The sequence below is a fragment of the Rhinoderma darwinii genome, unplaced genomic scaffold (assembly GCF_050947455.1).
Source record: "Rhinoderma darwinii isolate aRhiDar2 unplaced genomic scaffold, aRhiDar2.hap1 Scaffold_651, whole genome shotgun sequence".
NCBI lineage: Eukaryota > Metazoa > Chordata > Amphibia > Anura > Rhinodermatidae > Rhinoderma > Rhinoderma darwinii.
In genome coordinates, this window is record NW_027464207.1 from 109,381 (window position 1) to 179,858 (window position 70,478).

General features: G+C 55.1%; 2 protein-coding genes across 3 annotated transcripts in view; both read left to right on the top strand.

Annotated features, from left to right (window-relative positions):
- Nucleotides 1–20,364: 20,364 nt before the first annotated feature.
- Nucleotides 20,365–54,354, top strand: LOC142727831 (phosphomevalonate kinase-like). The gene is made up of 5 exons (XM_075849057.1): nt 20,365–20,480; nt 52,104–52,167; nt 53,364–53,516; nt 53,735–53,864; nt 54,015–54,354. The coding sequence occupies exons 1-5, from the start codon at nt 20,398–20,400 to the stop codon at nt 54,161–54,163; spliced, it is 579 nt and encodes a 192-aa protein (XP_075705172.1). The 5' UTR covers nt 20,365–20,397; the 3' UTR covers nt 54,164–54,354.
- A 3,762-nt stretch (nt 54,355–58,116) lies between these two features.
- Nucleotides 58,117–70,478, top strand: part of LOC142727836 (phosphatidylinositol 4-phosphate 5-kinase type-1 alpha-like) — a 13,082-nt gene continuing 720 nt past the window's right edge. Inside the window, exons 1-15 of one of the 2 annotated variants that reach the window (XM_075849068.1) lie at nt 58,117–58,657; nt 62,796–62,842; nt 65,026–65,118; nt 65,195–65,325; nt 65,410–65,527; nt 65,755–65,907; nt 65,991–66,290; nt 66,725–66,930; nt 67,098–67,181; nt 67,267–67,315; nt 67,395–67,479; nt 67,557–67,688; nt 67,758–67,887; nt 67,961–68,023; nt 68,298–68,364. In XM_075849068.1, coding sequence (XP_075705183.1) covers nt 58,615–58,657; nt 62,796–62,842; nt 65,026–65,118; nt 65,195–65,325; nt 65,410–65,527; nt 65,755–65,907; nt 65,991–66,290; nt 66,725–66,930; nt 67,098–67,181; nt 67,267–67,315; nt 67,395–67,479; nt 67,557–67,688; nt 67,758–67,887; nt 67,961–68,023; nt 68,298–68,364 — 1,701 coding nt within the window. In that variant the 5' untranslated portion in view covers nt 58,117–58,614. The remainder of the gene's footprint in view (nt 58,658–62,795; nt 62,843–65,025; nt 65,119–65,194; nt 65,326–65,409; nt 65,528–65,754; nt 65,908–65,990; nt 66,291–66,724; nt 66,931–67,097; nt 67,182–67,266; nt 67,316–67,394; nt 67,480–67,556; nt 67,689–67,757; nt 67,888–67,960; nt 68,024–68,297; nt 68,365–70,478) is intronic. The other variant, XM_075849069.1, reaches the window with a different exon arrangement.

The following is a 70,478-nucleotide window of genomic DNA, read 5'->3' on the forward strand; positions in this document are numbered from 1 at the left end:
CCAAAAGACGGGAACAATGGGCAGTTTCTGGGGCAACGCTGGATCTAAAAAAAGGAAACGTATCAGTCCTTCCTGCTTCTTCCTTTATACTTTTTCCCTTCATACCTTGCCTCCCTTTATGATCCACTTCTGTTTTTGGCTAAAAGAAGATTGCCCCAGAAGCTGCCGGAGTCTGTCTTTACTGCAGACATAGATGGCAGTCACCGAGTATTGCCCTCCACCCATTGTTTGGCAGATGGCCCTGCGTTTACCGCTTTGCACTCTTCTCGTCACTACACTGGGTTGCGCTTTATTTTTTTGCATTTGATGCCGTTTGCTGTTTTAAGTTAATTTAACTCTCACTGAACTAATGCACTTTGGAAATAAAACTTTAAAACGTTGTCATTGTCTCTTCTATCACTGCGGGGGCACTCTCCTTAATAGTGGGCTGAAGCTGATGTGGTGACCGCGCAGGTCTGGACTGAGGGCGTAAATCCATTCAAAGTAGAGCATTGTAGCGCCAAGTGTTGGCATGTCCCTGGGGACAAGTGTCAGACAGCAGTACGCAGTGTCCTAGTGCCAATATAGGTGATAGATGCCCTCAGAGCTCATATACTGTGGTGGCCCAAGCTCCAGTTACCTCCAAGAGCCTAGCAATACAATAAAGATGTCACGGTCACAGGGTATGCGGACCCACTCAGGCCGCTGGAGCGGAGGGGCAGCTGGCCTACTCAGTCTATGCAAAAGTCTATAGCAGTTCGTAACACAAGGGTACTTGAAGTAGTCCAGACAGTGGCCGAGGCTTCAGCACAGATGGAGGTGGGTGCAACAGGTTGCGCCAGATGTGGCGGATAACACTGGATGTGGCAGAGGTGCAGTAGGACAAGACTCCAACACTAATAAGCTCAGGAACAAGAACACAGCACGGGATACAGGTGGCAGGGCACAGGATAACCATTTGCTAAGACTCACATGGGATACACTAACAACGCTCAGGCAAGGAGTAAAGGGACAGGGCCCTTATAGTCCAGGAAATCATGGGCAGTTAAAGATGATGATTTCCTCCTGTGCGCGCGCTGGCCCTTTAAGGCCAGGAACCCTACGGGACACAGTGGACCGGAAGTAAGCGCTGGCGTCTTCTGGAGAGGAGATGCAAGCCAGCGCTCACAGATCCATGGCTGCGGCTGCCATGTGAGTAGACCCGACGGTCCGCGGCCATGGATGCTACAAAAGACAGTGACACCTCCCCACACACACAGCGCCCTCCTCACAGGCTGTACACATACCGACCCTCCCCAGATGTGACCCCTCTATAAATGTAATAAAACCCCTCTATAAATCCCTTGTAAAGCCTAACATAAAATTCAATTTTGGGCTCCAAATTGTAAAAAGGATGTAGAACTGGAGAGGGTTTAAACGCGGGCGACAAGATTAATAAATGAGATAGGAGATGTCCCTTACAACGAAAGGCTAGAAAAACTGGACTTGTTCAGCTAGAAAAAAAGACGTATTAGAGGTCATCGTATTAACATGTATAGATTTCACAAGCATGGGGAATGTGGGGCCACTCCGCCGTAACAGAGTAGCAGCTGGCCAAACAAATCTATATCAGTCACTAGGTCAAGGGTACCTGGATGGCAGGTTGGTGCCGGATAGCTGGAAGCTGGCTTGTGCCAGGTTATCGGAAGCGGGCTTGTGCCGGATTATTGTACTTGTCACGGTTACTGAAGTAGTCACGGACAGAGGATACAGGAACAGACTATGGAATCTTTGCAGACTTACACAAGGTTAGTTACAACATTGCTCAGGCATTGGACTAATGGGAAGGGTTCCTTAAATTGTCCAGGGATAGGCTGGTGACCCTTTACTAATGCACATGCTGGCACTTTAAGAACCTGTACCAGTGCGCGCCCTACAGGCACAGTCCGGAGCAGACAGAGTAGAGTGCAGCAGCGTCCCGGAGTAGGGAGACACCAGCGATGATACACAGTCAATGACCGCGGGCATTAAAGTACCTCCCCTTACGCCCCTCTTCTTAGGTCCCGAGCATAGGAATCTTCTGATGAGAGTGGGAGCAGCAATCTTCTTTGGTTCACAGAACCTCTCTTCAGGACCAAAACCCTTCCAGTCCACCAGATAAAAGGTTCTCCATCTAAACTTCTTGAAATCCAGGATCTCCTTGACTTCAAACATATCACCAGAACCTGTGGGTGCAGTAGAAGAACCAGGAGACTTACTGTATCGGTTGAGGACCACAGGCTTCAGGAGGGACACATGGAGGGAATTGGGAACTCTGAGTAGGAGGTAGAAGACGCTTGTATGGCACAGAATTGATCTGCTGAAGGACTTCAAAGGGACCAAGAAATCTAGGAGCGAATTTTCAGGTGAATGTTTTTAGAACATAACCAGACCTTAACTCTGAGGAGGAGGTTCTCTCTTCTTATCGGCATATTTCTTCATACGATTTACTGCCTGCAGGATCGCAGACTTGGCTTGCTGACAGATCTGAAGAATACTCCCAAAAGAAACATTAGCTGCAGGCACTTGCAGCAGGTGCAGGAAGAGGGACACGTGCATGTTGGCTGTAAACAATGAAAAAATAGATTCACTCATTGTTGTATTATTGTAAGAGAATTCGGCCCGGTTGTCGTGTTGAGCAGATACAAAACGGCGAAGATCATTCTCAAGCACTTGGTTAAGTCTTTCAACTTGGCCGTTGGATTGCAGGTGATATGCAGATGAAAAGTCCAGTTTCCCATCCAGCTTACACAGGGCTCTCCAGAACTTGGATGTGAATTGCACGCCCTGACCAGACACGATATGGAGGGGCAATCCGTGCACACAAAAAATATGCTGAATAGAATTGCCAGGCAAGGAGATGAGGGAAGACCAGGCAGAGGATCGAAATGTGCCATCTTGGAGGACCAATCCACCACGACCCAGATGGTGGTAGCTCCAGCAGAGGAATGAAGATCTGTAATAAAATCAAGGGCAATATGTTGCCAGGGAGCATCAGGAACAGGCAGAGGTTGGAGTAGGCCCACAGGCTTGGAATGAGTAGTTTTGTTTTAGGCACAGTTGATACACAAAGAGACATAGTCCACAACATCTTTAGGGTATGTTCACACGGCGGGGGTCCGTAACGGCTGAAATTACGGGGATGTTTCAGCCTGAAAACATCCCCGTAATTTCAGCCGTACCGGCATGTGCAGGCGCTTGAACGCCGCGTCAATTACGGCCGTAATTAGCGCTGCTATTCATTGGAGTCAATGAATAGCGGCTCCAATTACGGCCAAAGAAGTGACAGGTCACTTCTTCTACGCGGGCGTCTATTTACGCGCCGTCATTTGACAGCGGCGCGTAAATATACGCCTCGTGTGAACAGACAAACGTCTGCCCATTGCTTTCAATGGGCAGATGTTTGTCAGCGCTATTGAGGCGCTATTTTCGGGCGTAATTCGGGGCAAAAACGCACGATTTACGTCCGTAAATAGGCCGTGTGAACATACCCTTAGGCAACCTGGGCCACCAGTAGTGGTGAAAGATAGTCTTACGAATACCTGAATGACCTGCCAGCTTGGAATTAGGACCCCCAGATGAGAATTTTCTTCCTCTCAATAGGACGAACACAAATTTTCCCAGGAGGGGTGTCTTTACTTTGCAGAGGGTTAACTGGAAGAATCCTGGAAATTAGATATCAGCCTTTACATTTTTATCAGCGGGACGGAAATGGAGTAGGAATTTGAATCTGGCAAAGTATAGTGACCATTGGCTTGACGAGAGTTCAGGTGTTGTGCAAACGATAAGTAAGGCTATGTTCACATCTGCGTCAGCACTCTGTTCCGATGGAACGCAGCACCGACTGACACAAACTTAAACCGTAGGTTTCCATTTTCATCACCATTGATTTCAATGGTGACGGAGCCGGTGCCAATGGTTTCAGTTTGTCTCCATCGTGCAAGGGTTCCGTCGTTTTAACCAAATGAATACCGTAGTCTACTATGGTATTCATTCCGTCAAAGCGACGGAACCCTTGGCACCGGATCCATCAGCATTGAATTTAATGGTGATGGAAACGGAAACCTAGGGTTTCAGTTTGTCAGACAGGGCTCCGTTACGATGGAAAGCTCAGTCGGAACGGATACCTGACGCAGATGTGAACAAACCTAAGTGAGATTCTTGTGATCAGTGTAGATAATAGAGGATAATCAGTGGAAGTGGCAATGAAAATCTGGCCCCAGAACTGACTGGTGTTATGACGGATGGAGGAGTAGGTGGAGCAGCAACTTGAGAGGTAGTCAGGGGAGCTACAGAACGAAGGACCAGGCATGTGGCAATAGAAGTGACCACTTTCAGAAGCTGATCCTGGCGTGATCGGAGATCTCGCATGTCCACTTGCATTGCCTGGACTGTCGTCTTGGATTGACCAGTGGGATCCATGGCGTGAGCAAACTGTCACAACCAGTGGTGTATCTACCACTGTAACAGCCATAGCGACTACTACGGGGCCCGCGGCATGAGGGGGGCCCGTGCCGCCAGCTGTCAAGGGCCCCATACACCAGGTGGAGCAGCTATGGCTTTTTTTTGGGAGGGGGGGGGGGGGGTTGGGGCTGTATGGTGCTATCTACAGGAGTGGGGCTGTATGGCACGATCTACAGGAGGGGGGCTGCATCCGTCTATTCAGATGTTCCCTCCCTACTTCACCAGTCTACACAAGTGTTCCCTCTCAGCGCTCTCTACTTCACCAGTCTACTCAAGTGTTCCCATCCAGTGCTCCCTACTTTACCACTAAAATGTTCCCTCCCTACTTCACCAGTCTACTCATGTGTTCCCGTCCAGCGCTCCCTACTTCACCAGTCTACTCAGGTGTTCCCGTCCAGCGCTCCCTACTTCACCAGTCTACTCAGGTGTTCCCGTCCAGCGCTCCCTACTTCACCACTACTCAGGTGTTCCCGTCCAGCGCTCCCTACTTCACCAGTCTACTCAGGTGTTCCCGTCCAGCGCTCCCTACTTCACCAGTCTACTCAGGTGTTCCCGTCCAGCGCTCCCTACTTCACCAGTACTCAGGTGTTCCCGTCCAGCGCTCCCTACTTCACCAGTCTACTCAGGTGTTCCCGTCCAGCGCTCCCTACTTCACCAGTCTACTCAGGTGTTCCCGTCCAGCGCTCCCTACTTCACCAGTCTACTCAGGTGTTCCCGTCCAGCGCTCCCTACTTCACCAGTCTACTCAGGTGTTCCCGTCCAGCGCTCCCTACTTCACCAGTCTACTCAGGTGTTCCCGTCCAGCGCTCCCTACTTCACCAGTCTACTCAGGTGTTCCCGTCCAGCGCTCCCTACTTCACCAGTCTACTCAGGTGTTCCCGTCCAGCGCTCGCTATTTCACCACTACTCAGGTGTTCCCGTCCAGCGCTCCCTATTTCACCACTACTCAGGTGTTCCCGTCCAGCGCTCCCTACTTCACCAGTCTACTCAGGTGTTCCCGTCCAGCGCTCCCTACTTCACCAGTCTACTCAGGTGTTCCCGTCCAGCGCTCCCTACTTCACCACTACTCAGGTGTTCCCGTCCAGCGCTCCCTACTTCACCAGTCTACTCAGGTGTTCCTTCCCAGCGCTCCCTACTTCACCAGTCTACTCAGGTGTTCCCGTCCAGCGCTCCCTACTTCACCAGTCTACTCAGGTGTTCCCGTCCAGCGCTCCCTACTTCACCAGTCTACTCAGGTGTTCCCGTCCAGCGCTCCCTATTTCACCACTACTCAGTGTTCCCGTCCAGATCTCCCTACTTCACCAGTCTACTCAGGTGTTCCCGTCCAGCGCTCCCTACTTCACCAGTCTACTCAGGTGTTCCCGTCCAGCGCTCTCTACTTCACCAGTCTACTCAGGTGTTCCGGTCCAGCGCTCCCTACTTCACCAGTCTACTCAGGTGTTCCGGTCCAGCGCTCCCTACTTCACCAGTCTACTCAGGTGTTCCCGTCCAGCGCTCCCTACTTCACCAGTCTACTCAGGTGTTCCCGTCCAGCGCTCCCTACTTCACCAGTCTACTCAGGTGTTCCCGTCCAGCGCTCCCTACTTCACCACTACTCAGGTGTTCCCGTCCAGCGCTCCCTACTTCACCAGTCTACTCAGGTGTTCCCGTCCAGCGCTCCCTATTTCACCACTACTCAGTGTTCCCGTCCAGATCTCCCTACTTCACCAGTCTACTCAGGTGTTCCCGTCCAGCGCTCCCTACTTCACCAGTCTACTCAGGTGTTCCCATCCAGCGCTCCCTACTTCACCACTACTCAGGTGTTCCCGTCCAGCGCTCCCTACTTCACCAGTCTACTCAGGTGTTCCCGTCCAGCGCTCCCTACTTCACCAGTCTACTCAGGTGTTCCCGTCCAGCGCTCCCTACTTCACCAGTCTACTCAGGTGTTCCCGTCCAGCGCTCCCTATTTCACCACTACTCAGGTGTTCCCGTCCAGCGCTCCCTATTTCACCACTACTCAGGTGTTCCCGTCCAGCGCTCCCTACTTCACCAGTCTACTCAGGTGTTCCCGTCCAGCGCTCCCTACTTCACCAGTCTACTCAGGTGTTCCCGTCCAGCGCTCCCTACTTCACCACTACTCAGGTGTTCCCGTCCAGCGCTCCCTACTTCACCAGTCTACTCAGGTGTTCCCGTCCAGCGCTCCCTATTTCACCACTACTCAGTGTTCCCGTCCAGATCTCCCTACTTCACCAGTCTACTCAGGTGTTCCCGTCCAGCGCTCCCTACTTCACCAGTCTACTCAGGTGTTCCCATCCAGCGCTCCCTACTTCACCACTACTCAGGTGTTCCCGTCCAGCGCTCCCTACTTCACCAGTCTACTCAGGTGTTCCCGTCCAGCGCTCCCTACTTCACCAGTCTACTCAGGTGTTCCCGTCCAGCGCTCCCTACTTCACCAGTCTACTCAGGTGTTCCCGTCCAGCGCTCCCTACTTCACCAGTCTACTCAGGTGTTCCCGTCCAGCGCTCCATACTTCACCAGTCTACTCAGGTGTTCCCGTCCAGCGCTCCATACTTCACCAGTCTACTCAGGTGTTCCCGTCCAGCGCTCCCTACTTCACCAGTCTACTCAGGTGTTCCCGTCCAGCGCTCCCTACTTCACCAGTCTACTCAGGTGTTCCCGTCCAGCGCTCCCTACTTCACCAGTCTACTCAGGTGTTCCCGTCCAGCGCTCCCTACTTCACCAGTCTACTCAGGTGTTCCCGTCCAGGGCTCCCTATTTCACCACTACTCAGGTGTTCCCGTCCAGCGCTCCCTATTTCACCACTACTCAGGTGTTCCCGTCCAGCGCTCCCTACTTCACCAGTCTACTCAGGTGTTCCCGTCCAGCGCTCCCTACTTCACCAGTCTACTCAGGTGTTCCCGTCCAGCGCTCCCTACTTCACCAGTCTACTCAGGTGTTCCCATCCAGCGCTCCCTACTTCACCACTACTCAGGTGTTCCCGTCCAGCGCTCCCTACTTCACCAGTCTACTCAGGTGTTCCCGTCCAGCGCTCCCTACTTCACCAGTCTACTCAGGTGTTCCCGTCCAGCGCTCCCTACTTCACCAGTCTACTCAGGTGTTCCCGTCCAGCGCTCCCTACTTCACCAGTCTACTCAGGTGTTCCCGTCCAGCGCTCCCTACTTCACCAGTCTACTCAGGTGTTCCCGTCCAGCGCTCCCTACTTCACCAGTCTACTCAGGTGTTCCCGTCCAGCGCTCCCTACTTCACCAGTCTACTCAGGTGTTCCGGTCCAGCGCTCCCTACTTCACCAGTCTACTCAGGTGTTCCCGTCCAGCGCTCCCTACTTCACCAGTCTACTCAGGTGTTCCCGTCCAGCGCTCCCTACTTCACCAGTCTACTCAGGTGTTCCCGTCCAGCGCTCCCTACTTCACCAGTCTACTCAGGTGTTCCCGTCCAGCGCTCCCTACTTCACCAGTCTACTCAGGTGTTCCCGTCCAGCGCTCCCTACTTCACCAGTCTACTCAGGTGTTCCCTCCCAGCGCTCCCTACTTCACCAGTCTACTCAGGTGTTCCCGTCCAGCGCTCCCTACTTCACCAGTCTACTCAGGTGTTCCCGTCCAGCGCTCCCTACTTCACCACTACTCAGGTGTTCCCGTCCAGCGCTCCCTACTTCACCACTACTCAGGTGTTCCCGTCCAGCGCTCCCTACTTCACCAGTCTACTCAGGTGTTACCGTCCAGCGCTCCATACTTCACCAGTCTACTCAGGTGTTCCCGTCCAGCGCTCCCTACTTCACCAGTCTACTCAGGTGTTCCCGTCCAGCGCTCCCTACTTCACCAGTCTACTCAGGTGTTCCCGTCCAGCGCTCCCTACTTCACCAGTCTACTCAGGTGTTCCTTCCCAGCGCTCCCTACTTCACCAGTCTACTCAGGTGTTCCCGTCCAGCGCTCCCTACTTCACCAGTCTACTCAGGAGTTCCCGTCCAGCGCTCCCTACTTCACCAGTCTACTCAGGTGTTCCCGTCCAGCGCTCCCTACTTCACCAGTCTACTCAGGTGTTCCCGTCCAGCGCTCCCTACTTCACCAGTCTACTCAGGTGTTCCCGTCCAGCGCTCCCTACTTCACCAGTCTACTCAGGTGTTCCCGTCCAGCGCTCCCTACTTCACCAGTCTACTCAGTTGTTCCCGTCCAGCGCTCCCTACTTCACCACTACTCAGGTGTTCCCGTCCAGCGCTCCCTACTTCACCAGTCTACTCAGGTGTTCCCATCCAGCGCTCCCTATTTCACCACTACTCAGGTGTTCCCTCCCAGCGCTCCCTACTTCACCAGTCTACTCAGGTGTTCCCGTCCAGCGCTCCCTACTTCACCAGTCTACTCAGGTGTTCCCGTCCAGCGCTCCCTACTTCACCAGTCTACTCAGGTGTTCCCGTCCAGCGCTCCCTACTTCACCACTACTCAGGTGTTCCCGTCCAGCGCTCCCTACTTCACCAGTCTACTCAGGTGTTCCCGTCCAGCGCTCCCTACTTCACCAGTCTACTCAGGTGTTCCCGTCCAGCGCTCCCTACTTCACCAGTCTACTCAGGTGTTCCCGTCCAGCGCTCCCTACTTCACCAGTCTACTCAGGTGTTCCCGTCCAGCGCTCCCTACTTCACCAGTCTACTCAGGTGTTCCCGTCCAGCGCTCCCTACTTCACCAGTCTACTCAGGTGTTCCCGTCCAGCGCTCCCTACTTCACCAGTCTACTCAGGTGTTCCCGTCCAGCGCTCCCTACTTCACCACTACTCAGGTGTTCCCGTCCAGCGCTCCCTACTTCACCAGTCTACTCAGGTGTTTTCCCGTCCAGCGCTCCCTACTTCACCAGTCTACTCAGGTGTTCCCGTCCAGCGCTCCCTACTTCACCAGTCTACTCAGGTGTTCCCGTCCTGCGCTCCCTACTTCACCAGTCTACTCAGGTGTTCCCGTCCAGCGCTCCCTACTTCACCAGTACTCAGGTGTTCCCGTCCAGCGCTCCCTACGTCACCAGTCTACTCAGGTGTTCCCGTCCAGCGCTCCCTACGTCACCAGTCTACTCAGGTGTTCCCGTCCAGCGCTCCCTACGTCACCAGTCTACTCAGGTGTTCCCGTCCAGCGCTCCCTACTTCACCACTACTCAGGTGTTCCCGTCCAGCGCTCCCTACTTCACCAGTCTACTCAGGTGTTCCCGTCCAGCGCTCCCTACTTCACCAGTCTACTCAGGTGTTCCCGTCCAGCGCTCCCTATTTCACCACTACTCAGGTGTTCCCGTCCAGCGCTCCCTATTTCACCACTACTCAGGTGTTCCCGTCCAGCGCTCCCTACTTCACCAGTCTACTCAGGTGTTCCCGTCCAGCGCTCCCTACTTCACCAGTCTACTCAGGTGTTCCCGTCCAGCGCTCCCTACTTCACCACTACTCAGGTGTTCCCGTCCAGCGCTCCCTACTTCACCAGTCTACTCAGGTGTTCCCGTCCAGCGCTCCCTATTTCACCACTACTCAGTGTTCCCGTCCAGATCTCCCTACTTCACCAGTCTACTCAGGTGTTCCCGTCCAGCGCTCCCTACTTCACCAGTCTACTCAGGTGTTCCCATCCAGCGCTCCCTACTTCACCACTACTCAGGTGTTCCCGTCCAGCGCTCCCTACTTCACCAGTCTACTCAGGTGTTCCCGTCCAGCGCTCCCTACTTCACCAGTCTACTCAGGTGTTCCCGTCCAGCGCTCCCTACTTCACCAGTCTACTCAGGTGTTCCCGTCCAGCGCTCCCTACTTCACCAGTCTACTCAGGTGTTCCCGTCCAGCGCTCCATACTTCACCAGTCTACTCAGGTGTTCCCGTCCAGCGCTCCATACTTCACCAGTCTACTCAGGTGTTCCCGTCCAGCGCTCCCTACTTCACCAGTCTACTCAGGTGTTCCCGTCCAGCGCTCCCTACTTCACCAGTCTACTCAGGTGTTCCCGTCCAGCGCTCCCTACTTCACCAGTCTACTCAGGTGTTCCCGTCCAGCGCTCCCTACTTCACCAGTCTACTCAGGTGTTCCCGTCCAGCGCTCCCTATTTCACCACTACTCAGGTGTTCCCGTCCAGCGCTCCCTACTTCACCAGTCTACTCAGGTGTTCCCGTCCAGCGCTCCCTACTTCACCAGTCTACTCAGGTGTTCCCGTCCAGCGCTCCCTACTTCACCAGTCTACTCAGGTGTTCCCATCCAGCGCTCCCTACTTCACCACTACTCAGGTGTTCCCGTCCAGCGCTCCCTACTTCACCAGTCTACTCAGGTGTTCCCGTCCAGCGCTCCCTACTTCACCAGTCTACTCAGGTGTTCCCGTCCAGCGCTCCCTACTTCACCAGTCTACTCAGGTGTTCCCGTCCAGCGCTCCCTACTTCACCAGTCTACTCAGGTGTTCCCGTCCAGCGCTCCCTACTTCACCAGTCTACTCAGGTGTTCCCGTCCAGCGCTCCCTACTTCACCAGTCTACTCAGGTGTTCCCGTCCAGCGCTCCCTACTTCACCAGTCTACTCAGGTGTTCCCGTCCAGCGCTCCCTACTTCACCAGTCTACTCAGGTGTTCCGGTCCAGCGCTCCCTACTTCACCAGTCTACTCAGGTGTTCCCGTCCAGCGCTCCCTACTTCACCAGTCTACTCAGGTGTTCCCGTCCAGCGCTCCCTACTTCACCAGTCTACTCAGGTGTTCCCGTCCAGCGCTCCCTACTTCACCAGTCTACTCAGGTGTTCCCGTCCAGCGCTCCCTACTTCACCAGTCTACTCAGGTGTTCCCGTCCAGCGCTCCCTACTTCACCAGTCTACTCAGGTGTTCCCTCCCAGCGCTCCCTACTTCACCAGTCTACTCAGGTGTTCCCGTCCAGCGCTCCCTACTTCACCAGTCTACTCAGGTGTTCCCGTCCAGCGCTCCCTACTTCACCACTACTCAGGTGTTCCCGTCCAGCGCTCCCTACTTCACCACTACTCAGGTGTTCCCGTCCAGCGCTCCCTACTTCACCAGTCTACTCAGGTGTTACCGTCCAGCGCTCCATACTTCACCAGTCTACTCAGGTGTTCCCGTCCAGCGCTCCCTACTTCACCAGTCTACTCAGGTGTTCCCGTCCAGCGCTCCCTACTTCACCAGTCTACTCAGGTGTTCCCGTCCAGCGCTCCCTACTTCACCAGTCTACTCAGGTGTTCCTTCCCAGCGCTCCCTACTTCACCAGTCTACTCAGGTGTTCCCGTCCAGCGCTCCCTACTTCACCAGTCTACTCAGGAGTTCCCGTCCAGCGCTCCCTACTTCACCAGTCTACTCAGGTGTTCCCGTCCAGCGCTCCCTACTTCACCAGTCTACTCAGGTGTTCCCGTCCAGCGCTCCCTACTTCACCAGTCTACTCAGGTGTTCCCGTCCAGCGCTCCCTACTTCACCAGTCTAGTCAGGTGTTCCCGTCCAGCGCTCCATACTTCACCAGTCTACTCAGTTGTTCCCGTCCAGCGCTCCCTACTTCACCACTACTCAGGTGTTCCCGTCCAGCGCTCCCTACTTCACCAGTCTACTCAGGTGTTCCCATCCAGCGCTCCCTACTTCACCACTACTCAGGTGTTCCCGTCCAGCGCTCCCTACTTCACCAGTCTACTCAGGTGTTCCCGTCCAGCGCTCCCTACTTCACCAGTCTACTCAGGTGTTCCCGTCCAGCGCTCCCTACTTCACCAGTCTACTCAGGTGTTCCCGTCCAGCGCTCCCTATTTCACCAGTCTACTCAGGTGTTCCCGTCCAGCGCTCCCTACTTCACCAGTCTACTCAGGTGTTCCCGTCCAGCGCTCCCTACTTCACCAGTCTACTCAGGTGTTCCCGTCCAGCGCTCCCTATTTCACCACTACTCAGGTGTTCCCGTCCAGCGCTCCCTATTTCACCACTACTCAGGTGTTCCCGTCCAGCGCTCCCTACTTCACCAGTCTACTCAGGTGTTCCCGTCCAGCGCTCCCTACTTCACCAGTCTACTCAGGTGTTCCCGTCCAGCGCTCCCTACTTCACCACTACTCAGGTGTTCCCGTCCAGCGCTCCCTACTTCACCAGTCTACTCAGGTGTTCCCGTCCAGCGCTCCCTATTTCACCACTACTCAGTGTTCCCGTCCAGATCTCCCTACTTCACCAGTCTACTCAGGTGTTCCCATCCAGCGCTCCCTACTTCACCACTACTCAGGTGTTCCCGTCCAGCGCTCCCTACTTCACCAGTCTACTCAGGTGTTCCCGTCCAGCGCTCCCTACTTCACCAGTCTACTCAGGTGTTCCCGTCCAGCGCTCCCTACTTCACCAGTCTACTCAGGTGTTCCCGTCCAGCGCTCCCTACTTCACCAGTCTACTCAGGTGTTCCCGTCCAGCGCTCCCTACTTCACCACTACTCAGGTGTTCCCGTCCAGCGCTCCCTACTTCACCAGTCTACTCAGGTGTTCCCGTCCAGCGCTCCCTATTTCACCACTACTCAGTGTTCCCGTCCAGATCTCCCTACTTCACCAGTCTACTCAGGTGTTCCCATCCAGCGCTCCCTACTTCACCACTACTCAGGTGTTCCCGTCCAGCGCTCCCTACTTCACCAGTCTACTCAGGTGTTCCCGTCCAGCGCTCCCTACTTCACCAGTCTACTCAGGTGTTCCCGTCCAGCGCTCCCTACTTCACCAGTCTACTCAGGTGTTCCCGTCCAGCGCTCCATACTTCACCAGTCTACTCAGGTGTTCACGTCCAGCGCTCCATACTTCACCAGTCTACTCAGGTGTTCCCGTCCAGCGCTCCCTACTTCACCAGTCTACTCAGGTGTTCCCGTCCAGCGCTCCCTACTTCACCACTACTCAGGTGTTCCCGTCCAGCGCTCCCTACTTCACCAGTCTACTCAGGTGTTCCCGTCCAGCGCTCCCTACTTCACCACTACTCAGGTGTTCCCGTCCAGCGCTCCCTACTTCACCAGTCTACTCAGGTGTTCCCGTCCAGCGCTCCCTACTTCACCAGTCTACTCAGGTGTTCCCGTCCAGCGCTCCCTACTTCACCAGTCTACTCAGGTGTTCCCGTCCAGCGCTCCCTACTTCACCAGTCTACTCAGGTGTTCCCGTCCAGCGCTCCCTACTTCACCAGTCTACTCAGGTGTTCCCGTCCAGCGCTCCCTACTTCACCAGTCTACTCAGGTGTTCCCGTCCAGCGCTCCCTACTTCACCAGTCTACTCAGGTGTTCCCGTCCAGCGCTCCCTACTTCACCAGTCTACTCAGGTGTTCCCGTCCAGCGCTCCCTACTTCACCACTACTCAGGTGTTCCCGTCCAGCGCTCCCTACTTCACCAGTCTACTCAGGTGTTTTCCCGTCCAGCGCTCCCTACTTCACCAGTCTACTCAGGTGTTCCCGTCCAGCGCTCCCTACTTCACCAGTCTACTCAGGTGTTCCCGTCCTGCGCTCCCTACTTCACCAGTCTACTCAGGTGTTCCCGTCCAGCGCTCCCTACTTCACCAGTACTCAGGTGTTCCCGTCCAGCGCTCCCTACGTCACCAGTCTACTCAGGTGTTCCCGTCCAGCGCTCCCTACGTCACCAGTCTACTCAGGTGTTCCCGTCCAGCGCTCCCTACGTCACCAGTCTACTCAGGTGTTCCCGTCCAGCGCTCCCTACTTCACCACTACTCAGGTGTTCCCGTCCAGCGCTCCCTACTTCACCAGTCTACTCAGGTGTTCCCGTCCAGCGCTCCCTACTTCACCAGTCTACTCAGGTGTTCCCGTCCAGCGCTCCCTACTTCACCAGTCTACTCAGGTGTTCCCGTCCAGCGCTCCCTACTTCACCAGTCTACTCAGGTGTTCCCGTCCAGCGCTCCCTACTTCACCAGTCTACTCAGGTGTTCCGGTCCAGCGCTCCCTACTTCACCAGTCTACTCAGGTGTTCCCGTCCAGCGCTCCCTACTTCACCAGTCTACTCAGGTGTTCCCGTCCAGCGCTCCCTACTTCACCAGTCTACTCAGGTGTTCCCGTCCAGCGCTCCCTACTTCACCAGTCTACTCAGGTGTTCCCGTCCAGCGCTCCCTACTTCACCAGTCTACTCAGGTGTTCCCGTCCAGCGCTCCCTACTTCACCAGTCTACTCAGGTGTTCCCGTCCAGCGCTCCCTACTTCACCAGTCTACTCAGGTGTTCCCGTCCAGCGCTCCCTATTTCACCACTACTCAGGTGTTCCCGTCCAGCGCTCCCTACTTCACCAGTCTACTCAGGTGTTCCCGTCCAGCGCTCCCTACTTCACCAGTCTACTCAGGTGTTCCCGTCCAGCGCTCCCTACTTCACCAGTCTACTCAGGTGTTCCCATCCAGCGCTCCCTACTTCACCACTACTCAGGTGTTCCCGTCCAGCGCTCCCTACTTCACCAGTCTACTCAGGTGTTCCCGTCCAGCGCTCCCTACTTCACCAGTCTACTCAGGTGTTCCCGTCCAGCGCTCCCTACTTCACCAGTCTACTCAGGTGTTCCCGTCCAGCGCTCCCTACTTCACCAGTCTACTCAGGTGTTCCCGTCCAGCGCTCCCTACTTCACCAGTCTACTCAGGTGTTCCCGTCCAGCGCTCCCTACTTCACCAGTCTACTCAGGTGTTCCCGTCCAGCGCTCCCTACTTCACCAGTCTACTCAGGTGTTCCCGTCCAGCGCTCCCTACTTCACCAGTCTACTCAGGTGTTCCGGTCCAGCGCTCCCTACTTCACCAGTCTACTCAGGTGTTCCCGTCCAGCGCTCCCTACTTCACCAGTCTACTCAGGTGTTCCCGTCCAGCGCTCCCTACTTCACCAGTCTACTCAGGTGTTCCCGTCCAGCGCTCCCTACTTCACCAGTCTACTCAGGTGTTCCCGTCCAGCGCTCCCTACTTCACCAGTCTACTCAGGTGTTCCCGTCCAGCGCTCCCTACTTCACCAGTCTACTCAGGTGTTCCCTCCCAGCGCTCCCTACTTCACCAGTCTACTCAGGTGTTCCCGTCCAGCGCTCCCTACTTCACCAGTCTACTCAGGTGTTCCCGTCCAGCGCTCCCTACTTCACCACTACTCAGGTGTTCCCGTCCAGCGCTCCCTACTTCACCACTACTCAGGTGTTCCCGTCCAGCGCTCCCTACTTCACCAGTCTACTCAGGTGTTACCGTCCAGCGCTCCATACTTCACCAGTCTACTCAGGTGTTCCCGTCCAGCGCTCCCTACTTCACCAGTCTACTCAGGTGTTCCCGTCCAGCGCTCCCTACTTCACCAGTCTACTCAGGTGTTCCCGTCCAGCGCTCCCTACTTCACCAGTCTACTCAGGTGTTCCTTCCCAGCGCTCCCTACTTCACCAGTCTACTCAGGTGTTCCCGTCCAGCGCTCCCTACTTCACCAGTCTACTCAGGAGTTCCCGTCCAGCGCTCCCTACTTCACCAGTCTACTCAGGTGTTCCCGTCCAGCGCTCCCTACTTCACCAGTCTACTCAGGTGTTCCCGTCCAGCGCTCCCTACTTCACCAGTCTACTCAGGTGTTCCCGTCCAGCGCTCCCTACTTCACCAGTCTACTCAGGTGTTCCCGTCCAGCGCTCCATACTTCACCAGTCTACTCAGTTGTTCCCGTCCAGCGCTCCCTACTTCACCACTACTCAGGTGTTCCCGTCCAGCGCTCCCTACTTCACCAGTCTACTCAGGTGTTCCCATCCAGCGCTCCCTACTTCACCACTACTCAGGTGTTCCCGTCCAGCGCTCCCTACTTCACCAGTCTACTCAGGTGTTCCCGTCCAGCGCTCCCTACTTCACCAGTCTACTCAGGTGTTCCCGTCCAGCGCTCCCTACTTCACCAGTCTACTCAGGTGTTCCCGTCCAGCGCTCCCTATTTCACCAGTCTACTCAGGTGTTCCCGTCCAGCGCTCCCTACTTCACCAGTCTACTCAGGTGTTCCCGTCCAGCGCTCCCTACTTCACCAGTCTACTCAGGTGTTCCCGTCCAGCGCTCCCTATTTCACCACTACTCAGGTGTTCCCGTCCAGCGCTCCCTATTTCACCACTACTCAGGTGTTCCCGTCCAGCGCTCCCTACTTCACCAGTCTACTCAGGTGTTCCCGTCCAGCGCTCCCTACTTCACCAGTCTACTCAGGTGTTCCCGTCCAGCGCTCCCTACTTCACCACTACTCAGGTGTTCCCGTCCAGCGCTCCCTACTTCACCAGTCTACTCAGGTGTTCCCGTCCAGCGCTCCCTATTTCACCACTACTCAGTGTTCCCGTCCAGATCTCCCTACTTCACCAGTCTACTCAGGTGTTCCCATCCAGCGCTCCCTACTTCACCACTACTCAGGTGTTCCCGTCCAGCGCTCCCTACTTCACCAGTCTACTCAGGTGTTCCCGTCCAGCGCTCCCTACTTCACCAGTCTACTCAGGTGTTCCCGTCCAGCGCTCCCTACTTCACCAGTCTACTCAGGTGTTCCCGTCCAGCGCTCCATACTTCACCAGTCTACTCAGGTGTTCACGTCCAGCGCTCCATACTTCACCAGTCTACTCAGGTGTTCCCGTCCAGCGCTCCCTACTTCACCAGTCTACTCAGGTGTTCCCGTCCAGCGCTCCCTACTTCACCACTACTCAGGTGTTCCCGTCCAGCGCTCCCTACTTCACCAGTCTACTCAGGTGTTCCCGTCCAGCGCTCCCTACTTCACCACTACTCAGGTGTTCCCGTCCAGCGCTCCCTACTTCACCAGTCTACTCAGGTGTTCCCGTCCAGCGCTCCCTACTTCACCAGTCTACTCAGGTGTTCCCGTCCAGCGCTCCCTACTTCACCAGTCTACTCAGGTGTTCCCGTCCAGCGCTCCCTACTTCACCAGTCTACTCAGGTGTTCCCGTCCAGCGCTCCCTACTTCACCAGTCTACTCAGGTGTTCCCGTCCAGCGCTCCCTACTTCACCAGTCTACTCAGGTGTTCCCGTCCAGCGCTCCCTACTTCACCAGTCTACTCAGGTGTTCCCGTCCAGCGCTCCCTACTTCACCACTACTCAGGTGTTCCCGTCCAGCGCTCCCTACTTCACCAGTCTACTCAGGTGTTTTCCCGTCCAGCGCTCCCTACTTCACCAGTCTACTCAGGTGTTCCCGTCCAGCGCTCCCTACTTCACCAGTCTACTCAGGTGTTCCCGTCCTGCGCTCCCTACTTCACCAGTCTACTCAGGTGTTCCCGTCCAGCGCTCCCTACTTCACCAGTACTCAGGTGTTCCCGTCCAGCGCTCCCTACGTCACCAGTCTACTCAGGTGTTCCCGTCCAGCGCTCCCTACGTCACCAGTCTACTCAGGTGTTCCCGTCCAGCGCTCCCTACGTCACCAGTCTACTCAGGTGTTCCCGTCCAGCGCTCCCTACTTCACCACTACTCAGGTGTTCCCGTCCAGCGCTCCCTACTTCACCAGTCTACTCAGGTGTTCCCGTCCAGCGCTCCCTACTTCACCAGTCTACTCAGGTGTTCCCGTCCAGCGCTCCCTACTTCACCAGTCTACTCAGGTGTTCCCGTCCAGCGCTCCCTACTTCACCAGTCTACTCAGGTGTTCCCGTCCAGCGCTCCCTACTTCACCAGTCTACTCAGGTGTTCCGGTCCAGCGCTCCCTACTTCACCAGTCTACTCAGGTGTTCCCGTCCAGCGCTCCCTACTTCACCAGTCTACTCAGGTGTTCCCGTCCAGCGCTCCCTACTTCACCAGTCTACTCAGGTGTTCCCGTCCAGCGCTCCCTACTTCACCAGTCTACTCAGGTGTTCCCGTCCAGCGCTCCCTACTTCACCAGTCTACTCAGGTGTTCCCGTCCAGCGCTCCCTACTTCACCAGTCTACTCAGGTGTTCCCCGTCCAGCGCTCCCTACTTCACCAGTCTACTCAGGTGTTCCAGTCCAGCGCTCCCTACTTCACCAGTCTACTCAGGTGTTCCCGTCCAGCGCTCCCTACTTCACCAATCTACTCAGGTGTTCCCGTCCAGCGCTCCCTACTTCACCAGTCTACTCAGGTGTTCCCGTCCAGCGCTCCCTACTTCACCAGTCTACTCAGGTGTTCCCGTCCAGCGCTCCCTATTTCACCACTACTCAGGTGTTCCCGTCCAGCGCTCCCTACTTCACCAGTCTACTCAGGTGTTCCCGTCCAGCGCTCCATACTTCACCACTACTCAGGTGTTCCCGTCCAGCGCTCCCTACTTCACCAGTCTACTCAGGTGTTCCCGTCCAGCGCTCCCTACTTCACCAGTCTACTCAGGTGTTCCCGTCCAGCGCTCCCTACTTCACCAGTCTACTCAAGTGTTCCCGTCCAGCGTTCCCTACTTCACCAGTCTACTCAGGTGTTCCCGTCCAGCGCTCCCTACTTCACCAGTCTACTCAGGTGTTCCCGTCCAGCGCTCCCTACTTCACCAGTCTACTCAGGTGTTCCCGTCCAGCGCTCCCTACTTCACCAGTCTACTCAGGTGTTCCCGTCCAGCGCTCCCTACTTCACCACTACTCAGGTGTTCCCGTCCAGCGCTCCCTACTTCACCAGTCTACTCAGGTGTTCCCGTCCAGCGCTCCCTACTTCACCAGTCTACTCAGGTGTTCCCGTCCAGCGCTCCCTACTTCACCACTACTCAGGTGTTCCCGTCCAGCGCTCCCTACTTCACCAGTCTACACAGGTGTTCCCGTCCAGCGCTCCCTACTTCACCAGTCTACTCAGGTGTTCCCGTCCAGCGCTCCCTACTTCACCAGTCTACTCAGGTGTTCCCGTCCAGCGCTCCCTACTTCACCAGTCTACTCAGGTGTTTTGGTCCAGCGCTCCCTACTTCACCAGTCTACTCAGGTGTTCCCGTCCAGCGCTCCCTACTTCACCAGTCTATTAGATTGCTCCTGGTCGAGTGTGATTTAACCTTCGCGTGGCGCCATTCCCAGAACTGAGCACTCAACAAAATAGAAACACAATACTGCGCTGCCGTCCCCGACCTCTCCCTGCGCTGCCGTCCCCGACCTCTCCCTGCGCTGCCGTCCCCGACCTCTCCCTGCGCTGCCGTCCCCGACCTCTCCCTGCGCTGCCGTCCCCGACCTCTCCCTGCGCTGCCGTCCCCGACCTCTCCCTGCGCTGCCGTCCCCGACCTCTCCCTGCGCTGCCGTCCCCGACCTCTCCCTGCGCTGCCGTCCCCGACCTCTCCCTGCGCTGCCCGTTGTATATGCGGGTGCCGCGCTGAAGATGGCTCCTGACACGGCTCTGACAAGCTCATGCCCCATTTTTAGGTTCCGCTCCCCTACACGCTGATGTTCTGGCCCTTTGTACTTATGTCCGCTGGACGACCGGAGGACAGTCTTCATTTTTGGTCTCCAGTGATGAATCTTCTTGGATGACTAGAAGGAAATGATGGAGGTCATGAGCAGCCATGGCAATCTCCTCACACCTGCCCTGTACCGAGTCCTCTACCCCCACAATGCCCGCAGCTGACTTCTCTGCACCCCGTCCCTGCTCTAGCGTTCTCTGCCGGGATACAATACACAGCCGTGCGGTTTTACTTTTCATCGTGTGCCGGACCTCTCACTGCTTGCCCTGCTCTTCAGCCTTCTCTCAGACCACATCGCCCCTCACGGCTTATAGCCTTCCAGCTCTGAGGTATTTCCCGCTTTTTCCTTAGTGACCGTTATTACAGCGTGTGAGGAAATTGTCTACACCCACTGCTGACGCACAACGGCTATTCCTACCTTGTGATTGGCTGCTCTACGTTTCCAGTGTTTACATTCCGACGCGCCGCGATCCTTAGCAGTGGTGTGACAGTGAGCAGTGAGGGGCGGACCTTGTTACTATGGAGACTGGGCGGGGCAGACAACAACGAGCCGGAAGCCACAAAGATACCAGCAATATGTGGGCGGTGCTAGTAGTGTATGGGCGGGGTTATGTAATCTAGTAGTGGGCGAGAGCGACATCAGAGGGCGTGTCTGGGCTTAATAAGGGGCGGGATCAACAAGTGTGGGCGGGGTAACTATTCAAGCAGTGATGGCGGCTCCCCGGTCAATTCTAATGTTCAGCGGGAAGAGAAAATCTGGGAAAGATTATATCACCGAGCGGCTCCGTGACAGGTGACCGGGGGAAGCCGGATAGAACCGGGAACAGCCACAAGAGGAGTGGTGGCAGTAAATGGTGGTGACAGTATACTGGTGGTGACAGGAGCAGTGGTGGCAGTATACTGGTGGTGACAGGAGCAGTGGTGGCAGTATACTGGTGACAGGAGCAGTGGTGACAGTATACTGGTGGTGACAGGAGCAGTGGTGACAGTATACTGGTGGTGACAGGAGCAGTGGTGACAGTATACTGGTGGTGACAGGAGCAGTGGTGACAGTATACTGGTGGTGACAGGAGCAGTGGTGGCAGTATACTGGTGGTGACAGGAGCAGTGGTGGCAGTATACTGGTGGTGACAGGAGCAGTGGTGGCAGTATACTGGTGACAGGAGCAGTGGTGACAGTATACTGGTGGTGACAGGAGCAGTGGTGGTGACAGGGGCAGTGGTGACAGTATACTGGTGGTGACAGGAGCAGTGGTGACAGTATACTGGTGGTGTCAGGAGCAGTGGTGACAGTATACTGGTGGTGACAGGAGCAGTGGTGGCAGTATACTGGTGGTGACAGGAGCAGTGGTGACAGTATACTAGTGGTGACAGGAGCAGTGGTGGCAGTATACTGGTGGTGACAGGAGCAGTGGTGGCAGTATACTGGTGGTGACAGGAGCAGTGGTGACAGTATACTAGTGGTGACAGGAGCAGTGGTGACAGTATACTGGTGGTGACAGGAGCAGTGGTGGCAGTATACTGGTGACAGGAGCAGTGGTGACAGTATACTGGTGGTGACAGGGGCAGTGGTGACAGTATACTGGTGGTGACAGGAGCAGTGGTGGCAGTATACTGGTGGTGACAGGAGCAGTGGTGGCAGTATACTGGTGGTGACAGGAGCAGTGGTGACAGTATACTAGTGGTGACAGGAGCAGTGGTGACAGTATACTGGTGGTGACAGGAGCAGTGGTGGCAGTATACTGGTGGTGACAGGAGCAGTGGTGGCAGTATACTGGTGGTGACAGGAGCAGTGGTGACAGTATACTGGTGGTGACAGGGGCAGTGGTGACAGTATACTGGTGGTGACAGGAGCAGTGGTGGCAGTATACTGGTGGTGACAGGAGCAGTGGTGGCAGTATACTGGTGGTGACAGGAGCAGTGGTGACAGTATACTAGTGGTGACAGGAGCAGTGGTGACAGTATACTGGTGGTGACAGGAGCAGTGGTGGCAGTATACTGGTGGTGACAGGAGCAGTGGTGGCAGTATACTGGTGGTGACAGGGGCAGTGGTGACAGTATACTGGTGGTGACAGGAGCAGTGGTGACAGTATACTGGTGGTGACAGGAGCAGTGGTGACAGTATACTAGTGGTGACAGGAGCAGTGGTGGCAGTATACTGGTGGTGACAGGAGCAGTGGTGACAGTATACTGGTGGTGACAGGAGCAGTGGTGGCAGTATACTGGTGGTGACAGGAGCAGTGGTGACAGTATACTGGTGGTGACAGGGGCAGTGGTGACAGTATACTGGTGGTGACAGGAGCAGTGGTGGCAGTATACTGGTGGTGACAGGAGCAGTGGTGGCAGTATACTGGTGGTGACAGGAGCAGTGGTGGCAGTATACTGGTGGTGACAGGAGCAGTGGTGGCAGTATACTGGTGGTGACAGGAGCAGTGGTGACAGTATACTGGTGACAGGAGCAGTGGTGACAGTATACTGGTGGTGACAGGGGCAGTGGTGACAGTATACTGGTGGTGACAGTAGCAGTGGTGGAAGTATACTGGTGGTGACAGGAGCAGTGGTGACAGTATACTGGTGACAGGAGCAGTGGTGACAGTATACTGGTGGTGACAGGGGCAGTGGTGGCAGTATACTGGTGGTGACAGGAGCAGTGGTGGCAGTATACTGGTGGTGACAGGAGCAGTGGTGACAGTATACTGGTGGTGACAGGAGCAGTGGTGACAGTATACTGGTGGTGACAGTAGCAGTGGTGGCAGTATACTGGTGGTGACAGGAGCAGTGGTGACAGTATACTGGTGGTGACAGGAGCAGTGGTGGCAGTATACTGGTGGTGACAGGAGCAGTGGTGGCAGTATACTGGTGACAGGAGCAGTGGTGACAGTATACTGGTGGTGACAGGGGCAGTGGTGGCAGTATACTGGTGGTGACAGGAGCAGTGGTGACAGTATACTGGTGGTGACAGGGGCAGTGGTGACAGTATACTGGTGGTGACAGGAGCAGTGGTGACAGTATACTGGTGGTGACAGGAGCAGTTGTGGCAGTATACTGGTGGTGACAGGAGCAGTGGTGGCAGTATACTGGTGGTGACAGGAGCAGTGGTGACAGGAGCAGTGGTGGCAGTATACTGGTGACAGGAGCAGTGGTGACAGTATACTGGTGGTGACAGGGGCAGTGGTGGCAGTATACTGGTGGTGACAGGAGCAGTGGTGGCAGTATACTGGTGGTGACAGGAGCAGTGGTGACAGGAGCAGTGGTGGCAGTATACTGGTGACAGGAGCAGTGGTGACAGTATACTGGTGGTGACAGGGGCAGTGGTGGCAGTATACTGGTGGTAACAGGAGCAGTGGTGACAGGAGCAGTGGTGACAGTATACTGGTGGTGACAGGGGCAGTGGTGACAGTATACTGGTGGTGACAGGAGCAGTGGTGGCAGTATACTGGTGGTGACAGGAGCAGTGGTGGCAGTATACTGGTGACAGGAGCAGTGGTGGCAGTATACTGGTGGTGACAGGAGCAGTGGTGACAGTATACTGGTGGTGACAGTAGCAGTGGTGGCAGTATACTGGTGGTGACAGGAGCAGTGGTGACAGTATACTGGTGGTGACAGGAGCAGTGGTGACAGTATACTGGTGGTGACAGGAGCAGTGGTGGCAGTATACTGGTGACAGGAGCAGTGGTGACAGTATACTGGTGGTGACAGGGGCAGTGGTGGCAGTATACTGGTGGTGACAGGAGCAGTGGTGGCAGTATACTGGTGGTGACAGGAGCAGTGGTGACAGTATACTGGTGGTGACAGGAGCAGTGGTGACAGTATACTGGTGGTGACAGGAGCAGTGGTGACAGTATACTGGTGGTGACAGGAGCAGTGGTGGCAGTATACTGGTGGTGACAGGAGCAGTGGTGGCAGTATACTGGTGACAGGAGCAGTGGTGACAGTATACTGGTGGTGACAGGAGCAGTGGTGACAGTATACTGGTGGTGACAGGAGCAGTGGTGACAGTATACTGGTGGTGACAGGAGCAGTGGTGACAGTATACTAGTGGTGACAGGAGCAGTGGTGGCAGTATACTGGTGGTGACAGGAGCAGTGGTGGCAGTATACTGGTGGTGACAGGAGCAGTGGTGACAGTATACTAGTGGTGACAGGAGCAGTGGTGACAGTATACTGGTGGTGACAGGAGCAGTGGTGGCAGTATACTGGTGGTGACAGGAGCAGTGGTGGCAGTATACTGGTGGTGACAGGAGCAGTGGTGACAGTATACTAGTGGTGACAGGAGCAGTGGTGACAGTATACTGGTGGTGACAGGAGCAGTGGTGGCAGTATACTGGTGGTGACAGGAGCAGTGGTGGCAGTATACTGGTGGTGACAGGAGCAGTGGTGACAGTATACTGGTGGTGACAGGAGCAGTGGTGACAGTATACTGGTGGTGACAGGAGCAGTGGTGACAGTATACTAGTGGTGACAGGAGCAGTGGTGGCAGTATACTGGTGGTGACAGGAGCAGTGGTGGCAGTATACTGGTGGTGACAGGAGCAGTGGTGACAGTATACTGGTGGTGACAGGAGCAGTGGTGGCAGTATACTGGTGGTGACAGGAGCAGTGGTGACAGTATACTGGTGGTGACAGGGGCAGTGGTGACAGTATACTGGTGGTGACAGGAGCAGTGGTGGCAGTATACTGGTGGTGACAGGAGCAGTGGTGGCAGTATACTGGTGGTGACAGGAGCAGTGGTGGCAGTATACTGGTGGTGACAGGAGCAGTGGTGACAGTATACTGGTGACAGGAGCAGTGGTGACAGTATACTGGTGGTGACAGGGGCAGTGGTGACAGTATACTGGTGGTGACAGTAGCAGTGGTGGAAGTATACTGGTGGTGACAGGAGCAGTGGTGACAGTATACTGGTGACAGGAGCAGTGGTGACAGTATACTGGTGGTGACAGGGGCAGTGGTGGCAGTATACTGGTGGTGACAGGAGCAGTGGTGGCAGTATACTGGTGGTGACAGGAGCAGTGGTGACAGTATACTGGTGGTGACAGGAGCAGTGGTGACAGTATACTGGTGGTGACAGTAGCAGTGGTGGCAGTATACTGGTGGTGACAGGAGCAGTGGTGACAGTATACTGGTGGTGACAGGAGCAGTGGTGGCAGTATACTGGTGGTGACAGGAGCAGTGGTGGCAGTATACTGGTGACAGGAGCAGTGGTGACAGTATACTGGTGGTGACAGGGGCAGTGGTGGCAGTATACTGGTGGTGACAGGAGCAGTGGTGACAGTATACTGGTGGTGACAGGGGCAGTGGTGACAGTATACTGGTGGTGACAGGAGCAGTGGTGACAGTATACTGGTGGTGACAGGAGCAGTTGTGGCAGTATAGTGGTGGTGACAGGAGCAGTGGTGGCAGTATACTGGTGGTGACAGGAGCAGTGGTGACAGGAGCAGTGGTGGCAGTATACTGGTGACAGGAGCAGTGGTGACAGTATACTGGTGGTGACAGGGGCAGTGGTGGCAGTATACTGGTGGTGACAGGAGCAGTGGTGGCAGTATACTGGTGGTGACAGGAGCAGTGGTGACAGGAGCAGTGGTGGCAGTATACTGGTGACAGGAGCAGTGGTGACAGTATACTGGTGGTGACAGGGGCAGTGGTGGCAGTATACTGGTGGTAACAGGAGCAGTGGTGACAGGAGCAGTGGTGACAGTATACTGGTGGTGACAGGGGCAGTGGTGACAGTATACTGGTGGTGACAGGAGCAGTGGTGGCAGTATACTGGTGGTGACAGGAGCAGTGGTGGCAGTATACTGGTGACAGGAGCAGTGGTGGCAGTATACTGGTGGTGACAGGAGCAGTGGTGACAGTATACTGGTGGTGACAGGAGCAGTGGTGACAGTATACTGGTGGTGACAGGAGCAGTGGTGACAGTATACTGGTGGTGACAGGAGCAGTGGTGGCAGTATACTGGTGACAGGAGCAGTGGTGACAGTATACTGGTGGTGACAGGGGCAGTGGTGGCAGTATACTGGTGGTGACAGGAGCAGTGGTGGCAGTATACTGGTGGTGACAGGAGCAGTGGTGACAGTATACTGGTGGTGACAGGAGCAGTGGTGACAGTATACTGGTGGTGACAGTAGCAGTGGTGGCAGTATACTGGTGGTGACAGGAGCAGTGGTGACAGTATACTGGTGGTGACAGGAGCAGTGGTGGCAGTATACTGGTGGTGACAGGAGCAGTGGTGGCAGTATACTGGTGACAGGAGCAGTGGTGACAGTATACTGGTGGTGACAGGGGCAGTGGTGGCAGTATACTGGTGGTGACAGGAGCAGTGGTGACAGTATACTGGTGGTGACAGGGGCAGTGGTGACAGTATACTGGTGGTGACAGGAGCAGTGGTGACAGTATACTGGTGGTGACAGGAGCAGTGGTGGCAGTATACTGGTGGTGACAGGAGCAGTGGTGGCAGTATACTGGTGGTGACAGGAGCAGTGGTGACAGGAGCAGTGGTGGCAGTATACTGGTGACAGGAGCAGTGGTGACAGTATACTGGTGGTGACAGGGGCAGTGGTGGCAGTATACTGGTGGTGACAGGAGCAGTGGTGGCAGTATACTGGTGGTGACAGGAGCAGTGGTGACAGGAGCAGTGGTGGCAGTATACTGGTGACAGGAGCAGTGGTGACAGTATACTGGTGGTGACAGGGGCAGTGGTGGCAGTATACTGGTGGTAACAGGAGCAGTGGTGACAGGAGCAGTGGTGACAGTATACTGGTGGTGACAGGGGCAGTGGTGACAGTATACTGGTGGTGACAGGAGCAGTGGTGGCAGTATACTGGTGGTGACAGGAGCAGTGGTGACAGTATACTGGTGGTGACAGGAGCAGTGGTGACAGGAGCAGTGGTGACAGTATACTGGTGGTGACAGTAGCAGTGGTGGAAGTATACTGGTGGTGACAGGAGCAGTGGTGACAGTATACTGGTGGTGACAGGAGCAGTGGTGGCAGTATACTGGTGGTGACAGGAGCAGTGGTGGCAGTATACTGGTGGTGACAGGAGCAGTGGTGGTGACAGGAGCAGTGGTGACAGTATACTGGTGGTGACAGGAGCAGTGGTGACAGTATACTGGTGGTGACAGGAGCAGTGGTGACTATACTGGTGGTGACAGGAGCAGTGGTGGCAGTATACTGGTGGTGACAGGGGCAGTGGTGACAGTATACTGGTGGTGACAGGAGCAGTGGTGACAGTATACTGGTGGTGACAGGAGCAGTGGTGGCAGTATACTGGTGGTGACGGGCAGTGGTGACAGTATACTGGTGGTGACAGGAGCAGTGGTGACAGTATACTGGTGGTGACGGGCAGTGGTGACAGTATACTGGTGGTGACAGGAGCAGTGGTGACAGTATACTGGTGGTGACAGGAGCAGTGGTGGCAGTATACTGGTGGTGACAGGAGCAGTGGTGGCAGTATACTGGTGGTGACAGGAGCAGTGGTGGCAGTATACTGGTGGTGACAGGAGCAGTGGTGGCAGTATACTGGTGGTGACAGGAGCAGTGGTGGCAGTATACTGGTGGTGACAGGAGCAGTGGTGACAGTATACTGGTGGTGACAGGGGCAGTGGTGGCAGTCTACTGGTGGTGACAGGAGCAGTGGTGGCAGTATACTGGTGGTGTCAGGAGCAGTGGTGACAGTATACTGGTGGTGACAGGAGCAGTGGTGACAGTATACTGGTGGTGACGGGCACTGGTGACAGTATACTGGTGGTGACAGGAGCAGTGGTGACAGTATACTGGTGGTGACAGGAGCAGTGGTGGCAGTATACCAGTGGTGACAGGAGCAGTGGTGACAGTATACTGGTGGTGACAGGAGCAGTGGTGACAGTATACTGGTGGTGACAGGAGCAGTGGTGGCAGTATACTGGTGGTGACAGGAGCAGTGGTGGCAGTATACTGGTGGTGACAGGAGCAGTGGTGGCAGTATACTGGTGGTGACAGGAGCAGTGGTGACAGTATACTGGTGGTGACAGGAGCAGTGGTGGCAGTATACTGGTGGTGACAGGGGCAGTGGTGACAGTATACTGGTGGTGACAGGAGCAGTGGTGACAGTATACTGGTGGTGACAGGAGCAGTGGTGGCAGTATACTGGTGGTGACAGGAGCAGTGGTGACCGTATACTGGTGGTGACAGGAGCAGTGGTGACAGTATACTGGTGGTGACAGGAGCAGTGGTGGCAGTATACTGGTGGTGACAGGAGCAGTGGTGGCAGTATACTGGTGGTGACAGGAGCAGTGGTGACAGTATACTGGTGGTGACAGGAGCAGTGGTGACAGTATACTGGTGGTGACAGGAGCAGTGGTGACAGTATACTGGTGGTGACAGGAGCAGTGGTGGCAGTATACTGGTGGTGACAGGAGCAGTGGTGGCAGTATACTGGTGGTGACAGGGGCAGTGGTGGCAGTATACTGGTGGTGACAGGAGCAGTGGTGGCAGTATACTGGTGGTGACAGGAGCAGTGGTGGCAGTATACTGGTGGTGACAGGAGCAGTGGTGGCAGTATACTGGTGGTGACAGGAGCAGTGGTGACAGTATACTGGTGGTGACAGGGGCAGTGGTGACAGGGGCAGTGGTGGCAGTATACTGGTGGTGACAGGAGCAGTGGTGACAGTATACTGGTGGTGACAGGAGCAGTGGTGACAGTATACTGGTGGTGACGGGCAGTGGTGACAGTATACTGGTGGTGACAGGAGCAGTGGTGACAGGGGCAGTGGTGACAGTATACTGGTGGTGACAGTATACTGGTGGTGACAGGAGCAGTGGTGACAGTATACTGGTGGTGACGGGCAGTGGTGACAGTATACTGGTGGTGACAGGAGCAGTGGTGACAGTATACTGGTGGTGACAGGAGCAGTGGTGACAGTATACTGGTGGTGACAGGAGCAGTGGTGACAGTATACTGGTGGTGACAGGAGCAGTGGTGGCAGTATACTGGTGGTGACAGGGGCAGTGGTGACAGTATACTGGTGGTGACAGGAGCAGTGGTGACAGTATACTGGTGGTGACAGGAGCAGTGGTGGCAGTATACTGGTGGTGACAGGAGCAGTGGTGACAGGAGCAGTGGTGACAGTATACTGGTGGTGACAGGAGCAGTGGTGGCAGTATACTGGTGGTGACAGGAGCAGTGGTGACAGTATACTGGTGGTGACAGGAGCAGTGGTGACAGTATACTGGTGGTGACAGGAGCAGTGGTGACAGTATACTGGTGGTGACAGGAGCAGTGGTGGCAGTATACTGGTGGTGACAGGAGCAGTGGTGACAGTATACTGGTGGTGACAGGAGCAGTGGTGGTGACAGGGGCAGTGGTGACAGTATACTGGTGGTGACAGGAGCAGTGGTGACAGTATACTGGTGGTGACAGGAGCAGTGGTGACAGTATACTGGTGGTGACGGGAGCAGTGGTGACAGTATACTGGTGGTGACAGGAGCAGTGGTGACAGTATACTGGTGGTGACAGGAGCAGTGGTGACAGTATACTGGTGGTGACAGGAGCAGTGGTGGCAGTATACTGGTGGTGACAGGAGCAGTGGTGACAGTATACTGGTGGTGACAGGAGCAGTGGTGGCAGTATACTGGTGGTGACAGGAGCAGTGGTGACAGTATACTGGTGGTGACAGGAGCAGTGGTGACAGTATACTGGTGGTGACAGGAGCAGTGGTGACAGTATACTGGTGGTGACAGTATACTGGTGGTGACAGGAGCAGTGGTGACAGTATACTGGTGGTGACAGGAGCAGTGGTGACAGTATACTGGTGGTGACAGGAGCAGTGGTGACAGTATACTGGTGGTGACAGTATACTGGTGGTGACAGGAGCAGTGGTGACAGTATACTGGTGGTGACAGGAGCAGTGGTGGTGACAGGGGCAGTGGTGACAGTATACTGGTGGTGACAGGAGCAGTGGTGGCAGTATACTGGTGGTGACAGGGGCAGTGGTGACAGTATACTGGTGGTGACAGGAGCAGTGGTGACAGTATACTGGTGGTGACAGGAGCAGTGGTGGTGACAGGAGCAGTGGTGACAGTATACTGGTGGTGACAGGAGCAGTGGTGACAGTATACTGGTGGTGACAGGAGCAGTGGTGGCAGTATACTGGTGGTGACAGGGGCAGTAGTGACAGGAGCAGTGGTGACAGTATACTGGTGGTGACAGGGGCAGTGGTGACAGTATACTGGTGGTGACAGGGGCAGTGGTGACAGTATACTGGTGGTGACAGGAGCAGTGGTGGCAGTATACTGGTGGTGACAGGAGCAGTGGTGACAGTATACTGGTGGTGACAGGAGCAGTGGTGGTGACAGGAGCAGTGGTGACAGTATACTGGTGGTGACAGGAGCAGTGGTGACAGTATACTGGTGGTGACAGGAGCAGTGGTGACAGTATACTGGTGGTGACAGGAGCAGTGGTGACAGTATACTGGTGGTGACAGGAGCAGTGGTGACAGTATACTGGTGGTGACAGTATACTGGTGGTGACAGGAGCAGTGGTGACAGTATACTGGTGGTGACAGGAGCAGTGGTGACAGTATACTGGTGGTGACAGGAGCAGTGGTGACAGTATACTGGTGGTGACAGGAGCAGTGGTGACAGTATACTGGTGGTGACAGGAGCAGTGGTGACAGTATACTGGTGGTGACAGGAGCAGTGGTGGCAGTATACTGGTGGTGACAGGAGCAGTGGTGACAGTATACTGGTGGTGACAGGAGCAGTGGTGACAGTATACTGGTGGTGACAGGAGCAGTGGTGGCAGTATACTGGTGGTGACAGGAGCAGTGGTGGCAGTATACTCTTGGTGACAGGGGCAGTGGTGACAGGAGCAGTGGTGGCAGTATACTGGTGGTGACAGGAGCAGTGGTGACAGTATACTGGTGGTGACAGGAGCAGTGGTGGCAGTATACTGGTGGTGACAGGGGCAGTGGTGACAGTATACTAGTGGTGACAGGAGCAGTGGTGGCAGTATACTGGTGGTGACAGGAGCAGTGGTGGCAGTATACTGGTGGTGACAGGAGCAGTGGTGACAGTATACTAGTGGTGGCAGTATACTGGTGGTGACAGGAGCAGTGGTGACAGGAGCAGTGGTGGTGACAGGAGCAGTGGTGACAGTATACTGGTGGTGACAGGAGCAGTGGTGACAGTATACTTGTGGTGACAGGAGCAGTGGTGACAGTATACTGGTGGTGACAGGAGCAGTGGTGGCAGTATACTGGTGGTGACAGGAGCAGTGGTGGCAGTATACTGGTGGTGACGGGCAGTGGTGACAGTATACTGGTGGTGACAGTATACTGGTGGTGACGGGCAGTGGTGACAGGAGCAGTGGTGACAGTATACTGGTGGTGACAGGAGCAGTGGTGACAGTATACTGGTGGTGACAGGAGCAGTGGTGGCAGTATACTGGTGGTGACAGGGGCAGTGGTGACAGTATACTGGTGGTGACAGGAGCAGTGGTGACAGTATACTGGTGGTGACAGGAGCAGTGGTGGCAGTATACTGGTGGTGACAGGAGCAGTGGTGACAGTATACTAGTGGTGACAGGAGCAGTGGTGACAGTATACTGGTGGTGACAGGAGCAGTGGTGGTGACAGGGGCAGTGGTGACAGTATACTGGGTGGTGACAGGAGCAGTGGTGACAGGGGCAGTGGTGGCAGTATACTGGTGGTGACAGGGGCAGTGGTGACAGTATACTGGTGGTGACTGGAGCAGTGGTGACAGTAGCAGTGGTGACAGTATACTGGTGGTGACAGGAGCAGTGGTGACAGTATACTGGTGGTGACAGGAGCAGTGGTGGCAGTATACTGGTGGTGACAGGAGCAGTGGTGACAGTATACTGGTGGTGACAGGAGCAGTGGTGGTGACAGGGGCAGTGGTGACAGTATACTGGTGGTGACAGGAGCAGTGGTGGCAGTATACTGGTGGTGACAGGAGCAGTGGTGACAGTATACTGGTGGTGACAGGAGCAGTGGTGGTGACAGGGGCAGTGGTGACAGTATACTGGTGGTGACAGGAGCAGTGGTGACAGTATACTGGTGGTGACAGGAGCAGTGGTGACAGTATACTGGTGGTGACAGGAGCAGTGGTGACAGTATACTGGTGGTGACAGGAGCAGTGGTGACAGTATACTGGTGGTGACAGGAGCAGTGGTGGCAGTATACTGGTGGTGACAGGAGCAGTGGTGACAGTATACTGGTGGTGACAGGAGCAGTGGTGGTGACAGGGGCAGTGGTGACAGTATACTGGTGGTGACAGGAGCAGTGGTGACAGTATACTGGTGGTGACAGGAGCAGTGGTGACAGTATACTGGTGGTGACAAGGGCAGTGGTGACAGTATACTGGTGGTGACAGTATACTGGTTGTGACAGTATACTGGTGGTGACAGGAGCAGTGGTGGTGACAGGGGCAGTGGTGACAGTATACTGGTGGTGACAGGAGCAGTGGTGGCAGTATACTGGTGGTGACAGGGGCAGTGGTGACAGTATACTGGTGGTGACAGGAGCAGTGGTGACAGTATACTGGTGGTGACAGGAGCAGTGGTGGTGACAGGAGCAGTGGTGACAGTATACTGGTGGTGACAGGAGCAGTGGTGACAGTATACTGGTGGTGACAGGAGCAGTGGTGGCAGTATACTGGTGGTGACAGGGGCAGTGGTGACAGTATACTGGTGGTGACAGGAGCAGTGGTGACAGTATACTGGTGGTGACAGGAGCAGTGGTGACAGTATACTGGTGGTGACAGTATACTGGTGGTGACAGGAGCAGTGGTGGCAGTATACTGTGGTGACAGGAGCAGTGGTGACAGTATACTGGTGGTGACAGGGGCAGTGGTGACAGTATACTGGTGGTGACAGGAGCAGTGGTGACAGTATACTGGTGGTGACAGGAGCAGTGGTGACAGTATACTGGTGGTGACAGGAGCAGTGGTGGCAGTATACTGGTGGTGACAGGGGCAGTGGTGGCAGTATACTGGTGGTGACAGGGGCAGTGGTGACAGTATACTGGTGGTGACAGGAGCAGTGGTGACAGTATACTGGTGGTGACAGGAGCAGTGGTGACAGTATACTGGTGGTGACAGGGGCAGTGGTGACAGTATACTGGTGGTGACAGGAGCAGTGGTGGTGACAGGGGCAGTGGTGACAGTATACTAGTGGTGACAGGAGCAGTGGTGACAGTATACTGGTGGTGACAGGAGCAGTGGTGACAGTATACTGGTGGTGACAGGAGCAGTGGTGGCAGTATACTGGTGGTGACAGGAGCAGTAGTGACAGTATACTGGTGGTGACAGGAGCAGTGGTGACAGTATACTGGTGGTGACAGGAGCAGTGGTGACAGTATACTGGTGGTGACAGGAGCAGTGGTGGCAGTATACTGGTGGTGACAGTATACTGGTGGTGACAGTATACTGGTGGTGACAGTATACTGGTGGTGACAGGAGCAGTGGTGGCAGTATACTGGTGGTGACAGGAGCAGTGGTGGCAGTATACTGGTGGTGACAGGAGCAGTGGGTGACAGTATACTGGTGGTGACAGGAGCAGTGGTGACGGTATACTGGTGGTGACAGGAGCAGTGGTGACAGGAGCAGTGGTGACAGGAGCAGTGGTGACAGTATACTGGTGGTGACAGGAGCAGTGGTGACAGTATACTGGTGGTGACAGGAGCAGTGGTGACAGTATACTGGTGGTGACAGGAGCAGTGGTGGCAGTATACTGGTGGTGACAGGAGCAGTGGTGGCAGTATACTGGTGGTGACAGGAGCAGTGGTGACAGGGGCAGTGGTGACAGGGGCAGTGGTGACAGTATACTGGTGGTGACAGTATACTGGTGGTGACAGGAGCAGTGGTGACAGTATACTGGTGGTGACAGGGGCAGTGGTGACAGTATACTGGTGGTGACAGGGCAGTGGTGACAGTATACTGGTGGTGACAGGAGCAGTGGTGGCAGTATACTGGTGTGACAGGTGCAGTGGTGACAGTATACTGGTGGTGACAGGGGCAGTGGTGACAGTATACTGGTGGTGACAGTATACTGGTGGTGACAGTATACTGGTGGTGACAGGAGCAGTGGTGACAGTATACTGGTGGTGACAGGAGCAGTGGTGACAGTATACTGGTGGTGACAGGAGCAGTGGTGGCAGTATACTGGTGGTGACAGGAGCAGTGGTGGCAGTATACTGGTGGTGTCAGGAGCAGTGGTGACAGTATACTGGTGGTGACAGGGGCAGTGGTGACAGGGGCAGTGGTGACAGTATACTGGTGGTGACAGGAGCAGTGGTGACAGTATACTGGTGGTGACAGGGGCAGTGGTGACAGTATACTGGTGGTGACAGGGGCAGTGGTGACAGTATACTGGTGGTGACAGGAGCAGTGGTGGCAGTATACTGGTGGTGACAGGAGCAGTGGTGACAGTATACTGGTGGTGACAGGGGCAGTGGTGACAGTATACTGGTGGTGACAGGGGCAGTGGTGACAGTATACTGGTGGTGACAGGAGCAGTGGTGGTGACGGGGCCAGTGGTGATAGTATACTGGTGGTGACAGGAGCAGTGGTGACAGTATACTGGTGGTGACAGGAGCAGTGGTGGTGACAGGGGCAGTGGTGACAGTATACTGGTGGTGACAGGAGCAGTGGTGACAGGAGCAGTGGTGGCAGTATACTGGTGGTGACAGGAGCAGTGGTGGCAGTATACGGGTGGTGACAGGAGCAGTGGTGGCAGTATACTGGTGGTGACAGGAGCAGTGGTGGTGACAGTATACTGGTGGTGACAGTATACTGGTGGTGACAGAGGCAGTGGTGACAGTATACTGGTGGTGACAGGAGCAGTGGTGGTGACAGGGGCAGTGGTGACAGTATACTGGTGGTGACAGGAGCGGTGGTGGCAGGAGCAGTGGTGACAGTATACTGGTGGTGACAGGAGCAGTGGTGACAGGAGCAGTGGTGACAGGAGCAGTGGTGACAGTATACTGGTGGTGACAGGAGCAGTGGTGACAGTATACTGGTGGTGACAGGAGCAGTGGTGACAGTATACTGGTGGTGACAGGAGCAGTGGTGGCAGTATACTGGTGGTGACAGGAGCAGTGGTGGCAGTATACTGGTGGTGACAGGAGCAGTGGTGACAGTATACTGGTGGTGACAGGGGCAGTGGTGACAGTATACTGGTGGTGACAGTATACTGGTGGTGACAGGAGCAGTGGTGACAGTATACTGGTGGTGACAGGGGCAGTGGTGACAGTATACTGGTGGTGACAGGGGCAGTGGTGACAGTATACTGGTGGTGACAGGAGCAGTGGTGGCAGTATACTGGTGGTGACAGGAGCAGTGGTGACAGTATACTGGTGGTGACAGGGGCAGTGGTGACAGTATACTGGTGGTGACAGGAGCAGTGGTGACAGTATACTGGTGGTGACAGGAGCAGTGGTGACAGTATACTGGTGGTGACAGGAGCAGTGGTGACAGTATACTGGTGGTGACAGGAGCAGTGGTGGCAGTATACTGGTGGTGACAGGAGCAGTGGTGACAGTATACTGGTGGTGACAGGGGCAGTGGTGACAGGGGCAGTGGTGACAGTATACTGTGGTGACAGTATACTGGTGGTGACAGGAGCAGTGGTGACAGTATACTGGTGGTGACAGGGGCAGTGGTGACAGTATACTGGTGGTGACAGGGGCAGTGGTGACAGTATACTGGTGGTGACAGGAGCAGTGGTGGCAGTATACTGGTGGTGACAGGAGCAGTGGTGACAGTATACTGGTGGTGACAGGGGCAGTGGTGACAGTATACTGGTGGTGACAGGGGCAGTGGTGACAGTATACTGGTGGTGACAGGAGCAGTGGTGGTGACGGGGGCAGTGGTGATAGTATACTGGTGGTGACAGGAGCAGTGGTGACAGTATACTGGTGGTGACAGGAGCAGTGGTGGTGACAGGGGCAGTGGTGACAGTATACTGGTGGTGACAGGAGCAGTGGTGACAGGAGCAGTGGTGACAGTATACTGGTGGTGACAGGAGCAGTGGTGGCAGTTTACTGGTGGTGACAGGAGCAGTGGTGGCAGTATACTGGTGGTGACAGGAGCAGTGGTGGTGACAGTATACTGGTGGTGACAGTATACTGGTGGTGACAGGAGCAGTGGTGGTGACAGGGGCAGTGGTGACAGTATACTGGTGGTGACAGGAGCGGTGGTGGCAGGAGCAGTGGTGACAGTATACTGGTGGTGACAGGAGCAGTGGTGGCAGTATACTGGTGGTGACAGGAGCGGTGGTGGCAGGAGCAGTGGTGACAGTATTCTGGTGGTGACAGGAGCAGTGGTGGCAGTATACTGGTGGTGACAGGAGCAGTGGTGACAGTATACTGGTGGTGACAGGAGCAGTGGTGACAGGAGCAGTGGTGACAGTATACTGGTGGTGACAGGAGCAGTGGTGACAGTATACTGGTGGTGACAGGAGCAGTGGTGACAGTATACTGGTGGTGACAGGAGCAGTGGTGGCAGTATACTGGTGGTGACAGTATACTGGTGGTGACAGTATACTGGTGGTGACAGGAGCAGTGGTGACAGTATACTGGTGGTGACAGGGGCAGTGGTGACAGTATACTGGTGGTGACAGGGGCAGTGGTGACAGTATACTGGTGGTGACAGGAGCAGTGGTGGCAGTATACTGGTGGTGACAGGAGCAGTGGTGACAGTATACTGGTGGTGACAGGGGCAGTGGTGACAGTATACTGGTGGTGACAGGAGCAGTGGTGGTGACAGGGGCAGTGGTGACAGTATACTGGTGGTGACAGGAGCAGTGGTGGTGACGGGGGCAGTGGTGATAGTATACTGGTGGTGACAGGAGCAGTGGTGGTGACAGGGGCAGTGGTGACAGTATACTGGTGGTGACAGGAGCAGTGGTGACAGGAGCAGTGGTGACAGTATACTGGTGGTGACAGGAGCAGTGGTGGCGTATACTGGTGGTGACAGGAGCAGTGGTGGCAGTATACTGGTGGTGACAGGAGCAGTGGTGACAGTATACTGGTGGTGACAGGAGCAGTGGTGACAGGAGCAGTGGTGGTGACAGGAGCAGTGGTGGCAGTATACTGGTGGTGACAGGAGCAGTGGTGACAGGAGCAGTGGTGACAGTATACTGGTGGTGACAGGAGCAGTGGTGGCAGTATACTGGTGGTGACAGGAGCAGTGGTGACAGTATACTGGTGGTGACAGGAGCAGTGGTGACAGGGGCAGTGGTGACAGTATACTGGTGGTGACGGGCAGTGGTGACAGTATACTGGTGGTGACGGGCAGTGGTGACAGTATACCTGGTGGTGACAGGAGCAGTGGTGGCAGTATACTGGTGGTGACAGGAGCAGTGGTGGCAGTATACTGGTGGTGACAGGAGCAGTGGTGACAGTATACTGGTGGTGACAGGAGCAGTGGTGGCAGTATACTGGTGGTGACAGGAGCAGTGGTGGCAGTATACTGGTGGTGACAGGAGCAGTGGTGACAGTATACTGGTGGTGACAGGAGCAGTGGTGACAGTATACTGGTGGTGACAGGAGCAGTGGTGGCAGTATACTGGTGGTGACAGGGGCAGTGGTGACAGTATACTGGTGGTGACAGGAGCAGTGGTGACATTATACTGGTGGTGACAGGAGCAGTGGTGACAGGGGCAGTGGTGACAGTATACTGGTGGTGACAGGAGCAGTGGTGGCAGTATACTGGTGGTAACAGGAGCAGTGGTGACAGTATACTGGTGGTGACAGGAGCAGTGGTGGCAGTATACTGGTGGTGACAGGAGCAGTGGTGGCAGTATACTGGTGGTGACAGGAGCAGTGGTGGCAGTATACTGGTGGTGACAGGGGCAGTGGTGACAGGAGCAGTGGTGACAGTATACTGGTGGTGACAGGAGCAGTGGTGACAGTATACTGGTGGTGACAGGAGCAGTGGTGGCAGTATACTGGTGGTGACAGTAGCAGTGGTGGCAGTATACTGGTGGTGACAGGAGCAGTGGTGACAGTATACTGGTGGTGACAGTATACTGGTGGTGACAGGAGCAGTGGTGACAGTATACTGGTGGTGACAGGAGCAGTGGTGACAGTATACTGGTGGTGACAGGAGCAGTGGTGACAGTATACTGGTGGTGACAGGAGCAGTGGTGACAGTATACTGGTGGTGACAGGAGCAGTGGTGACAGTATCTGGTGGTGACAGGAGCAGTGGTGACAGTATACTGGTGGTGACAGGAGCAGTGGTGACAGTATACTGGTGGTGACAGGAGCAGTGGTGGCAGTATACTGGTGGTGACAGTAGCAGTGGTGGCAGTATACTGGTGGTGACAGGAGCAGTGGTGACAGTATACTGGTGGTGACAGTATACTGGTGGTGACAGGAGCAGTGGTGACAGTATACTGGTGGTGACAGTAGCAGTGGTGACAGTATACTGGTGGTGACAGGAGCAGTGGTGACAGTATACTGGTGGTGACAGGAGCAGTGGTGGCAGTATACTGGTGGTGACAGGAGCAGTGGTGACAGTATACTGGTGGTGACAGGAGCAGTGGTGGTGACAGGGGCAGTGGTGACAGTATACTGGTGGTGACAGGAGCAGTGGTGGCAGTATACTGGTGGTGACAGGAGCAGTGGTGACAGTATACTGGTGGTGACAGGAGCAGTGGTGGTGACAGGGGCAGTGGTGACAGTATACTGGTGGTGACAGGAGCAGTGGTGACAGTATACTGGTGGTGACAGGAGCAGTGGTGACAGTATACTGGTGGTGACAGGAGCAGTGGTGACAGTATACTGGTGGTGACAGGAGCAGTGGTGACAGTATACTGGTGGTGACAGGAGCAGTGGTGACAGTATACTGGTGGTGACAGGAGCAGTGGTGGTGACAGGGGCAGTGGTGACAGTATACTGGTGGTGACAGGAGCAGTGGTGACAGTATACTGGTGGTGACAGGAGCAGTGGTGACAGTATACTGGTGGTGACAAGGGCAGTGGTGACAGTATACTGGTGGTGACAGTATACTGGTGGTGACAGTATACTGGTGGTGACAGGAGCAGTGGTGGTGACAGGGGCAGTGGTGACAGTATACTGGTGGTGACAGGAGCAGTGGTGGCAGTATACTGGTGGTGACAGGGGCAGTGGTGACAGTATACTGGTGGTGACAGGAGCAGTGGTGACAGTATACTGGTGGTGACAGGAGCAGTGGTGGTGACAGGAGCAGTGGTGACAGTATACTGGTGGTGACAGGAGCAGTGGTGACAGTATACTGGTGGTGACAGGAGCAGTGGTGGCAGTATACTGGTGGTGACAGGGGCAGTGGTGACAGTATACTGGTGGTGACAGGAGCAGTGGTGACAGTATACTGGTGGTGACAGGAGCAGTGGTGACAGTATACTGGTGGTGACAGTATACTGGTGGTGACAGGAGCAGTGGCGGCAGTATACTGGTGGTGACAGGAGCAGTGGTGACAGTATACTGGTGGTGACAGGGGCAGTGGTGACAGTATACTGGTGGTGACAGGAGCAGTGGTGACAGTATACTGGTGGTGACAGGAGCAGTGGTGACAGTATACTGGTGGTGACAGGAGCAGTGGTGGCAGTATACTGGTGGTGACAGGGGCAGTGGTGGCAGTATACTGGTGGTGACAGGGGCAGTGGTGACAGTATACTGGTGGTGACAGGAGCAGTGGTGACAGTATACTGGTGGTGACAGGAGCAGTGGTGACAGTATACTGGTGGTGACAGGGGCAGTGGTGACAGTATACTGGTGGTGACAGGAGCAGTGGTGGTGACAGGGGCAGTGGTGACAGTATACTAGTGGTGACAGGAGCAGTGGTGACAGTATACTGGTGGTGACAGGAGCAGTGGTGACAGTATACTGGTGGTGACAGGAGCAGTGGTGACAGGAGCAGTGGTGGCAGTATACTGGTGGTGACAGGAGCAGTAGTGACAGTATACTGGTGGTGACAGGAGCAGTGGTGACAGTATACTGGTGGTGACAGGAGCAGTGGTGACAGTATACTGGTGGTGACAGGAGCAGTGGTGGCAGTATACTGGTGGTGACAGTATACTGGTGGTGACAGTATACTGGTGGTGACAGGAGCAGTGGTGACAGTATACTGGTGGTGACAGGAGCAGTGGTGGCAGTATACTGGTGGTGACAGGAGCAGTGGTGGCAGTATACTGGTGGTGACAGGAGCAGTGGTGACAGTATACTGGTGGTGACAGGAGCAGTGGTGACGGTATACTGGTGGTGACAGGAGCAGTGGTGACAGGAGCAGTGGTGACAGGAGCAGTGGTGACAGTATACTGGTGGTGACAGGAGCAGTGGTGACAGTATACTGGTGGTGACAGGAGCAGTGGTGACAGTATACTGGTGGTGACAGGAGCAGTGGTGGCAGTATACTGGTGGTGACAGGAGCAGTGGTGGCAGTATACTGGTGGTGACAGGAGCAGTGGTGACAGGGGCAGTGGTGACAGGGGCAGTGGTGACAGTATACTGGTGGTGACAGTATACTGGTGGTGACAGGAGCAGTGGTGACAGTATACTGGTGGTGACAGGGGCAGTGGTGACAGTATACTGGTGGTGACAGGGGCAGTGGTGACAGTATACTGGTGGTGACAGGAGCAGTGGTGGCAGTATACTGGTGGTGACAGGTGCAGTGGTGACAGTATACTGGTGGTGACAGGGGCAGTGGTGACAGTATACTGGTGGTGACAGTATACTGGTGGTGACAGTATACTGGTGGTGACAGGAGCAGTGGTGACAGTATACTGGTGGTGACAGGAGCAGTGGTGACAGTATACTGGTGGTGACAGGAGCAGTGGTGGCAGTATACTGGTGGTGACAGGAGCAGTGGTGGCAGTATACTGGTGGTGTCAGGAGCAGTGGTGACAGTATACTGGTGGTGACAGGGGCAGTGGTGACAGGGGCAGTGGTGACAGTATACTGGTGGTGACAGTATACTGGTGGTGACAGGAGCAGTGGTGACAGTATACTGGTGGTGACAGGGGCAGTGGTGACAGTATACTGGTGGTGACAGGGGCAGTGGTGACAGTATACTGGTGGTGACAGGAGCAGTGGTGGCAGTATACTGGTGGTGACAGGAGCAGTGGTGACAGTATACTGGTGGTGACAGGGGCAGTGGTGACAGTATACTGGTGGTGACAGGGGCAGTGGTGACAGGAGCAGTGGTGGTGACGGGGGCAGTGGTGATAGTATACTGGTGGTGACAGGAGCAGTGGTGACAGTATACTGGTGGTGACAGGAGCAGTGGTGGTGACAGGGGCAGTGGTGACAGTATACTGGTGGTGACAGGAGCAGTGGTGACAGGAGCAGTGGTGGCAGTATACTGGTGGTGACAGGAGCAGTGGTGGCAGTATACTGGTGGTGACAGGAGCAGTGGTGGCAGTATACTGGTGGTGACAGGAGCAGTGGTGGTGACAGTATACTGGTGGTGACAGTATACTGGTGGTGACAGAGGCAGTGGTGACAGTATACTGGTGGTGACAGGAGCAGTGGTGGTGACAGGGGCAGTGGTGACAGTATACTGGTGGTGACAGGAGCGGTGGTGGCAGGAGCAGTGGTGACAGTATACTGGTGGTGACAGGAGCAGTGGTGGCAGTATACTGGTGGTGACAGGAGCGGTGGTGGCAGGAGCAGTGGTGACAGTATACTGGTGGTGACAGGAGCAGTGGTGACAGGAGCAGTGGTGACAGTATACTGGTGGTGACAGGAGCAGTGGTGACAGTATACTGGTGGTGACAGGAGCAGTGGTGACAGTATACTGGTGGTGACAGGAGCAGTGGTGGCAGTATACTGGTGGTGACAGGAGCAGTGGTGGCAGTATACTGGTGGTGACAGGAGCAGTGGTGACAGTATACTGGTGGTGACAGGGGCAGTGGTGACAGTATACTGGTGGTGACAGTATACTGGTGGTGACAGGAGCAGTGGTGACAGTATACTGGTGGTGACAGGGGCAGTGGTGACAGTATACTGGTGGTGACAGGGGCAGTGGTGACAGTATACTGGTGGTGACAGGAGCAGTGGTGGCAGTATACTGGTGGTGACAGGAGCAGTGGTGACAGTATACTGGTGGTGACAGGGGCAGTGGTGACAGTATACTGGTGGTGACAGGAGCAGTGGTGACAGTATACTGGTGGTGACAGGAGCAGTGGTGACAGTATACTGGTGGTGACAGGAGCAGTGGTGACAGTATACTGGTGGTGACAGGAGCAGTGGTGGCAGTATACTGGTGGTGACAGGAGCAGTGGTGGCAGTATACTGGTGGTGACAGGAGCAGTGGTGACAGTATACTGGTGGTGACAGGGGCAGTGGTGACAGTATACTGGTGGTGACAGTATACTGGTGGTGACAGGAGCAGTGGTGACAGTATACTGGTGGTGACAGGGGCAGTGGTGACAGTATACTGGTGGTGACAGGGGCAGTGGTGACAGTATACTGGTGGTGACAGGAGCAGTGGTGGCAGTATACTGGTGGTGACAGGAGCAGTGGTGACAGTATACTGGTGGTGACAGGGGCAGTGGTGACAGTATACTGGTGGTGCAGGGGCAGTGGTGACAGTATACTGGTGGTGACAGGAGCAGTGGTGGTGACGGGGGCAGTGGTGATAGTATACTGGTGGTGACAGGAGCAGTGGTGACAGTATACTGGTGGTGACAGGAGCAGTGGTGGTGACAGGGGCAGTGGTGACAGTATACTGGTGGTGACAGGAGCAGTGGTGACAGGAGCAGTGGTGACAGTATACTGGTGGTGACAGGAGCAGTGGTGGCAGTATACTGGTGGTGACAGGAGCAGTGGTGGCAGTATACTGGTGGTGACAGGAGCAGTGGTGGTGACAGTATACTGGTGGTGACAGTATACTGGTGGTGACAGGAGCAGTGGTGGTGACAGGGGCAGTGGTGACAGTATACTGGTGGTGACAGGAGCGGTGGTGGCAGGAGCAGTGGTGACAGTATACTGGTGGTGACAGGAGCAGTGGTGGCAGTATACTGGTGGTGACAGGAGCGGTGGTGGCAGGAGCAGTGGTGACAGTATTCTGGTGGTGACAGGAGCAGTGGTGGCAGTATACTGGTGGTGACAGGAGCAGTGGTGACAGTATACTGGTGGTGACAGGAGCAGTGGTGACAGGAGCAGTGGTGACAGTATACTGGTGGTGACAGGAGCAGTGGTGACAGTATACTGGTGGTGACAGGAGCAGTGGTGACAGTATACTGGTGGTGACAGGAGCAGTGGTGGCAGTATACTGGTGGTGACAGTATACTGGTGGTGACAGTATACTGGTGGTGACAGTATACTGGTGGTGACAGGAGCAGTGGTGACAGTATACTGGTGGTGACAGGGGCAGTGGTGACAGTATACTGGTGGTGACAGGGGCAGTGGTGACAGTATACTGGTGGTGACAGGAGCAGTGGTGGCAGTATACTGGTGGTGACAGGAGCAGTGGTGACAGTATACTGGTGGTGACAGGGGCAGTGGTGACAGTATACTGGTGGTGACAGGAGCAGTGGTGGTGACAGGGGCAGTGGTGACAGTATACTGGTGGTGACAGGAGCAGTGGTGGTGACGGGGGCAGTGGTGATAGTATACTGGTGGTGACAGGAGCAGTGGTGGTGACAGGGGCAGTGGTGACAGTATACTGGTGGTGACAGGAGCAGTGGTGACAGGAGCAGTGGTGACAGTATACTGGTGGTGACAGGAGCAGTGGTGGCAGTATACTGGTGGTGACAGGAGCAGTGGTGGCAGTATACTGGTGGTGACAGGAGCAGTGGTGACAGTATACTGGTGGTGACAGGAGCAGTGGTGACAGGAGCAGTGGTGGTGACAGGAGCAGTGGTGGCAGTATACTGGTGGTGACAGGAGCAGTGGTGACAGGAGCAGTGGTGACAGGAGCAGTGGTGACAGTATACTGGTGGTGACAGGAGCAGTGGTGGCAGTATACTGGTGGTGACAGGAGCAGTGGTGACAGTATACTGGTGGTGACAGGAGCAGTGGTGACAGGGGCAGTGGTGACAGTATACTGGTGGTGACGGGCAGTGGTGACAGTATACTGGTGGTGACAGGAGCAGTGGTGGCAGTATACTGGTGGTGACAGGAGCAGTGGTGGCAGTATACTGGTGGTGACAGGAGCAGTGGTGACAGTATACTGGTGGTGACAGGAGCAGTGGTGGCAGTATACTGGTGGTGACAGGAGCAGTGGTGGCAGTATACTGGTGGTGACAGGAGCAGTGGTGACAGTATACTGGTGGTGACAGGAGCAGTGGTGACAGTATACTGGTGGTGACAGGGGCAGTGGTGGCAGTATACTGGTGGTGACAGGGGCAGTGGTGACAGTATACTGGTGGTGACAGGAGCAGTGGTGACATTATACTGGTGGTGACAGGAGCAGTGGTGACAGGGGCAGTGGTGACAGTATACTGGTGGTGACAGGAGCAGTGGTGGCAGTATACTGGTGGTAACAGGAGCAGTGGTGACAGTATACTGGTGGTGACAGGAGCAGTGGTGGCAGTATACTGGTGGTGACAGGAGCAGTGGTGGCAGTATACTGGTGGTGACAGGAGCAGTGGTGGCAGTATACTGGTGGTGACAGGGGCAGTGGTGACAGGAGCAGTGGTGACAGTATACTGGTGGTGACAGGAGCAGTGGTGACAGTATACTGGTGGTGACAGGAGCAGTGGTGGCAGTATACTGGTGGTGACAGTAGCAGTGGTGGCAGTATACTGGTGGTGACAGGAGCAGTGGTGACAGTATACTGGTGGTGACAGTATACTGGTGGTGACAGGAGCAGTGGTGACAGTATACTGGTGGTGACAGGAGCAGTGGTGACAGTATACTGGTGGTGACAGGAGCAGTGGTGACAGTATACTGGTGGTGACAGGAGCAGTGGTGACAGTATACTGGTGGTGACAGGAGCAGTGGTGACAGTATACTGGTGGTGACAGGAGCAGTGGTGACAGTATACTGGTGGTGACAGGAGCAGTGGTGACAGTATACTGGTGGTGACAGGAGCAGTGGTGGCAGTATACTGGTGGTGACAGTAGCAGTGGTGGCAGTATACTGGTGGTGACAGGAGCAGTGGTGACAGTATACTGGTGGTGACAGTATACTGGTGGTGACAGTATACTGGTGGTGACAGGAGCAGTGGTGACAGTATACTGGTGGTGACAGGAGCAGTGGTGGCAGTATACTGGTGGTGACAGGAGCAGTGGTGACAGTATACTGGTGGTGACAGGGGCAGTGGTGGCAGTATACTGGTGGTGACAGGGGCAGTGGTGACAGTATACTGGTGGTGACAGGAGCAGTGGTGACAGTATACTAGTGGTGGCAGTATACTGGTGGTGACAGGAGCAGTGGTGACAGTATACTGGTGGTGACAGAAGCAGTGGTGGCAGTATACTGGTGGTGACAGGAGCAGTGGTGGCAGTATACTGGTGGTGACAGGAGCAGTGGTGACAGTATACTGGTGGTGACAGGAGCAGTGGTGACAGTATACTGGTGGTGACAGGAGCAGTGGTGGCAGTATACTGGTGGTGACAGGGGCAGTGGTGACAGGGGCAGTGGTGACAGTATACTGGTGGTGACAGGAGCAGTGGTGGCAGTATACTGGTGGTGACAGGAGCAGTGGTGACAGTATACTGGTGGTGACAGGGGCAGTGGTGACAGTATACTGGTGGTGACAGGAGCAGTGGTGACAGTATACTGGTGGTGACAGGAGCAGTGGTGACAGGAGCAGTGGTGGCAGTATACTGGTGGTGACAGGAGCAGTGGTGACAGTATACTGGTGGTGACAGGGGCAGTGGTGGCAGTATACTGGTGGTGACAGGGGCAGTGGTGACAGTATACTGGTGGTGACAGGAGCAGTGGTGACAGTATACTGGTGGTGACAGGAGCAGTGGTGGCAGTATACTGGTGGTGACAGGAGCAGTGGTGACAGTATACTGGTGGTGACAGGAGCAGTGGTGGCAGTATACTGGTGGTGACAGGAGCAGTGGTGGCAGTATACTGGTGGTGACAGGAGCAGTGGTGACAGTATACTGGTGGTGACAGGAGCAGTGGTGACAGTTGGTGGTGACAGGAGCAGTGGTGGCAGTATACTGGTGGTGACAGGGGCAGTGGTGACAGGGGCAGTGGTGACAGTATACTGGTGGTGACAGGAGCAGTGGTGGCAGTATACTGGTGGTGACAGGAGCAGTGGTGACAGTATACTGGTGGTGACAGGGGCAGTGGTGACAGTATACTGGTGGTGACAGGAGCAGTGGTGGCAGTATACTGGTGGTGACAGTAGCAGTGGTGGCAGTATACTGGTGGTGACAGTATACTGGTGGTGACAGGAGCAGTGGTGACAGTATACTGGTGGTGACAGGGGCAGTGGTGGCAGTATACTGGTGGTGACAGGGGCAGTGGTGACAGTATACTGGTGGTGACAGGGGCAGTGGTGACAGTATACTGGTGGTGACAGGAGCAGTGGTGACAGTATACTGGTGGTGACAGGAGCAGTGGTGGCAGTATACTGGTGGTGACAGGAGCAGTGGTGACAGTATACTGGTGGTGACAGGAGCAGTGGTGGCAGTATACTGGTGGTGACAGGAGCAGTGGTGGCAGTATACTGGTGGTGACAGGAGCAGTGGTGACAGTATACTGGTGGTGACAGGAGCAGTGGTGACAGTATACTGGTGGTGACAGGAGCAGTGGTGGCAGTATACTGGTGGTGACAGGGGCAGTGGTGACAGTATACTGGTGGTGACAGGAGCAGTGGTGGCAGTATACTGGTGGTGACAGGAGCAGTGGTGACAGTATACTGGTGGTGACAGGGGCAGTGGTGACAGTATACTGGTGGTGACAGGAGCAGTGGTGACATTATACTGGTGGTGACAGGAGCAGTGGTGACAGGAGCAGTGGTGGCAGTATACTGGTGGTGACAGGAGCAGTGGTGACAGTATACTGGTGGTGACAGGGGCAGTGGTGGCAGTATACTGGTGGTGACAGGTGCAGTGGTGACAGTATACTGGTGGTGACAGGAGCAGTGGTGACAGTATACTGGTGGTGACAGGAGCAGTGGTGGCAGTATACTGGTGGTGACAGGAGCAGTGGTGACAGTATACTGGTGGTGACAGGAGCAGTGGTGGCAGTATACTGGTGGTGACAGGAGCAGTGGTGGCAGTATACTGGTGGTGACAGGAGCAGTGGTGACAGTATACTGGTGGTGACAGGAGCAGTGGTGGCAGTATACTGGTGGTGACAGGGGCAGTGGTGACAGTATACTGGTGGTGACAGGAGCAGTGGTGGCAGTATACTGGTGGTGACAGGAGCAGTGGTGACAGTATACTGGTGGTGACAGGGGCAGTGGTGACAGTATACTGGTGGTGACAGGAGCAGTGGTGACAGTATACTGGTGGTGACAGGAGCAGTGGTGGCAGTATACTGGTGACAGGAGCAGTGGTGACAGTATACTAGTGGTGACCGGAGCAGTGGTGGCAGTATACTGGTGGTGACAGCGGCAGTGGTGGCAGTATACTAGTGGTGACAGGAGCAGTGGTGACAGGGGCAGTGGTGGCAGTATACTAGTGGTGACAGGAGCAGTGGTGGTAGTATACTGGTGGTGACAGGAGCAGTGGTGGCAGTATACTGGTGGTGACGGGCAGTGGTGACAGTATACTGGTGGTGACAGGAGCAGTGGTGACAGTATACTAGTGGTGACAGGAGCAGTGGTGGCAGTATACTGGTGGTGACGGGCAGTGGTGGCAGTATACTGGTGGTGACAGGAGCAGTGGTGACAGTATACTGGTGGTGACAGGGGCAGTGCTGACAGGAGCAGTGGTGGCAGTATACTGGTGGTGACAGGAGCAGTGGTGACAGTATACTGGTGGTGACAGGGGCAGTGCTGGCAGGAGCAGTGGTGGCAGTATACTGGTGGTGACAGTATACTGGTGGTGACAGGAGCAGTGGTGACAGGAGCAGTGGTGGCAGTATACTGGTGGTGACAGTATACTGGTGGTGGCAGGAGCAGTGGTGACAGTATACTGGTGGTGACAGGAGCAGTGGTGGCAGTATACTGGTGGTGACAGGGGCAGTGGTGACAGTATACTGGTGGTGACAGGAGCAGTGGTGGCAGTATACTGGTGGTGACAGGAGCAGTGGTGGCAGTATACTGGTGGTGACAGGAGCAGTGGTGACAGTATACTGGTGGTGACAGGAGCAGTGGTGGCAGTATACTGGTGGTGACAGGAGCAGTGGTGGCAGTATACTGGTGGTGACAGGAGCAGTGGTGACAGTATACTGGTGGTGACAGGAGCAGTGGTGACAGTATACTGGTGGTGACAGGAGCAGTGGTGGCAGTATACTGGTGGTGACAGGGGCAGTGGTGACAGTATACTGGTGGTGACAGGAGCAGTGGTGACATTATACTGGTGGTGACAGGAGCAGTGGTGACAGGGGCAGTGGTGACAGTATACTGGTGGTGACAGGAGCAGTGGTGGCAGTATACTGGTGGTAACAGGAGCAGTGGTGACAGTATACTGGTGGTGACAGGAGCAGTGGTGGCAGTATACTGGTGGTGACAGGAGCAGTGGTGGCAGTATACTGGTGGTGACAGGAGCAGTGGTGGCAGTATACTGGTGGTGACAGGGGCAGTGGTGACAGGAGCAGTGGTGACAGTATACTGGTGGTGACAGGAGCAGTGGTGACAGTATACTGGTGGTGACAGGAGCAGTGGTGGCAGTATACTGGTGGTGACAGTAGCAGTGGTGGCAGTATACTGGTGGTGACAGGAGCAGTGGTGACAGTATACTGGTGGTGACAGTATACTGGTGGTGACAGGAGCAGTGGTGACAGTATACTGGTGGTGACAGGAGCAGTGGTGACAGTATACTGGTGGTGACAGGAGCAGTGGTGACAGTATACTGGTGGTGACAGGAGCAGTGGTGACAGTATACTGGTGGTGACAGGAGCAGTGGTGACAGTATACTGGTGGTGACAGGAGCAGTGGTGACAGTATACTGGTGGTGACAGGAGCAGTGGTGACAGTATACTGGTGGTGACAGGAGCAGTGGTGGCAGTATACTGGTGGTGACAGTAGCAGTGGTGGCAGTATACTGGTGGTGACAGGAGCAGTGGTGACAGTATACTGGTGGTGACAGTATACTGGTGGTGACAGGAGCAGTGGTGACAGTATACTGGTGGTGACAGGAGCAGTGGTGACAGTATACTGGTGGTGACAGGAGCAGTGGTGGCAGTATACTGGTGGTGACAGGAGCAGTGGTGACAGTATACTGGTGGTGACAGGGGCAGTGGTGGCAGTATACTGGTGGTGACAGGGGCAGTGGTGACAGTATACTGGTGGTGACAGGAGCAGTGGTGACAGTATACTAGTGGTGGCAGTATACTGGTGGTGACAGGAGCAGTGGTGACAGTATACTGGTGGTGACAGAAGCAGTGGTGGCAGTATACTGGTGGTGACAGGAGCAGTGGTGGCAGTATACTGGTGGTGACAGGAGCAGTGGTGACAGTATACTGGTGGTGACAGGAGCAGTGGTGACAGTATACTGGTGGTGACAGGAGCAGTGGTGGCAGTATACTGGTGGTGACAGGGGCAGTGGTGACAGGGGCAGTGGTGACAGTATACTGGTGGTGACAGGAGCAGTGGTGGCAGTATACTGGTGGTGACAGGAGCAGTGGTGACAGTATACTGGTGGTGACAGGGGCAGTGGTGACAGTATACTGGTGGTGACAGGAGCAGTGGTGACAGTATACTGGTGGTGACAGGAGCAGTGGTGACAGGAGCAGTGGTGGCAGTATACTGGTGGTGACAGGAGCAGTGGTGGCAGTATACTGGTGGTGACAGTAGCAGTGGTGGCAGTATACTGGTGGTGACAGGAGCAGTGGTGACAGTATACTGGTGGTGACAGTATACTGGTGGTGACAGGAGCAGTGGTGACAGTATACTGGTGGTGACAGGAGCAGTGGTGACAGTATACTGGTGGTGACAGGAGCAGTGGTGACAGTATACTGGTGGTGACAGGAGCAGTGGTGACAGTATACTGGTGGTGACAGGAGCAGTGGTGACAGTATACTGGTGGTGACAGGAGCAGTGGTGACAGTATACTGGTGGTGACAGGAGCAGTGGTGACAGTATACTGGTGGTGACAGGAGCAGTGGTGGCAGTATACTGGTGGTGACAGTAGCAGTGGTGGCAGTATACTGGTGGTGACAGGAGCAGTGGTGACAGTATACTGGTGGTGACAGTATACTGGTGGTGACAGGAGCAGTGGTGACAGTATACTGGTGGTGACAGGAGCAGTGGTGACAGTATACTGGTGGTGACAGGAGCAGTGGTGGCAGTATACTGGTGGTGACAGGAGCAGTGGTGACAGTATACTGGTGGTGACAGGGGCAGTGGTGGCAGTATACTGGTGGTGACAGGGGCAGTGGTGACAGTATACTGGTGGTGACAGGAGCAGTGGTGACAGTATACTAGTGGTGGCAGTATACTGGTGGTGACAGGAGCAGTGGTGACAGTATACTGGTGGTGACAGAAGCAGTGGTGGCAGTATACTGGTGGTGACAGGAGCAGTGGTGGCAGTATACTGGTGGTGACAGGAGCAGTGGTGACAGTATACTGGTGGTGACAGGAGCAGTGGTGACAGTATACTGGTGGTGACAGGAGCAGTGGTGGCAGTATACTGGTGGTGACAGGGGCAGTGGTGACAGGGGCAGTGGTGACAGTATACTGGTGGTGACAGGAGCAGTGGTGGCAGTATACTGGTGGTGACAGGAGCAGTGGTGACAGTATACTGGTGGTGACAGGGGCAGTGGTGACAGTATACTGGTGGTGACAGGAGCAGTGGTGACAGTATACTGGTGGTGACAGGAGCAGTGGTGACAGGAGCAGTGGTGGCAGTATACTGGTGGTGACAGGAGCAGTGGTGACAGTATACTGGTGGTGACAGGGGCAGTGGTGGCAGTATACTGGTGGTGACAGGGGCAGTGGTGACAGTATACTGGTGGTGACAGGAGCAGTGGTGACAGTATACTGGTGGTGACAGGAGCAGTGGTGGCAGTATACTGGTGGTGACAGGAGCAGTGGTGACAGTATACTGGTGGTGACAGGAGCAGTGGTGACAGTATACTAGTGGTGACAGGAGCAGTGGTGACAGTATACTGGTGGTGACAGGAGCAGTGGTGGCAGTATACTGGTGGTGACAGGAGCAGTGGTGGCAGTATACTGGTGGTGACAGGAGCAGTGGTGACAGTATACTGGTGGTGACAGGAGCAGTGGTGACAGTATACTGGTGGTGACAGGAGCAGTGGTGGCAGTATACTGGTGGTGACAGGGGCAGTGGTGACAGTATACTGGTGGTGACAGGAGCAGTGGTGGCAGTATACTGGTGGTGACAGGAGCAGTGGTGACAGTATACTGGTGGTGACAGGGGCAGTGGTGACAGTATACTGGTGGTGACAGGAGCAGTGGTGACAGTATACTGGTGGTGACAGGAGCAGTGGTGGCAGTATACTGGTGACAGGAGCAGTGGTGACAGTATACTAGTGGTGACCGGAGCAGTGGTGGCAGTATACTGGTGGTGACAGCGGCAGTGGTGGCAGTATACTAGTGGTGACAGGAGCAGTGGTGACAGGGGCAGTGGTGGCAGTATACTAGTGGTGACAGGAGCAGTGGTGGCAGTATACTGGTGGTGACAGGAGCAGTGGTGGCAGTATACTGGTGGTGACGGGCAGTGGTGACAGTATACTGGTGGTGACAGGAGCAGTGGTGACAGTATACTAGTGGTGACAGGAGCAGTGGTGGCAGTATACTGGTGGTGACGGGCAGTGGTGGCAGTATACTGGTGGTGACAGGAGCAGTGGTGACAGTATACTGGTGGTGACAGGGGCAGTGCTGACAGGAGCAGTGGTGGCAGTATACTGGTGGTGACAGGAGCAGTGGTGACAGTATACTGGTGGTGACAGGGGCAGTGCTGGCAGGAGCAGTGGTGGCAGTATACTGGTGGTGACAGTATACTGGTGGTGACAGGAGCAGTGGTGACAGGAGCAGTGGTGGCAGTATACTGGTGGTGACAGTATACTGGTGGTGGCAGGAGCAGTGGTGACAGTATACTGGTGGTGACAGGAGCAGTGGTGGCAGTATACTGGTGGTGACAGGGGCAGTGGTGACAGTATACTGGTGGTGACAGGAGCAGTGGTGGCAGTATACTGGTGGTGACAGGAGCAGTGGTGGCAGTATACTGGTGGTGACGGGCAGTGGTGACAGTATACTGGTGGTGACAGGGGCAGTGGTGGCAGTATATTGGTTGTGAGAGGAGCGGAGTTATAGGGATGGCATGGTCATATAATAGTTAATGGCGGTCTTTCATCCTGGCCGGTGGGTATATCATTGGAGTGACTTCTTTTTACGGCTCTTTCAGTTTGGGTGAGGACACATGTGCCATCCTGCGCTTGTCTGGACCCCTGAAACAGCAATTTGCCCGGGTGAGTAATATTCGCGTGTACGTGGCGTATGTAGACATTTGTCCGCTTGTAGCCAAACATCGTGGCCGCTGCACCTCCCTCATCAGCCTTAGGGCTTATTCAGACGAACGTAAAATACGCGCGTGCAACGCGCGTGATTTTCACGTGCGTTGCCCGTAGCTATATTAGACAATGGGGCCGTGCAGACATGGCAGCGTTTTTTGCGCAGCGTTGCTCCGTTGCAAAAAACTCACGACATGTCCGTTGATTCAGCGTTTTCAACGCATCACGCACCCATTGAAGTCAATGGGTGCGTGAAAACCACGCATGTCGCACGGAAGCACTTCCGTGCGAACTGCGTGTTTGCGCAACAGCTGTCAAAAGGATGAATGTAAACAGAAAAGCACCACGTGCTTTTCTGTTTCCGAACATCCAAACGGAGTGTCTTTGCGATTAGCGAACCCCGACAACCGAAGCTAACTTCACCGGGTTCGGCCAAACTCGTTTTGGCCGAACCCCGCAAACAAAATTCCGGTCCGCGACGTCGGGGGACATTCACTGTGCATGGTGCTGAAAGAGTTAAACTGTTTCAGCACCATGGACAGTGACTTGCGATCCCAAAATACATGAACCTGTAAAAAAAAACGAAGTTCTAACTTACCGATTACTCCTGTCTCCTTCCTGCAGTCCGACCTCCCGGGATGACACTTCAGTTCAAGTGACAGATCCAGCCAATCACAGGCTGCAGCGGTCACTTGGACTGCCGCGTCATCCAGGGAGGTGGGGCTCGATGTCAAGAGAGGCGCGTCACCAAGGACGCGTCACCAAGGCAACGGCCGGGAAGTTCTTGGTAAGTAGGAACTTTATCTTTTTTTTAACAGGTTTTTCGCTGTTGTGTTCGGCATTCACTGTCGAGGGTGCTGAAAGATTTAGCTCTTTCAGCACCTTGGACAGTGACGGGCGTCGACAAGCCTCATCTCTATGATGCCGGCTGCGCGAAAATCACGCAGCCGCGCATCAGACACGGATGACACACGCAGCTGTCAAATAGTGTTTGCGCGCGCAAAACGCTGCGTTGTTTGCGCGCGCAAAAACGCAACGCTCGTGTGAATCCGGCCTTACATGATGGGGTCCTGTGTCTGCGCTGTCCTGCAGCTGCTGTGTATATATATATATATATATATATATACATATACAATATAGCCTTCATTCCACAGGAGCGGGGTCTGGATTTTGAGCGTCTCCTTGATGCCAGTGATTATAAGGAGATGTATCGGGCAGATATGATCTGCTGGGGGGAGGAAAAGAGGAGCCTGGACCCTGGATTCTTCTGCCGGCTGATTGTGGAGGGGGTGATGCAGCCGGTGTGGGTAAGAGATGATGTATCTTGGCTTGTAGTGATGTCATTTCTGTAATCGCATCTTGTCACTTATGATTACTTACTATTTTATGGTTATGTGATCACTAGGTGGCGCCATTTTAAAGGTTAACTAAACCTTCAGAAAACTTCTGACATGTCACTATGAAAGTTTAGTCGCCTTGTAATTGCCGGTTGTTATGGCAGTGACTCTTGCGTCTCCTCCACCAGATCATCAGCGACAGTCGGCGTAGGTCGGATGTGGACTGGTTCCTGGCGGCTTTTGGCGATGTGACGCAGACCGTCCGTGTGGTGGCTTCTCAGGAGACCCGGAGATGTAGAGGATGGATATACACCCCGGGTGAGAACTGGACTATTGTTAGCCCCCCTAGTGATGGAGGTTTAGGCTCTCTGCAGAGCAAAGCACGCACCTTCTGCCACTACTGTCATATAGACGTCAGGAGAAGTTTGGCTGGAGTTCCAGCCAGTAACCCGGAGTCTTTATTTGCAGAGGTGGATGATGCGGAGTCGGAGTGCGGGCTGGACACTGGTGTGGCTTTTGACTGGATTATCACGAATGATAAGGATGAGGTGTCGCTGGACGAGCAGCTTCATAAACTGAAGGCCTTTATCCTCAGCAGACTGACCCTGCCTGTGTGACTGGTCTGGAGAGACGGCGCTGACGTGGAGCCCATGAGCTTCAGGAACGAAACGGTCTCACCGGAGACAGCGAGTTCACAGGTGTCCGGTCACCGTCCTCCTAGGAGGCGAATCCGGTGAGAAACGAATAATGGTATATTGTGTAGAGTAAGAGATGGAGTGACGGGACGTAATAAAAGAGCAGAACGTAACATGGTGTCTGTGTACAGTGAATGGAGATCTACAGCAATGGCCGCTGCGCACAACTTCCCGCTGATGTCCCAGCACGCTGGATCCTGTGCCCGGCCTCCGCACTGTCCTCATCCCATATTATACACACGCTGGATCCTGTGCCCGGCCTCCGCACTGCCCTCATCCCATATTATACACACGCTGGATCCTGTGCCCGGCCTCCGCACTGCCCTCATCCCATATTATACACACGCTGGATCCTGTGCCCGGCCTCCGCACTGCCGTCATCCCATATTATACACACGCTGGATCCTGTGCCCGGCCTCCGCACTGCCCTCATCCCATATTATACACACGCTGGATCCTGTGCCTGGCCTCCGCACTGCCCTCATCCCATATTATACACACGCTGGATCCTGTGCCCGGCCTCCGCACTGCCCTCATCCCATATTATACACACGCTGGATCCTGTGCCCGGCCTCCGCACTGCCCTCATCCCATATTATACACACGCTGGATCCTGTGCCCGGCCTCCGCACTGTCCTCATCCCATATTATACACACGCTGGATCCTGTGCCCGGCCTCCGCACTGCCCTCATCCCATATTATACACACGCTGGATCCTGTGCCCGGCCTCCGCACTGCCCTCATCCCATATTATACACACGCTGGATCCTGTGCCCGGCCTCCGCACTGCCGTCATCCCATATTATACACACGTTGTATCCTGTGCCCGGCCTCCGCACTGTCCTCATCCCATATTATACACACGCTGGATCCTGTGCCCGGCCTCCGCACTGCCCTCATCCCATATTATACACACGCTGGATCCTGTGCCCGGCCTCCGCACTGCCCTCATCCCATATTATACACACGCTGGATCCTGTGCCCGGCCTCCGCACTGCCCTCATCCCATATTATACACACGCTGGATCCTGTGCCCGGCCTCCGCACTGCCCTCAACCCATATTATACACACGCTGGATCCTGTGCCCGGCCTCCGCACTGCCCTCATCCCATATTATACACACGCTGGATCCTGTGCCCGGCCTCCGCACTGTCCTCATCCCATATTATACACACGCTGGATCCTGTGCCCGGCCTCCGCACTGTCCTCATCCCATATTATACACACGCTGGATCCTGTGCCCGGCCTCCGCACTGCCCTCATCCCATATTATACACACGCTGGATCCTGTGCCCGGCCTCCGCACTGTCCTCATCCCATATCTATTATACACACATTATAACCCCCTGCCTAATACTGTGTAGTCACCCTCGTGCCCCCTTACAGCTTCAACCCGTCGTCGTGGACTCCACACAAGACGCCGGAGGGTTCCCGTTTCTATGGCGCGGACGCTCTGCTGTAAGTATACGGGCAGGTGACCGTCAGCGACAGAAATGAATGGCTCCGTAATTGCAGGTTATTTTACAGCCGTGTGCATGGGGCCTGATACATTGTAACAAGCTGCTGCTGAGCATAGTCTGGACTGATACATTGTATCCACTTCTCCCAGGAGCATCTGAATATAAATAGGAAGGTGCTCATTCGATGACAGCAAGCACAGATCTTGAAAATGGTGAGCATTAGAAAGCTGTAGCAGTGATTAGAGGGGTTTTCTGAAATCACATAAAATTCAATTCGAGTTATTAAGCCGTTTCCACCACACATTATTGTGCGCACGTTTGGTGCAAAAATAAGCGACTTTTTACACCTCTATTAGCATTTTTAAGTGGGTGGAGCTTCGTGGAAGGGGCGGAGCCATTAGTGGCCTGAGAAATTACAGAAACTGGTGTAAATTCTAGTGGGAGCGTACGGCAGCGTGTAGCACGGACCACGCAAGATGCCACGTTTATTAAGAAGCGTTCGCCACAGCTTACTCCAGCGCCTTCTCTCTAAGCGTATGTTCACACGAGGGCGTCCGTAACGGCTGAAATTACGGGGATGTTTCAGCCTGAAAACATCCCCGTAATTTCAGCCATACCGGCATGTGCAGGCGCTTGAACGCCGCGTCCATTACGGGCGTAATTAGCGCTGCTATTCATTGGAGTCAATGTATAACCGCTCCAATTATGCCCCAAGAAGTGACAGGTCACTTCTTCTACGCGGGCGTCTATTTACGCGCCGTCATTTGACAGCGGCGCGTATATTACGCCTCGTGTGAACAGACAAACGTCTGCCCATTGCTTTCAATGGGCAGATGTTTGTCAGCGCTATTGAGGCGCTATTTTCGGACGTAATTCGGGGCAAAAACGCCCGAATTACGTCCGTAAATAGGCCGTGTGAACATACCCTTAGAATGGCGAATACATCTAACGCAATGTCTGCAGGAAATGGGCAGGAACAAATGCTCATCTGGTAAATCCGCCGCCGTAACGTGCCCGTATATCCCACGTGACCGCTGCAGCCAATTACACGGCAGTGGTGTAACCAATGAAAATGCCCGGGACTGGTAAGTGAAGTGGGGTCTGTATTAAAGGGGCAGTGCTGCTGTTTAGTAACAGGCCGGGCGCCAATTCACGGGTGGTCAGGATATCGGGTGAAGCGATTCATCAGGTTTGAGATTCACTTTTCCAGATATAAGAGAAAAGGGTATGTGCACACACACTAATTACGTCCGTAATTGACGGACGTATTTCGGCCGCAAGTACCGGACCGAACACAGTGCAGGGAGCCGGGCTCCTAGCATCATACTTATGTGCGATGCTAGGAGTCCCTGCCTCTCCGTGGAACTACTGTCCCGTACTGAAAACATGATTACAGTACGGGACAGTTGTCCTGCAGCGAGGCAGGGACTCCTAGCATCGCACATAAGTATGATGCTAGGAGCCCGGCTCCCTGCACTGTGTTCGGTCCGGTACTTGCGGCCGAAATACGTCCGTCAATTACGGACGTAATTAGTGTGTGTGCACATACCCTTTTCTCTTATATCTGGAAAAGTGAATCTCAAACCTGATGAATCGCTTCACACGATATCCTGACCACCCGTGAATTGGCGCCCGGCCTGTTACTAAACAGCAGCACTGCCCCTTTAATACAGACCCCACTTCACTTACCAGTCCCGGGCATTTTCATTGGTTACACCACTGCCGTGTAATTGGCTGCAGCGGTCACGTGGGATATACGGGCACGTTACGGCGGCGGATTTACCAGATGAGCATTTGTTCCTGCCCATTTCCTGCAGACATTGCGTCAGATGTATTCGCCATTCTAAGGGTATGTTCACACGGCCAAATTTCAGACGTATACGAGGCGTATTATGCCTCGTTTTACGTCTGAAAATAGGGCTCCAATACGTTGGCAAACATCTGCCCATTCATTTGAATGGGTTTGCCGACGTACTGTGTAGACAACCTGTTATTTACACGTCGTCGTTTGACAGCTGTCAAACGACGACGCGTAAAAATACAGCCTCATCAAAAGAAGTGCAGGACACTTCTTTGGACGTTTTTGGAGCTGTTTTCTCATAGACTCCAATGAAAACAGCTCCAAAAACGGACGTAAAAAACGCAGCGAAAACGCCGCGAAAAATGCGAGTTGGTAAAAAAACGTCTGAAAAGCAGGGTCTGTTTTCCCTTGAAAACAGCTCTGGATTTTCAGACGTTTTTGTTGACTACGTGTGAACATACCCTTAGGTTAGAGCTTCGTTTTCATACCAGAAGGGCGGAGTTTTACAGCATGTAGACCCGCCCCCTCCAGATGATTCTTTAGCTGTAATAGCCATGTGCCTCTCCAGAGCGCAGCTTCCGGGTCACGTGTCCAAGCCATCTACGTCATTGGGAGGCGCGGCCTCACATCGCACGGTCTGCGTCACCGTTGCGCCGCCTCCCTATAGACGCGCTTTGCGCATGCGCTTCTGCCAGAAACCGCGACCGAGCGAATCGTTCGTTAGAGACACCGGGGAGCTCCCAGACCGCACCGCGCTCAGTAGTAGCCAGCGCCCACGGCACGTCACCGGCTAGAAGCAGCAGTAGGGGCCCTCAAACAGCGCTACTCAGGGCCCCCAGTTCAGGGGAGGACCCCGGTATACACGGCCCCGGCAGTGTCCTGATAACCGAGGCCTAAAGGAGCCCGTGGTCGTGGACACTCCATTACTGAAGACACCCAGGGGCCCCCAGAGCTCAGCTGAGAAGACCCCGGGTCTCAGGACACTTGAGGGGCCCCAGGACTCGTTATACTGAGGATATTGGAGGGGCCCCTGGTATTGGGATATAAAGTCCAGTGTGGATCCAGGGGCCGGTGGACTGTTCTGTATGACCTCGGATCTGTACGACCGACATGGAAGCTGCGGCCGCTGAACCCGTGGGGGGAACCAGCCCAGGTAAGGGGGTCACTGCTCCGTGGGGGAGGGGTCTGTATACAAAGGGACATGTGGCCCAGGGTAAGTCATGGCCAGGTCAGTGCGGTCCTCAGGGGGCCCGGGGTAAGTCATGGCCAGGTCAGTGCGGTCCTCAGGGGGCCCGGGGTAAGTCATGGCCGGGTCAGTGCGGTCCTCAGGGGGCCTGGGGTAAGTCATGGCCAGGTCAGTGTGGTCCTCAGGGGGCCCGGGGTAAGTCATGGCCGGTTCAGTGCACTCCTCAGGGGGCCCGGGGTAAGTCATGGCCGGGTCAGTGCGGTCCTCAGGGGGCCTGGGGTAAGTCATGGCCAGGTCAGTGTGGTCCTCAGGGGGCCCGGGGTAAGTCATGGCCGGTTCAGTGCACTCCTCAGGGGGCCCGGGGTAAGTCATGGCCAGGTCAGTGCGGTCCTCAGGGGGCCCGGGGTAAGTCATGGCCGGTTCAGTGCGGTCCTCAGGGGGCCCGGGGTAAGTCATGGCTGGGTCAGTGCGGTCCTCAGGGGGCCCGGGGTAAGTCATGGCCGGGTCAGTGCACTCCTCAGGGAGCCCGGGGTAAGTCATGGCCGGTTCAGTGCAGTCCTCAGGGGGCCCGGAGTAAGTCATGGCCGGGTCAGTGCACTCCTCGGGGGCCCGGGGTAAGTCATGGCCGGGTTCAGGGCAGTCCTCAGGGGGCCCGGGGTAAGTCATGGCCGGTTCAGTGCACTCCTCGGGGGCCCGGGGTAAGTCATGGCCGGTTCAGGGCAGTCCTCAGGGGGCCCGGGGTAAGTCATGGCCGGGTCAGTGCAGTCCTCATGGGGCCCGGGGTAAGTCATGGCCGGGTCAGTGCAGTCCTCATGGGGGGGCTCGGGGTAAGTCATGGCCGGGTCAGTGCAGTCCTCATGGGGGGGCCCCGGGTAAGTCATGGCTGGTTCAGTGCAGTCCTCGGGGGGGCCCGGGGTAAGTCATGGCTGGTTCAGTGCAGTCCTCGGGGGCCCGGGGTCAGTGACGGCTGTACATGGGCTTCGTTCACACCTGTGTAAGGGTCCCGTCGTTGTGACACCGCGCAGTTGACCGCGGTGCCTGATGCGGATGTGAGCGATGCCTTCACTTGTTTTGCTGGGCTTGTCGTGATCTCGTCACTTGGAATTCACCGATTAATTCTCAGCCAAACCGGTTTATTACATGAAGGAGCAGCGAGCCTGTCATCTTATTGCCCGTCTGCAGATGAACTACAAATCCCAGCATGACCTGGTAGACTTGTAGTTACATCATTGGCACAGACATGGGGGGGGGGGGGTCTGCTGCGTCTGCGTCACGATGTGGTCGTCGGGTGATTTCTAGTGACTGCGATTAAAGGCCGATGGACTGCTCCTGTCTGTTACCGCCTGTGTCCCGCCCACAGATCAGGCACCAGAAGACGAACCCGCAGGGGCAGATACACCTGGTGGCTCCTGCCGCCTCTCCACACACTGGGTGGGGATGGCGGTGCTTGGGCCCCTGGCAGGGCACACTGGGTGGGGATGGCGGTGCTTGGGCCCCTGGCAGGGCACACTGGGTGGGGATGGCGGTGCTTGGGCCCCTGGCAGGGCACACTGGGTGGGGATGGCGGTGCTTGGGCCCCTGGCAGGGCACACTGGGTGGGGATGGCGGTGCGGGGCACACTGGGTGGGGATGGCGGTGCTTGGGCCCCTGGCAGGGCACACTGGGTGGGGATGGCGGTGCAGAACCCCTGACAGGGCACACTGGGTGGGGATGGCCGTGCGGGGCCCCTGGCAGGGCACACTGGGTAGGGATGGCGGTGCTTGGGCACAGGGCTGGCTGCTGTTAATGTTTGGTGTCCTGGGTTAATGATACATAGACAGGCTGTTGGCATGGTCGCCGTCCTGCCGCATACTCCACATTCCTTCCTTGTTTGGCAGCGCTGCGCTCCGTCTGCTCATCCTGCTGCTGGAGACTCGTGCTCCCCGTGACAGCGCTGACATCACCGCATCAGACGTCACATGTGTGGAATGTGAGGGATGTGTCACCTGTGTCTGTAAATCAGGTCCTACCAGTGTCCTGTACCCACACACCCCACAACAGCCCGGGGATCCTGTGATCCGCCTGTACCTCATAACAACCCAGGGGGGGACCTGTGATCACACTGCACCTCCTCATAACAACCATGGGGGGGGGGACCTGTGGTCACACTGCACCTCATCATAACAACTATGGGGGGGAACCTGTGATCACACTGCACCTCATCATAACAACCCGGGGGGACCTGTGATCACACTGCACCTCATCATAACAACCCGTGGGAACCTGTGATCACACTGCACCTCATCATAACAACCCGGGGGAACCTGTGATCACACTGCACCTCATCATAACAACCCGGGGGGGGACCTGTGATCACACTGCACCTAATCATAACAACCCAGGGGGACCTGTGATCACACTGCACCTCCTCATAACAACCCAGGGGGGGACCTGTGATCACACTGCACCTAATCATAACAACCCAGGGGGACCTGTGATCACGCTCCACCTCCTCATAACTGTCCGGGGAGGACCTGTGATCACACTGCACCTCATCATAACAACCATGGGGGGGGGGGACCTGGGATCACACTGCACCTCATCATAACTATCCGGGGGGGACCTGTGATCACACTGCACCTCATCATAACAACCCGGGGGGACCTGTGATCACACTGCACCTCATCATAACAACCCGGGGGACCTGTGATCACACTGCACCTCATCATAACAACCCGGGGGGACCAGTGATCACACTGCACCTCATCATAACAACCCGGGGGGACCTGTGATCACACTGCACCTCATCATAACAACCCGGGGGGGACCTGGGATCACACTGCACCTCATCATAACAACCATGGGGGGGGACCTGTGATCACACTGCACCTCATCATAACTATCCGGGGGGGACCTGTGATCACACTGCACCTCCATACAACTGCCCGGGGGGGGACCTGTGATCACTCTGCACCTCCACATAACTGGCCGGGGGGACCTGTGATCACTCTGCACCTCCACATAACTGCCCAGGGGGACCTGTGATCACCTTCTCCCCACAGACTCCTGTGTGATGTAGTTCTACTCTGTGGGGGTTGGGCGTGTTGTACTACAAGGTGTATAATGGCATGGAGGAGCAGTGACTACTAGAGGTGTGTGGCCAGGGGTCCGGCTCTGACTCCTATAAGAACCCGCAGTTACTGATATACAGGAGAGTGTTTACTTTTCAGAGCTGTAGGAAAGCTGGGTGAGCTCCCTTCTTTCCGGTGGAAGCAGTCGAGGTTGATTTCTGAGTGCTGTCTGTCTCTTCTGGACTCTTGTCACCCGGTGGAGTTCTCTTTTATCTCTGTTATTTCCGGATGATGATACTGTAGAGCAGTTCTAGCATTAGAGTGCCAGCTCCTGAGGTCAGCGTTGTGTAGATCAGGGGCTGATGGTTGTCCTCCTTTATCTCCCCTCAGCTCTCTGTGGTCTGTGCTGTGGTCTGGGCGCTCTCATCTCCCGCAGAGGTACCAGGCCGGGGGTCTGCATGCCTGTCCCAAGCTTTGCACGGTTCTCGCTGTCTAGAGTGCTGCATGCAGCCTGTCCTGTGCTCCACTAGGGGGGCAGTGCTGGTGGAGTAGGGGGTGTTTCGTGCTGTACTCCGTGTGTAGATCTGCTGTCGTGCTTTGTAGTGGCCCCAGCCAGCTCCTAATCCAGTGATGCTCCATGATGTACTTGTATGCTGGGCCCAGGAGCTTACAGTCTAGTAGCAGACCTGAGCTGCGGTCCATTCATGTACATGATACTTCCTTAAACCTGATCAGACACGCTGCAGGGGGGCAGCCTGAGACCACCTCTCGGTTTCCTGCGGAGTCAGTGTGAGTGCCTAATATGACCTCTAGGAGGCGCTGCCACAGTTGAGAACATCTCCCGATGTGAGGGGGCTACAGAGTCACACCCCCTCCTCCGTGTGGAATAGATACGAAACCTAACCCTTCTGTGATTGGTGGAGTGACCATTAACAGCTGGTGTTTTACCTTTATTACCATAAATGGGGGAGGGGCTATCAGCATCCCACCCGTCAGTTGTATTTACTCACATCGTTAACAGACGGCTTATAAAATCCCTGATATTCCATTTTCAGGGGCACCTACCATGAAGAGGAGCACCCATTCTGAAGGCAGCATGGGGGTGAGTATATACACTCAGCAGGCACTCCCCTAAATAGAATAGTGAGTGCAGCTCTGGAGTATAATACAGGATGTAACGCAGGATCAGTACAGGATAAGTAATGTAATGTATGTACACAGTGACTCCACCAGCAGAATAGTGAGTGCAGCTCTGGAGTATAATACAGGATGTAACTCATGATCAGTACAGGATAAGTAATGTAATGTATGTACACAGTGACTCCACCAGCAGAATAGTGAGTGTAGCTCTGGAATATAATACAGGATATAACTCAGGATAAGTAATGTAATGTATGTACACAGTGACTCCACCAGCAGAATAGTGAGTGCAGCTCTGGAGTATAATACAGGATGTAACTCAGGATCAGTACAGGATAAGTAATGTAATGTATGTACACAGTGACTCCACCAGCAGAATAGTGAGTGCAGCTCTGGAGTATAATACAGGATGTAACTCAGGATCAGTACAGGATAAGTAATGTAATGTATGTACACAGTGACTCCACCAGCAGAATAGTGAGTGCAGCTCTGGAGTATAATACAGGATGTAACTCAGGATCAGTACAGGATAAGTAATGTAATGTATGTACACAGTGACCTCACCAGCAGAATAGTGAGTGCAGCTCTGGAGTATAATACAGGATGTAACTCAGGATCACTACAGGATAAGTAATGTAATGTATGTACACAGTGACTCCACCAGCAGAATAGTGAGTGCAGCTCTGGAGTATAATACAGGATGTAACTCAGGATCAGTACAGGATAAGTAATGTAATGTATGTACACAGTGACTCCACCAGCAGAATAGTGAGTGCCGCTCTGGACTATAATACAGGATATAACTCAGGATCATACAGGATAAGTAATGTAATGTAATGTACACAGTGACTCCACCAGCAGAATAGTGAGTGCAGCTCTGGAGTATAATACAGGATGTAACTCAGGATCAGTACAGGATAAGTAATGTAATGTATGTACACAGTGACTCCACCAGCAGAATAGGGAGTGCAGCTCTGGAGTATAATACAGGATATAACTCAGGATCAGTACAGGATAAGTAATGTAATGTATGTACACAGTGACCTCACCAGCAGAATAGTGAGTGCAGCTCTGGAGTATAATACAGGATATAACTCAGGATCAGTACAGGATAAGTAATGTATGTACACAGTGACTCCACCAGCAGAATAGTGAGTGCAGCTCTGGAGTATAATACAGGATGTAACTCAGTATCAGTACAGGATAAGTAATGTAATGTATGTACACAGTGACCTCACCAGCAGAATAGTGAGTGCAGCTCTGGAGTATAATACAGGATGTAACTCAGGATCAGTACAGGATAAGTAATGTATGTACACAGTGACTCCACCAGCAGAATAGTGAGTGCAGCTCTGGAGTATAATACAGGATGTAACTCAGGATCAGTACAGGATAAGTAATGTAATGTATGTACACAGTGACTCCACCAGCAGAATAGTGAGTGCAGCTCTGGAGTATAATATAGGATATAACTCAGGATAAGTAATGTAATGTATGTACACAGTGACTCCACCAGCAGAATAGTGAGTGCAGCTCTGGAGTATAATACAGGATGTAACTCAGGATCAGTACAAGATAAGTAATGTAATGTATGTACACAGTGACTCCACCAGCAGAATAGTGAGTGCAGCTCTGGAGTATAATACAGGATATAACTCAGGATCAGTACAGGATAAGTAATGTAATGTATGTACGCAGTGACTCCACCAGCAGAATAGTGAGTGCAGCTCTGGGGTATAATACAGGATGTAACTCAGGATCAGTGCAGGATAAGTAATGTAATGTATGTACACAGTGACTCCACCAGCAGAATAGTGAGTGCAGCTCTGGAGTAGAATACAGGATGTAACTCAGGATCAGTACAGGATAAGTAATGTATGTACACAGTGACTCCACCAGCAGAATAGTGAGTGCAGCTCTGGAGTATAATACAGGATATAACTCAGGATCAGTACAGGATAAGTAATGTAATGTATGAACACAGTGACTCCACCAGCAGAATAGTGAGTGCAGCGTAGATATTGCACCTCTGTTCACGTTCCTAATATTCAGGGTCTGTCCGGCCTGGGGTCACTGCTGTGTGGGGGAAGGGAAGTAGCCGTCCCACATGTTGACATTGGGTGAGCATTGATCTGTCTTTCCCAGGTTCCCGGCTCCTCGGCCCAGGCTGGAGTGCCCACCATGAAGAAGATTGGACACAGAGGTGTGGACTCTACAGGGGAGACCACGTATAAGAAGGTGAGTGCGCTGGACTGTCCCTCCCCTCGCTCTGAGTGTTGTGAGTAGTGACCTGAGCCTCCTCTTCCATCCACAGACCACATCGTCCGCTCTTAAAGGTGCGATACAGCTCGGCATCACCCACACGGTCGGCAGCCTCAGCACCAAGCCCGAGAGAGACGTCCTCATGCAGGATTTCTATGTGGTTGAGAGCATTTTTTTCCCTGGGTAAGTGTTAATCTGGTGCCAGTGCTGCCCCCTTCTGACCGCCCTGTGCTGTCTCATGATCTCTTCACCTGTCTCTTCATACAGCGAGGGCAGCAATCTGACGCCCGCCCATCACTACAACGACTTCCGCTTTAAGACTTATGCCCCTGTGGCTTTCCGATACTTCAGGGAGCTTTTCGGCATTCGTCCTGATGATTATCTGGTGAGTAGGAGAAGGCGGTCAGTGAGGTGGTCCTGTCTAGTGCCGCAGCACTCGTCTCCGGAGCTGACAATCCACTGGTGTAGTGGAAGCCCCTGGATTAGGGATGGGAACGTCTCGTCACTAGGGCCGCTGCTCGGACACGTTTGCTGTGGTCATGACCCCCCATATTAAGGTGGAGGACCCCCCGTAGTGGTTGTGTTCTGAGATGTGCCCCTTTCTGTCTGCAGTACTCGCTCTGTAACGAGTCCCTCATAGAACTGTCCAATTCCGGAGCCAGCGGTTCTCTGTTCTACGTGTCCGGAGATGACGAGTTTATTATCAAGACCGTTCAGCACAAAGAGGCCGAGTTCCTGCAGAAGCTGCTGCCCGGATATTACATGGTAAGACGGCAGCCGGGGCGCGTGCGGGGGAGGGGATGGTCGCACGGAGACCCTGTGAACACTGGACACAAATTCTCTTCTAGAACCTGAACCAGAACCCTCGGACTCTGCTGCCCAAGTTCTACGGACTCTACTGCGTCCAAGCTGCCGGGAAGAACATCCGAATTGTGGTGATGAACAACCTGCTGCCCCGGTCGGTTAAGATGCACCTGAAGTACGATCTTAAAGGGTCCACGTACAAGAGACGCGCGTCCCTCAAAGAGCGAGAGAAAAGCTTCCCCACCTACAAGGACTTGGACTTCCTGCAGGATGTGCCGGAGGGACTGTTCCTGGACCCCGATATGTACAGCGCCATGTGCAAAACCATCCAGAGGGACTGTCTGGTGAGGCCCAAATATCCATCCATATTAAATGTCCAGCCTTCTGTAAATCGTGAAGGCTGCCCGGGCGATACAGGTCGTGCCGCTTCCCCCGGGCGATACAGGTCGTGCCGCTTCCCCCGGGCGATACAGGTCGTGCCGCTTCCCCCGGGCGATACAGGTCGTGCCGCTTCCCCCGGGCGATACAGGTCGTGCCGCTTCCCCCGGGCGATACAGGTCGTGCCGCTTCCCCCGGGCGATACAGGTCGGGCCGCTTCCCCCGGGCGATACAGGTCGGGCCGCTTCCCCCGGGCGATACAGGTCGGGCCGCTTCCCCCGGGCGATACAGGTCGGGCCGCTTCCCCGTGTGGCCATCACATCGGCGCCCTCTTAGTGTCCCTGATATAACGCGTTGTACGTGGAGTGGGTGACGCGGGTGTCTTGTGTTTCTCCTCCAGGTCCTGCAAAGCTTCAAGATCATGGACTACAGCGTACTTGTGGGCATTCACAACATGGACCACGCACAGAAGGAGAATGCCGTGGTTGATGGCCACATGCAGGCTGATACCCGAAAACCAGCGGTACAGAAGGCGCTCTACTCCACCGCTATGGAGTCCATCCAGGGGGAGGCTCGACGTGGGGGCCCCATTGAGACGGACGATCAGTAGGTTCCTTCTGCTACATAGTGGACCTCGTGCCCTCCTTTCTAGACAGGAGGGGCATGAGCGGCACTAGAATGTCTCTGTACGTCAGCGAGGGCACTGCCGTGTTGCGGTCTCTCGTTCTGACGGCTCGTCGGCCCCTTTAATGCTGGGATCTTTCTGTCTATAGGATGGGCGGTATTCCATCTCGTAATGCGAGGGGAGAGCGCCTGCTGCTGTATATCGGAATCATCGACATCCTGCAGGCCTACAGGTCAGTCCATCTACTGGGCCACGTCCTGCTGCCCTGCCCCCGCCGGCAGCTCCGGCTGCTCATTCTGTCCATTGTCTCTTTTCAGGTTCATTAAAAAGCTGGAGCACTCCTGGAAGGCTCTGGTCCATGATGGGGTGAGTTGTCTGTGTTGATGACTTGTGTTCTCCGGTGACGTGGCTTTGATTTCGTGCTGACGGTTTGTCTTTTGCTTAGGATACGGTTTCGGTTCACAGACCCGGCTTCTACGCCGAACGCTTCCAGCGCTTCATGTGTAACACGGTGTTCAAGAAAATCCCACGTGAGTAACAGGTTGTCTAATAGCCGAGCTGTGAACGCTCCACCCTGCTCCGCGCTGACCATGTGTCCTCTCCACAGTGAAAGCCTCCCCCTCTAAGAAGAGCCGGATCATGCCAGGCATCACCCGCAGGGCCACCCAGCCCGCCGTGCCCACTCAGCTACAACTGACCGGAGACAACAAGCAGTCCTCGGGCACGGAGTCGGATCAGGGTGAGTCTCCTGAGATGTCCTCTGTGCAGTAACCTCCGTCCTCTGTCTGACCAGTATCTCTCATCCCAGTAGGCCCCTATGGGCGGCCTGACCTGCTCCCCCGAACCCCTCCAGTGGATGAAGCTGCGAGCGACTCACTAGCGACCACTCTGTCCACATCGTCTTTAGGCAGCGGAGGGTTAAACTCCCCGGCACATAGGTAGGTTCTTGTTCCAGAAGACTCTGCAGGGTTAATGTGGACGCCGATCACTCAGGATTTCTCTTGTTTGTAGGGCGGTCGGTGTAGAAGTTCACAAATCCGAGACAACCGAGAACGAGGCGAACACAAGGGAGAGGTGAGAGGGGCATCACTGCAGGAGGGTGGGATCGAAGGTTACCCCGGGCAACTCACAGCGGGGAGGGTGCGATCGGAGGTTACCCCGGGCAGCTTATGGTGGGGAGGGTAGGATCGGAGGATACTTTGGGGCTGCTCTCTGTGGGAGGGGGGATATAGGGGTAAGTTACCATGGGCAGCCGCTGCGGAAGGCGGAATATAGGGGCGGGTCGCCGGGGGGCAGCCGCTGCGGAAGGTTAGTCCTCTCGGCTGTAACGTGGTTTTTCTCCCTCCAGGGCGTCTGGAGAGGAGGATGAGGAGCCTGCGCTGGATGTCAGTCAGATTGAGGCAGAGATCTGTTTTGTAAGTATCTCTGGGCTTCTCTGGTAATGTCTGCCGCTGTCATTAATGTCTCTTCCTGTAATTCCTGGCCTGGAGGTGGTGCTGTCTCGGGCAGGTCAGGGTGTGATGCTGGGTGGTGGCTGCTCCGCTCTTATTCCTCTTTGTCTCTTCCTGTAATTCCTGGCCTGGAGGTGGTGCTGTCTCGGGCAGGTCAGGGTGTGATGCCGGGTGGTGGCTGCTCTGCTCTTATTCCTCTTTGTCTCTTCCTGTAATTCCTGGCCTGGAGGTGGCGCTGTCTCGGGCAGGTCAGGGTGTGATGCTGGGTAGCGGCTGCTCCGCTCTTATTCCTCTTTGTCTCTTCCTGTAAGACCTGGCCTGGAGGTGGCGCTGTCTCGTACTCGGGCAGGTCAGGGTGTGATGCCGGGTGGTGGCTGCTCCGCTCTTATTCCTCTTTGTCTCTTCCTGTAAGACCTGGCCTGGAGGTGGCGCTGTCTCGTACTCGGGCAGGTCAGGGTGTGATGCCGGGTGGTGGCTGCTCCGCTCTTATTCCTCTGTCTCTTCCTGTAATTCCTGGCCTGGAGGTGTCGCTGTCTCGGGCAGGTCAGGGTGTGATGCTGGGTGGTGGCTGCTCCGCTCTTATTCCTCTGTCTCTTCCTGTAATTCCTGGCCTGGAGGTGGTGCTGTCTCGGGCAGGTCAGGGTGTGATGCCGGGTGGTGGCTGCTCTGCTCTTATTCCTCTTTGTCTCTTCCTGTAATTCCTGGCCTGGAGGTGGCGCTGTCTCGGGCAGGTCAGGGTGTGATGCTGGGTAGCGGCTGCTCCGCTCTTATTCCTCTTTGTCTCTTCCTGTAAGACCTGGCCTGGAGGTGGCGCTGTCTCGTACTCGGGCAGGTCAGGGTGTGATGCTGGGTGGTGGCTGCTCCGCTCTTATTCCTTTGTCTCTTCCTGTAATTCCTGGCCTGGAGGTGGCGCTGTCTCGGGCAGGTCAGGGTGTGATGCCGGGTGGTGGCTGCTCTGCTCTTATTCCTCTTTGTCTCTTCCTGTAATTCCTGGCCTGGAGGTGGCGCTGTCTTGGGCAGGTCAGGGTGTGATGCCGGGTGGTGGCTGCTCCGCTCTTATTCCTCTTTGTCTCTTCCTGTAAGACCTGGCCTGGAGGTGGCGCTGTCTCGGGCAGGTCAGGGTGTGATGCCGGGTGGCGGCTGCTCCGCTCTTATTCCTCTTTGTCTCTTCCTGTAATTCCTGGCCTGGAGGTGGCGCTGTCTCGGGCAGGTCAGGGTGTGATGCTGGGTGGTGGCTGCTCCGCTCTTATTCCTCTGTCTCTTCCTGTAATTCCTGGCCTGGAGGTGGCGCTGTCTCGGGCAGGTCAGGGTGTGATGCCGGGTGGTGGCTGCTCCGCTCTTATTCCTTTGTCTCTTCCTGTAATTCCTGGCCTGGAGGTGGTGCTGTCTCGGGCAGGTCAGGGTGTGATGCTGGGTGGTGGCTGCTCCGCTCTTATTCCTCTTTGTCTCTTCCTGTAATTCCTGGCCTGGAGGTGGCGCTGTCTCGTACTCGGGCAGGTCAGGGTGTGATGCCGGGTGGTGGCTGCTCCGCTCTTATTCCTCTGTCTCTTCCTGTAATTCCTGGCCTGGAGGTGGTGCTGTCTCGGGCAGGTCAGGGTGTGATGCCGGGTGGTGGCTGCTCCGCTCTTATTCCTCTGTCTCTTCCTGTAATTCCTGGCCTGGAGGTGGTGCTGTCTCGGGCAGGTCAGGGTGTGATGCTGGGTGGTGGCTGCTCCGCTCTTATTCCTCTTTGTCTCTTCCTGTAATTCCTGGCCTGGAGGTGGCGCTGTCTCGTACTCGGGCAGGTCAGGGTGTGATGCTGGGTGGTGGCTGCTCCGCTCTTATTCCTCTGTCTCTTCCTGTAATTCCTGGCCTGGAGGTGGTGCTGTCTCGGGCAGGTCAGGGTGTGATGCCGGGTGGTGGCTGCTCCGCTCTTATTCCTCTGTCTCTTCCTGTAATTCCTGGCCTGGAGGTGGTGCTGTCTCGGGCAGGTCAGGGTGTGATGCTGGGTGGTGGCTGCTCCGCTCTTATTCCTCTTTGTCTCTTCCTGTAATTCCTGGCCTGGAGGTGGCGCTGTCTCGTACTCGGGCAGGTCAGGG

What these genes read in the sequence shown, in the direction of transcription:
- LOC142727831 (XM_075849057.1), top strand. Translation starts at nt 20,398, where the DNA reads ATGGCGGCTCCCCGGTCAATTCTAATGTTCAGCGGGAAGAGAAAATCT. An exon ending in TGAAACAGCAATTTGCCCGG is followed by an intron (nt 52,168 to 53,363) that starts GTGAGTAATATT and finishes TTCATTCCACAG; the next exon opens with GAGCGGGGTCTGGATTTTGA. An exon ending in AGGATGGATATACACCCCGG is followed by an intron (nt 53,865 to 54,014) that starts GTGAGAACTGGA and finishes CTTTATTTGCAG; the next exon opens with AGGTGGATGATGCGGAGTCG.